Here is a 72,089-nt window from a genome sequence, read left to right on the forward strand (position 1 = left end):
CAGAGGTATCAATCCAGCCTTCAACCATCATGCTGAAGAGCCTTGGAAAGAACAGAATCAAAATGTTCTACACCCCAAAACACTGTTGGCAGAACACCAAATGTTGCCATTCATTCACCTCTCCACAGTTAAAATATACACCCCGGGATGCACTCCTTCCCCCATTCCACAGTTTCACTAAAGTATTGCATTTCAAATCATTCACTCTGAGATGGAAAATACACATTACATCCTCTGCCACTGCCATTCATTATCTGTATTTGCAATAAGAAAGTGAATGGTGCCCATAGGGCACAATGTAAAAACCCTCTGGACTTAAGTTAAGTCTGGAAATAAATATTGAGACAGTGTCTACTTTCTTGACACTTGCAGGAAGATTGTTCCTGGGGGAGGGAAGGGGTCCTGTAAGCAAAGACTTATTTTCAGCCCCTGGCTATTTTATGATGGAGATAATATAGTTTCTGATGTATTCTTGCCAGAAGGCACACAATTGCAAGTAAGCAACATTTATTACAGGGATTTTTTAGTTGATGCTTTTTCCAATTTGCAGTAACAAGGAGTGAGCAAGCTTTGTGTTGCACAATTGTTATCAGGACATGATAGTCATTGATAGTCACTGCAACTATCGGTTATCTACTTCCAGACTGACTCGCTAAATTCATATTTTGTCATTTTCCCCGCAATCGAATACATGAGAAGCATTTAAAAAAAAATGTTTCAATAATTGCCTAAATCGATTAGTTTGCTTAACAACATGAGCCCTAGGTATACATGGTTGTTCAACAGTCAAGCAAAAATAACAGATCTACAAGCTCACAAAGCGTCGCATTACAATGCATTGTGAGCATCGTAATGTACCTGTACATCTGCTATTTTGGCTATTTGTTTTACTTTTTGAATAGGCCACAAATAAAATAAAACTCTTGAAAATGAAAATAGCGGATCTACTGTAAGCTCACAACACATTGTGACATGTTGTGAGCTTGTACATTTGCTATTTTCAGTACTTTTGCGTAACACTGTCATACTACAAAGTATTTCAGTATAAAAGTTGCCATTCATTTCATTTATTAACAAAACAAAACAAAACAAAAACAAAACAATTAATTATGGAGATAGAAGACCGCCTAAGGCCTGACTCACACAGACAGATTCATGTATGCTTGTTGTATGAGACTTATTTACTGATGCAAGCTCGCAATTCATTTCCAATGGGAGTCACATGGTTTGACACAACATTTGTGTTGTATGAGGGGGAGGGGGGCAGTCGAAACACAGCCGAAAGCCGTACAACACAAATGTTGTGTCAAACCATGTGACTTCCATTGGAAATGCATTTGGGCAAGATGTAAACAAACCCTTTCATACATCTAGCATGCATCAATGTTGTATGCTAGATCGAAAGGTGTGAGTCAGGCCTTACACTCGTACTCCCGACTGAACCTGACTAGCTGTTACCTGATTATCCTGCCTGTATTGCTTGGATGATGTTTAGACCATGAGCTGATTTGTATTTAGTTGTTGTTGTTGTTGTTGTTTATTGCGTGTGTGTGTGTGTGTGTGTGTGTGTGTGTGTGTGTGTGTGTGTGGTGTTCTTTTTTTGTATTTATTTTTCCTGTTTTTGTTATATACAGTACTTTTCTAAAATTTTAATAAACAGAAATTATGGAGATAGAAGGTCTCTGCCAAAGTCCCCAGCCGTATTGTATTTGGTAGGCGGAGATGTCCGATCGTCTATAAATGCGAGACTACTAGACACACCTGCGCCACAAGGTCACCCTGCCACCTGATGCTAGCCTTGTGTTGCGATACTAACCCATTCTGAACGGGCACCCATTTTGGTGTCAGCATCATGTTATGCTTTAGCTATTGAAAAACAGCAGATCTACAAGCTCATATCGCGCCACCGAGTGGCGCGATACGAGCTTGTAGGTCTGCTATTTTTGAAAAATCGAAGAGCGACTGACATTTCTAGAATCTGATCTCAGGTCAGAATGGGTTGATCAGACCAGTGTGTGTCCGGCGGAAACCTCGTTATGAATCTGATCTCAGGTCAGAATGGGCTAATATACCACTGCGCTGGGCTACGCCTCGGGGCATATGCATATGCAATAGGGGCGGGTGAAGTGTGGCTGCGCCAGGCTAACCTGATGCTGCATACAGTAACTGCCAAGTGTGTCGTCTTCAGCTCAAACATGCTGATCCACGAGCTGACAACATTACTGTGTCTATTGCATTAGGTTGTGCTACTATACAGTTTGTCATGTGGTCCTCACTGTTAACAGTATAATGAAACCAAAAGCCAACGCAAACATTTGCATGAAATGGGTTGAACCTTATACCCTACAGGTCTCAGAGGCACTTACAGTCAAGTAGAGGTCATGTTCTACTTGTCCAAAGGTCATGTCCACTTGCCCGAAAAATAAATTGTCCCTGAATGCTAGGTAAAACTAGCTGTTGCTAGGTATAACTGTGCATCTGTGTGTGATAGAAAGAATTTACGTCACGCCTCAACACCTGCTATGATGAATATGACTATGGGTCCACACTTGTTATTTTATATTTGTGTAGCAACAGTGAAATCAGCTCAATCATATAGCTATAACCTATTTAGTGTGTGAATAATTTGAACCAATCTGTAAGGTAGAGTATATTAAATAAGTAACACAACTGCAGTGGTTGTATTTCGTCTCCCTGCTCCTCTATTGAGACATTTAGATAGTGTGGTCGGGTGGGACCACTACAAGAGGTATTGCATGAATTTGAAAGGAATAATCTCATCGTCCCAAGCAAGCTATCCATTATAGCTTGACAGTAAAAATGGCAATGCTTGCTCAGATGACCTAGGGTCAAATCCCAGGTCAGACATTTTACAGATTGTAGTGTTAAGAAGAGTCCAATTTGATCCATTGTCATGTATTTCAGAATGCCTATGGTCTTGTAGAGATGGAAGAGAACGGTGTCTAGACTCTAAGCTGTATTTAGCTGATGTGTATAATGTAGTACCTTGTTGTACAGCATGGATGTAAGTAGCTTCATTCTAAAAGGAAATATTGACTAGTGATCCAAATTCATTTTTAATTGTTTTATAATTTTGTTTCACAAAAATTAGCCGCAATGAATCATTGTTTTCCTCTGTCTTGTCATAGCATTTTAAACAGTTTAGAATAATGTTAATTTCCTTCTAATATGATGCCAAAACAATCAACACCTATAAACAAATTTTAGATTCTAAAAGTAGTTTAAAGCTGTTGATTGTTTTGACATCATAAGATTTTGACCACAAGATGCCACTGTTGTTGCTATGCCAACAGTTTCATCCCTGTCATTTCTTTGCATAACTTTCTCAATGTGGGGTCTGGGGTCCACCAAGGCTTCTTGAGGGCGTCCTCTGTAACTCAGAGTGCGCACAAATGGAACCAAATGGACCCGCAATGGTTCCATTTGTACGCTCTCACAGTTAGGTTAACACTGAGGAGTTTACAGTAAAGATTGGGGTCCAACAGATTAAGAGTGTATCAAAATGGGGGTCCGTGGCCTATAATACAAATCAAACAAGGGGGTCCTTGAAATGTACGCTATTGCAGTGATTCTCAACTGCAGTCTCGGAGACCCAGAGTACTGATGTTTGGAGTGTTTCTTAATGAGAGATTAATTCATTACAGCAAGGTGAACACAATTCATTAGCACAACAGTAAACAGGATACTAACAGTAATCAAAGTTCCGAGGACCAGAGTGAAGAAGTGAATTGAACAAACACTACAGTAAGTGCACAAACACTACTACAGCAATTAACGAGCTTGTGGATTGGATATTTTCACTGCAATTAGCCAAGACAGCTTTAGCTTGTCATTTCACAGTTGCAAAAGTATTAGAAGATGTGTGCTAACGAATTGATTAGGCATTGATGTTGTATCATCCTGGTGGACTTCCCAGCATGCCTCCCTCAGGGGATGTCTAATGTCCTGTGACTTATTGTTCTATTAGTTGTTGCTAATAGTTGTTGGGGTACTTCTATACAAAGGCTGCATGGGCACTGCCCGTGGGTGAACCGATGAGGTTCTGGGAATCAGAAAGTCACTGGTTCATTCTACTATGGTTCTAATAGAATGGATGCGTTATTGTGTCATTTGCTATGAGGCTTGTGTTTGGGGATATCTGTGTTAACTGTGAGTAATGTAGTTTATGATATAGAGGTGTCTGTGATTTTTTTTTTTTGCCGCCCGCAAATATAAGCGGATTCCTATTGCAAAATGATGCTGTGATCCTTTGAACCTCACACACCTCATGCACATCACACTATTAGCAGAGAGAGAGAGTTTTGTAGTTATATTTCAGTATTTAATATATTTTGTGACTCATTGCTGCCATTCTCCTGCAAAGGTCAAACATTTAGTATGAGACTTCAGAAACAGAATCATCTTTATTGTCACCGTGAAAAAGTGGGTGAAATTCGTTTTTGTGCATAGTTCCCATCGTGTTATTTTTGTAAGAAAACAAAGAAAGGGAAGAAGCAAGGGGGGGGGGGGGGGGGGTAGGGTGTCCTAGGTGATCATGGCAAGAAAGAGCTAATTTACAAACTGCACAGCCCTAGGGTCTCTCTTATCGTATTTGCAATACAAGTAAGGGGTTCCAGATATTTACAAGCTTGTTTCACAAACAGCACAACCGTAGGGTCTCTCTTATCTTATTTACAGGCTGTAGGCCTAAAGCCGTACAATCAAGGGGTGTCTTTTCCACAAGAAAGAAATACACATAGTATCTGAGATATATATATAAGGTGCATGAGCATAGCAGCCGCTGTGTACTAACTTAACCAGGTAACTTAACCAGAAAAAAAGAGACAGAAAGAAATCCAAGCACATGATCAACCAATCGTTGTTTCAGCTTATACGATTTTACAGCATCATATACACAGTATCATAGTTGTTTGTAACTGTTTGAAATGAAACTAGTCCGTACCCGAAGATTCGCGTCCCCAACTATGTGCAAGCTTTGTCTCCGTGACTGTGACTACAGATCCCATAGCCTCTGTGAAATTTTAATAGCTTCAATTTGTGAATTAGTTGTTTATGCCCACGTGACATTTCAGATAATTTGGCCAACCCACTGAGGAGAAATATGCATGAGAACGGGCATGTATACCATAATGTCCCATACACCGATTGGTCATGTTACCCCAACCGAAGTGGCCGGATGGGAACCGCAAGGTTCCCAGTTTGAACCCGTGCTTCCCCAGAGTTAGTGTCGAAGAGTAATTTCTCCAGATGTGCAGGTTGGTGCCTTGCATGTATGTAAAGCGCCTTGGATAAAGGCGCTATATAAAAGAGCCATTTACCATTTACCATTTACCAATAAAATGACGCCATAGTTGTCCATCTAGTCTATGGGATCATGACTACAGAACCCATAGCCAAAATGCTAATAAACAGCATACATTTGGGAAAGTGAAAAATCAGCCGTCAGTCTCGGCATATGCCATTGCACAATGCCCAAATGACAGATCAATTGGTCAACCCACTGAGGAGAAAAATGCAAGAGAACGAATCGAGGACAAACTGACTGATTACAGACAGACTGAGTTTCCTCTATTTCATAGTAGGATGCATTCTGGGCCATGTGCCATGTGATGTATCAGCCACTAGACATGTACATGTAAAAACATCATCTGTGCATCATAATGGTCAGAGCTAAGGGCATGTCAGCTTCAATTTCTGTCATCCGATGCTATACTCTGTTCATTAGGTCATTTCCTATATAATTTAAAAAGAACACGAGGGGAAAGGACATAGATGATGATTACAAATGATGTTATAAGAAATTACGGTCTATAATAAATTCTGACCAGTCATGGAGTCCTCGGACTGTCATTTGAACGAAGTATTTTGTCCTTAAGTACCCCCTGTAATCCTTTTCCCTTTTTTCCACTGCTGCTGCTGCCAGCCAAACTGTTGTTAAGGTTCCCTTTTCTCTGCTTTTCTTCCTGTGATGCAATGCATAGTGGGAAATGGTCTAGAATTTTAAAACTCTACTATTCGTCTGTTATAATTAATTTGATAAACCTAGGCATAGAGACACTCAAGAGACCAGTTACCCTTTCAGAAACCCTTAGTCACGTTCAGATCTGAAGGTAACAGACCCAGCCATAACCGTAAAGTATAAGGGTGTGATAATGAGATGCATGCAGTATCATAAACTCTCACGGGAACTGCGGAGGAACAGAGAACAGCCATACCCACACTTGTATGGCGTGGTTCCGCTCATATTGTAGCGAGATACCGGTGTTGTCTGCCAGCCCTTGCTGACATTAGCAGGACATGCCTTTCAAATATCATGGCCTTTGGGGCTGGGTCAGAGTTACTATTTGTGGCATGGGACTTCATGATCGTTGGCCCACCAGAGTGATAACTGAGAAGAGAGTGGTGAAGCGGTGCACATGTTTAGTGGGGAGGTAAACAAGTCAACTTCTGTGTGCCCATACTCTTCATTGTCAAGTGTAAAGGAGCTCCTGTTGACTCCCCGTTTATCAGAGGATGCATGTGGTTGTCTCCACCTTCCCCAGGGCAACAGCAGGGGATGTCAATGACAAGGACCACAATAAACATGGGAAGAATTGTCAATGGAATAAAGGCAGGACATGCACATCCCCAACACGATGTTGGGCCCAAAAATAATCAAGTGAAGAAAAAAGGAATGTCCTCACACTCCTCACACAATAAACAGCTCTTTTAATAACCAAAAGTGAAAAAAGTTTTGCCCTTGATTGGACGAAACATTTAATTTTCTTTGTTTTGGTTAAAATAAAAAAGACGGGAGAACAGTTTACCATGTGCGAACAATACAGAATTCACAGAATTGTCAATGACTAATAGGGCTGGGCAATATATCGATATTATATTGATATCTTGATATGCGATTAGATTTTAAAGATCAATGTTGTGATATGACATGACAGCTGTCTTGTCCTGGTTTCAGTCAATTAAGTCTTATTTTATGCTTTCAAAAAGTGTGAAAACATTTCAACAATAGCTAAATAAACGACACAGTATCAATATTAGATAACACCAAACCCTAATGAATTAATGTATAGCTTGCGAGATAGTTCAAGCAGATACACTTGAGAGATTTACGTGGGCGTGTGCATGTGATATGTATGCAATGTGGCAATGTATTTAAGCGCAGCTCATTCACTGATCTTCCTCTTGCTGTCAGAGTCACTGAAGGTTGCGCTTGTTTGCTCTCACCCGCACAACACCACCATTGGGCTCTGCTTTCCTTATGGGTTCTGTTTTCCCCTGGGGGTTTGTTATGTATACACGCACACGCACACGCACACGCACACGCACACACACACACACACACACACACACACACACACACACACACACACACACACACACACACACACACACACACACACACACACACACACACACACACACACACACAAATGTATAGCATAGCCTGAAAGAGCAAATATCTCTCTACTGTCTGTAGGTCATCCTCCAGTCATCTCGATCCTCTATACATCTGCCTAGCTCTCCAGTCATTTCCGCCCCTGCATCTTTCTTAGTACGTTCACTTAAGTAGGTGAAGGACGGATGTCGTAGTGATCGATGCCCGTGTGTTGGTTCCCACAGCACAAGCCAGCCTCATTTTCCAAGCTGCGATCTTCTCACTCACCCTTGGTAGGCCACCATACAGGTGCTTGTTGGTTACATGCTCATCCAGGTTGATGGTCTACTCCTGCACGTAGCATTCTGCTGTAGTGCCCATGCAGGCTACAGAGTCCAGAATTCACAGCCGTATTCTAGAACAGACTATACAGTCGCATAGAAGAAGTTGAGCTTCATATGTCGATATATGACAAACAAATAGCTGATCAATAATAAAATTGACCAGCAGGGTCAAATAGACTGAAGGTATAGGTCTTGATACATGTATCTGTTTTTGTATCAATATCAACATCCTCAATGGCACAGTCGGTAGTGCTGTCGCCTCACAGCTAGAAGGTCCTGGGTTCGATTCACGCTGGGGACACTGAGGGCGCTGTGGGCGCTGGGCTGGGGGCGTGTTCTCTCCTCCGCGTCATCAGTGCCCACTGCCCATACCCGAGGCGGGGTTGGCGAAAGGGCCTTTCTGTGTGGAGTTTGCATATTCTCCCCGTGTCCCCTAGGGTAGATACCCTTCTAAAAAACATGCAGTAATCCTGGTCTCTAAACTGATGGAGGGGAAAGTGGTCGGAATAACGTGTTCCTTCCACGTGCTACGTCTGACCGTTGGTCTGGCCGGGGAAAAGAAGAAGCTTGGACTCCTCATGCATAGAAGGAAGCATGAGGTCAGTGTAGCGCCCAGGATTACATTAGATAATTGACACTGGGTGTAAAAAATGGGTTGCAAAATTGTGGGATAAAACTGTAATAAAAAAAAGAAAAGTAAAATGATTAATGTCCTAAAACTGTATTATTGATAAAAATAAATAAAAACATTCCATTTGAGTTGGAGCTGTTGTCCTGTGCCTCATGTTGTACACTGATGTTTGTGTTGTCACTGGACCATACTGCCCTGAGTGCAGTAACTACCAGGAAACAACTTGGCCGATAATGGGGTTATAAGGGTTTCAAATGGTCAGCCAAATGAGATATCGGAAAATAAGTGATATTACACTAATTGTAAATATGTTCTTCTTTGGCTTTGTAGGGCAGCATGCAGTAACATGTTACAGTAGCATGTTGCAGTTTGATGCTTTGGTGGAAATTTGCCAATCTAAGGGTTACTGTTGAGGACAGACTGCACGCAATCACTGGCAGACATGCTCCCATATAGCAGAAATAACATGAAAAGTATACACCCCACCCCCACCGTCTAATAATAATAATAATAAACTTTATTTGTATAGCACCTTTCATACATAAATGCAGCTCAAAGTGCTTCACAGGACACAAAAATATAATACAATAAAACACAAGTAGTTAAAATGATAGAACAATGGCAAAGAACAAAATTGAATATAAGAACATAAAATAAATAAAAACAAATAAAAACACCACATGCCGCAATCAGTCAGGGCAGGGTAGGAACGTGCATAGTAAAACTCAACTAAAAAGCAAGAGTGAAGAGGTGAGTCTTGAGTTGAGATTAAAAAATGTCTACAGAGGGTGCATGTCTGAGCTCGAATGGAAGTTTATTCCAGGCTGTTGGGCCGTAGAAGCAAAAAGCTGCCTCACCATATTTTTTTGTGCACATTCTTTTAGGCACTTCAAGTAGGCCAGCATTGGAGGACCTGAGGGGGCGGTTAGGGACAACTGTCGTAAACATTTTCCAGCATGGCTCCTCTGTAAAGCACACGCCCATTCGGCATTCCAATAGTCACCCTATTTTCCTCATGAATATGGAAATATCATGGTCCAACACCTGAACTCTTGTTTTAAGACATTATTGTTTTAGATATATTTTTTGGTACATTATTAAATAATAGGGACATTATAAAATTATGCCTAGTAGCAGACAGATGAAAATCATATTAGGAATTACTGTACATGACAGCTTGGTCATTTACTGGAGTGTAATACCACTCCCTGACACCACAAACCGCAACCGTCTAATTAATGACGACATGGTGTTCTATCATAGAACAGTTCACATAAGCGAGTGTCCTCTCGAGATTGCCATGCAACATGGCATTACTGTATCTGGTGCTGGAATGCAACCTGAGCTGTGTATGCATCATGTGATAATGATTATGATTATTACTATTAATTATAACTATAGTTCTGATTAGTTCAACATACAGTATAGCAGGGGTTCTCAGAGGGGTTCTCAAAGTTTTTGGCTGGGGACCCCCGGAAATGCTTTGGCCATGTCACCCCCAATACATACTGACTGCAAAAATAACCTTAATAGAGAAAATATATTCTAGTATAGTACTGAAACCAGATATAATCATTAAGGAAAGTGTATGCATGTACTCTGTATACTATGTAAACTCTTCATTTCCATTTTCCAGCCATTCAGTTGCAAAAAAACTATTTCTTTCTTCCTTTTTTTAAATAATTTGGGGACCCCCCAAAATAATTTGGCGACCCCCTCAGGGGTCGCGACCCACGTGTTGAGAACCCCTGCAGTATAGCACCCCCACCCCTCTGCTGAATATGGACAACACATGCTCCACCCATCTGTTCAATATTCAGTTACACCCCTTTAAATTCCTGAGCATGCCCTTGCACTGTGGGTACTTCTGCTGCGGAGTGACTACTGTACTAGGTGGGTAGGTGTGTGCCTGCTGTATCCCTGTTTACACGTCCCATAGCCAGTGTCAGAGCCTGAACGGCTGCAAAGCGTCAGAGTAATCATGTCGAAACCGCTGTCAGACCATGACAAGAAGAAGCAGATTTCAGTGCGAGGTCTCGCCGGTGTTGAGAATGTTGCAGACTTGAAGCAAAACTTCAACAGGCACCTGCACTTCACGCTGGTCAAGGACAGAAATGTGGCAACGAAGAGGGATTACTACTTTGCTCTTGCCAACACAGTGCGTGACCACCTGGTTGGCAGGTGGATCAGAACGCAGCAGCACTACTATGAGAAAGATCCCAAAGTAAGTATTCTCCATCACACCTGCATCACCTTTAACCCAAACCCTCAGTCACGTTGCACAGAGGCGAATACTGCTGAATAACTATTAAAAATAGACTAATTGCCACATGTAGTGAGAAAGACTTTGAGGCAAGTATAACAGTAATGCATTTATTTAAAAAAGTTATTACTACGAAATGATTCAGGGGATGATTTACTTGCAAGATGATTTGATGTTTACTATAATTCATTCAAAAATCTTTATAATTAAAGTCTCACCCCTTATCCTATTACTAATAATCGTTATATAGATACAGTAGTCATATCTAATGGATGATCTCTATAATCTAAGAGCACTAGCATATATAACACCTAAATAAACAGTTTTAACAAGACTCTGGTTATGGTGACTCTTCCACTATACAGTACACTCCTCCATCTATAATCCTCTTCTTTACCAACAAGAAAGATTTGTTTTGTTTAGATTGTTTCAATGATGTCACAGTCATTCCGATCAGGCACAACAGTGTTGTGTTACTACTGTATACAGTATATTCGTTCATTTATTTAGTTGGTTTCTAGTAACAACCTATTCTCTAGTGTAGCTGCATAGCACAGCCAATCTATAAGTGCCTCAGACAGATTCATGAAAGAACCAAGGCATGTCGTGACATTTAAACTGCACTAGTGAGCGTCTGCCTATATTGTGTTGAAACTTAAACCCCAACTTGACCTTTTCTTCTCCCCATCTTGTTTGAACATAAACATATTTTTATTTGCCAGTCTTTATCAGTTAGTTGAGCTGGTCCGCTGCTCCGCTCTTCTCTTCATATTTTAAAATCCTCTTGAATGTCTGACTTCAATTATAATTTCAAATACAATTTCCTAACATTGGAATCACACCACACCATATTAGTTTCAGATACTAAAACGATCACTTGCAATACATCTCAAGGCATCTCAATAAGATGATCACTGGCAATGCATCAATCCATAGTGTACACATTAAATTCAGGAACATAGGACACTTTCACTGACCATATGACCTTCGAATTTTATCATCTTGTTACAGAGTTCTGGACTGAAAGGTCATAAGTGATTCCCTCAAAGGTCAAACAAGAACCGTAGGAGAGGGAGGGTGTCCAAACTAAGAGTTACAGTTGGTACTGTATGTACCAAGTAGGGATTATCCTTGACTAAAGACATTCTTAGTAAACCAATAGTTATATGTCCGGTATGTGTTGGGTTAGTTGATTGATTCAGCAAATCTGTAAAATGGGGTTTGCTGCATACATTCAGAAACCAGCCTTTTCAGGTTGGTGTGGTGTTCAACGTTCTAATGTTGATTTCGCAATCGCTACTGGCTATTGAAATACATAGATGGGTAGAATTCAGAGGTTACAAGAGATGTGCTCACCATTTTTCAAGAAATAATTCATTGAACAAAGCTTAAAAATGACAATGAGGGGATAGTTCACCTAAAGTTCTAAAATGCATAAATGAAGGTTAATTGTTTTACTGATCAGAATGATAGGATTTTGTATCAATACACATAGGCTAGTTACACTTGAATGAGACCAGTAAACAAAGTTTATATATGCCTATCTACACTGTACCACTTCCCACATAGATGCCCACCTCTTTACTTTACAATGAATGCATGGCGGGTAACATGCTCTGTCTGACATTTGAGCAACCTCCAGAGGAGCTATTTTTTGCCTCGGTCAAAATGTTGCCGTTACGTAACACCCCAAAGCTATCTGCATCTAAGCCCCTTCCCTTCAGTGTGTCTGTGTCACACCCCTGTAGTCATGCAAGTGCACAAAGCTAAATGGCAAAGGCTAAGGCCCGTTTCAGGTGTCACAGTGCTGACCATAAAGATAGAGCATAATAACTCCCTGAAGCGTTTCCTAGACAGTTTTACAGTTAACCTTGTCACAACATCCAGTTTCTATAGTTTTACAAAGTTAAGTTTTAGTTTTCAGAAAGGTGTTGCCAAATGACAAATGCCAAATTGACCCACTGAGAAACTGCCTCTCATGATGACATAAGAGTTTTATCCCCGTTAAAGCCATCTTCAGAACAAAAAAGAACACAAACCAAAAAAACAAAGATAGATAGATATGTACTCCACTCATATTGTGATTTGCTCATCTCCATCTCTAGCGTGTGTACTACATCTCCCTTGAGTTCTACATGGGCCGCACCCTCCAGAACACCATGGTGAACCTGGGGCTGGAGAGTGCCTGTGATGAGGCTACATACCAGGTGAGACATGTCTAGCACAGTGGTTCATGTCAAGGACCCCCAAACCGCCTGGGATTCGAACTTGGGTTTCCCGTGTGAAAGTCCAACGTCTTAAACACTAGACCAAAGGGATATCCCTATCGACTGAATTCTTCAAAAATATTTAAAAAATAGCTCATATAAGCTCACAACACGCTGTAGTGTGATGCATTGTAGGCTTGTCTATCAGTTATTTCTGAATAAACAAAGTATAAAGTAGGGTTAAAGTGGTTATTGTAGACTGACTCATTTTGCTGGGGACCCCTGCGCCCCCTCTTGGACCCATGGGGATCCCCAGACCCCACTTAATAATAATTACTGGTCAAGCAGGTCCTTAGCTATTGTCCTTAGCTGCAGGCAATTACTGCAGCTCGGCCACAGCTCTGCCTCTGTTTATGTTGCTATGGAAGCTGAAAGTTAAAAATAAAATAATATGCAGGATAAAGTCATGCCTGGATAACTGTACAGTCATGTCCTCCTTCACAATGTCAGGTTTTTTTCTCCCAGTAATGAACATGACACCACTGTACATTGAAAATAAGCAATAGTTATCTTTTCCAACTTAATATTATTGTATTCCTGTAAACCGTCACAAAGGGGTACATCACTTTTGATGCAGTTGTAATTTGTGTGTTCTTCTACTGCATTTGTAGTTGGGTCTGGACATGGAAGAGCTGCAGGACATGGAAGAAGACGCTGGTTTGGGTAATGGCGGTCTGGGCCGTCTCGCCGGTAAGCAGCTCCAGTTGCTGGAATTCATACATCTTAAATGAGCTATAGCAGTGCTTCTCAAACCTTCTCATGTGACCCCACTTTGAAATGTATTGCATTTTATCCAGTGGAATTTGTGCATCTGTTGTCCTTCGGTGGTTTCAGTCATTATAAATGAGACGATCTCCTCTTAAAGTCCACATTCATTTTTCATGTTCTCCTCTCCTCGGTTCACCAGCCTGCTTCCTTGATTCCATGGCTTCACTGGGTCTGGCTGCCTATGGCTACGGTATCCGCTATGAGTTTGGCATCTTCAACCAGAAAATCCAGAATGGCTGGCAGGTTAGAAACTCAAGCTTGTTTTAATTTATTTAATTTATTTATTAACCCTGATGTTTTACAGATTATATTCCATCACGCTGAGGAGGCTGATGATTCCCTTGTCGGATTAAGAATAGTTTTAATTAAGTTGTATAACAGATACAGATTTGTATCTGGGAGCACACACAGACCTGCCTGGATTACACTGCTAAATGTTTTGGAGTTTCACCTCAACTAACTGCTGCCTTACCACTATCTTCACCCTGATTCCTCCTCAGGAAATATCTCTATCAAATGTGCTATTTTGTGAGTCATTTCAATGCAGTGACCAAGTGAATTCCTCTGTTATGCTGGTTCATTGATAAGGTTGAGGAGGCTGACGATTGGCTGCGCTACGGCAACCCCTGGGAGAAGGCCCGCCCTGAGTACATGCGCCCAGTGCAGTTCTATGGCAGAACTGAGCACCACCCTGACGGTGTGAAATGGGTGGACACTCAGGTGAAGACATGACTTACAGTACATATACACATGGACAGTACAGGTGGTGTGATTGATAATCAGTCCCTGTTTTTGGCATGTCAAAAAAAGCTAAATAATATCATGACAATTGACATTCTAAGCTTTGTTCTGCTACTATTGATTGTTTTGACATAAAAATTATATATGAGAGTTTAAGCCCTGATATAATATTAATTATGTGGCTGTGCCTGTGTGTATTGTAGCCTAGCCACAGAATGAATATTAGGCTATTTATATCCTTGCTCCTCTCCATTTGAACCACATGATCCCTACTTCCCTAGTGTCCCTATTTAAAGAATGTCATAAAAATAGACAAACAAGAACATTTGCTACAAGCATATAGAACTGTAATTGTTAAGCATTACAAACCTGATGTATTTATACGCCTCTGTATTTTTGAGTTTCTCAGTGTAGCAATATTACAAATATAATGTATGATATTAATCCCTATTTTATACTAACTACATCTTTGAAAATGTGTTAAATGTTTGAAAACATTAGCATTTTGGGGGATATTTCTGCCTATAATGGCATGCCCAGAATTGGGATGCCAGATTCAAAGTGGTTAAACTGCACTTACACAATCGTATGCTGTATGAATAGGTGTAACATAAATTACATAATATTATCAATATTGAAGTATTGCCAAAATGTAAACTGTACTCAAGTTGTGTCTGTGCATGTGCTTGTTCTTGACAGACGGTCCTGGCCCTGCCATATGACACCCCCATCCCTGGCTACAAAAACAACTTTGTCAACACCATGAGGCTGTGGTCGGCTAAGGCTCCATGTGACTTCAACCTTAAAGACTGTACGTATCTGTCTGCAATGTCCAGTGGTGGAAGAAGTAGTCAGTCAACCCCAGTATACTTACAGTCTAAAATGATTATATATATATGGGCTGGACTTTAATATTAAGTATAATGCTAAGAAGAGCATGGTCCTGATATGTAGAACGAAGGATGACTCGGAGCTCAGGTTCCCACATTTTTACCTGTCTGGTCTGACTGTAAAAATAGCTAAAAGTGCTAAATATCTTGGTCACATCATCACAGATACACTAGATGATGATGAAGATATGTATAGACAGAGGAGAATGCTTTATGTGCAAGCAAACATGCTGGTTCGCAAATTTCACCACTGTACAACTGATGTTAAGGTTAACCTGTTTAGAGCGTACTGCACCCCCCTCTATACTGCCCCATTGTGGGTGAACTTTAAAAAGGAGAGCTTGCGCAAGCTGCAAGTAGCCTACAATGACTGTCTGCGCATTCTACTCAAGAAACCCAGGAGCACTAGAGCTAGTGCACTATTCTGTACACTAGGACTCACCACCTTCATGGCCCTCTTGAGGAACCTTACCTACAAATTCATGTGTAGACTGGACCGCTCCTTGAATGGATTAATACGGCTGATGACAGACCCTCTCTGTAGCTCTGTCAGGTTCACATCCACCATCAGAGGACGCTGGCACGAGTGCCTCTTTTGATTTGTTCCCTGAGGGGCTGGATAACTTATTTTTATTTTATTTTATTATTTTACCTTTTTCTATGTATTGTATGTTTTTACCCTGTGGGCCATGAGCCTGTAATAAAGTTTATATATATAAGTAGTCTACTACAGCACTTAAAATACAGTAAAATGTTAATGTACTGTGAGTTAAAGTGCTGTAGTAGACTACTTGCTTTTATAAAAAATATTCAAAAGGTACATTTTATAATGCATTGCTATATTACAATTTTGACAAAATATTTTAAAGAGAAAAAGGGAAAAATCAATATAGTGAAAATAGCGGATTGGCATGCTAGATATGCTCATGAAGTGGAGTCAAAAGATTGCATTCAAAATGCACATTTTATCCATGAATTACCATTAAGTGTAGATTCTATTCTTTGCTGAGAATTATATTAATATTTATCAGAATTTTAATTAAATTTCTAATTAGAAGCGAAATAATTAATTTGAACCCAATTAGAATGAATGTCATTGAGCAAATAAGTTGGCACATTAACTTTGGCTTGATTCACTATAAACCCAACCCAGCAAAATAGCAAACATGGTACCGTGACATAGTAACGCTGTGCTACCATGGCAGAATATTCCATCTATTCCTTTATATAATCAATTTCTCTATTGGTGCAGTGTAATGGAAAGGTGTAGCAATAAGTAGTCTGGCCAGAACCTACACTATCAACACTATTCTCTTTATTCAGACAGCAGCCATCTTGCCAGCAAGGTGATACCTAGGTGACACTTCCCATAGAGAGCCCATTCATCCAAACAGAACAGTCCTCTCTAATTATATTAAACAACGTCAAAATCACCAACATTGCAGCTGTAGGGAAAACTTGAATTATCCTCTTTCAATCTGTAAAGTTTTTGTTTAATAAAAATCCATGTAGACATTTTATGAGCTACTTCCTGTCAAGAAATTCCTTGCAGATGATTATTTTCTAAGTATCAGAGTATGGAAGCGCTCGTTATCAGTAAAGCAACCTCCAGCATTATGTGCACATTCAAAACAGGTGGTACGGATGGGCCGTTGAGTGATAGTCAATGAGCACTTCCAAACTCCAGCACAGCCAAAATCTGCAAGGAATTTCTTGACAGGAAGTAGCTCATAAAATGTCTATGGTGGATTTTTATGAAACATTGATTGATTGATTGATTGATTGATTGAAATATTTAGTTCAGATTTTACGGGGGCCAGTTTCGAATTGCAGCCGTCCGTAGGTGCCCTTTGAGAGTGGTTTTGAAGGAGTCAAGGGATTCACATGTCTTAATGACTGTTGGTAGGGCATTCCACATTTTGGTGGCATACATGTAGGAGCGAAAATAATTTAGTCGTTTACATTAAGGAAGTATTTAGACAGAACATGGGTATCTTGGTGGTGTATCGAATCTTGTGGACCAGACCCATTGCAAGATGCTGTACTCTGTCGTCGACCCTAAGCCATCCCAGCCTGTCAAAGTGGGCAGGGGTGAGGTGGGTTCGGGGGGGTGAGGCCAAGTAGGAGCCTGACCAGTTTGTTTTGGGAGGTCTGGAGCCTTGTTTTAAGGGCCTTTGAGGTGCTGTGGTACCAAGAGGTGCATGCATAGTCAAAGAAACCTTGTACGAGGGCTCCTGTTAAGGTCTTCAAGGTGTTTTTGTTGACCAGTGAGGAGATCCTGTAAAGGAATCTTGTTCTTTGATTGATTTTTTTTATTACGTTGGTGGCCATTTTATCACGGAAAGATTGGCCTCCAGGATGGAACCTAGGTAGGTAATTTCATCTTTTCGTGTGATAATATTGTCACCCACTCTAACCAAGAAGCCATCTGCCTTGCTGAGATTACTATTTGATCCGAAGAGAATGGATTCAGTTTTTCCCATGTATAAGGATAGTTTGTTATCAGCGAGCCAGGTGCTTTACAGATGAAAGAGGATAATTCAAGCTTTCCCTACAGCTGCAATGTTGGTGATTTTGACGTTGTTTAATATAATTAGAGAGGACTTTTCTGTTTGGATGAATGGGCTGTCACCTAGGTATCACCTTGCTGGCAAGATGGCTGCGGTCTGAATAAAAAGAATAAGACTCTCTGTCAGAGCAATGCAGCTCCAATGGAGAATAAGATTAATAGGCCTATACCTTTGAACTGAGAATTGTGCTTGGAGTTTTTAATTGTACTTAGGTTTCATTTTATTACTAAACTGTACTGTAGTCAGAATTATAAATGACCTAAAGTTTGAGTTATAGTCATTTGTCAACTGTAGGGTGTGTTTCAATTCTGTTTTTTTTTGCCTATTCAACAGTCAACGTTGGTGGCTATATTCAGGCCGTGTTGGACAGAAACTTGGCTGAGAACATCTCCCGTGTGCTGTACCCCAACGACAATGTAAGAGCCCACTCTAATATACCACTACCTGATCCATCTACTCACACTATGACACGAGCAACTGTCCACACTGTCCATTTCAGTGTAGACACACTACTGTGTTATTAAAACATCAAAATGTCTATCTAGTTATCCATTATTTTGACAAGTCATATTTTCCACAGTATTATTATCTATTCATGCATATGAAACCCTTACTCCCCTAAATCATATTTGCACTACAATACACCAACAGTAGTACTATAATAGCCTAAAGCTGCAGGCTTAATATGCCATGGTCAGCAATAAAGAAACCACTGTGTCAGCAAACAATAGGCTCTGCACTCTTAAAAATAAAAAAATAAAGGGCACAGTACTGTGGTTATTTTTAGTGAGATTGGGTTACGGTGTGCTACCACAACTCTGGCATTCCTATTTTGTCATTATAGGCAAAAATGTCAATATTTGAGCAGTTGAGACGAAGAACCATTAAGGCCATAATTTATTCTGACCCCTCCTGAAAAGTCTTATCTGTCCTGCCAACTTATCCATAATGTATACATTATGGATAATTATTATGGACTTATCAACTGCTCAATTGTCTTTCTTTTTTCTTCTTCTTGGAAATAGCGGTTGTACAAATTCAGAATGGCTATTTTTCACTGTGCAATACCATTGTACGATAAAGAATATATCAGGCTTAATCACTTAAGTCCCATTTCAAAAATAGCAAAATTGGAGAAGATCTAATAAGCTTACAACACGTGGTGATGCGGGATCATGCAATGCATTGAAAGCTTGTAGATCTGCTATTTTGAAAGAATATTTTCCTATAACGACATGCATGAAACTGGGATGCCAGATTGAAAGTGGTTAACTCAAGTGAATCCTAATACAATTCAATACAAATAAGTGCAGCCTCATGCAGCTTTAATTGTAGATAATTTCTTTTTGGCAAGTCACAGTGTCTATGTCGTGCTACAGCATATAAATCAGGCTTCACACGGGCATATGTAAAAGATGCAGTCTAGTGAGTCTACCATTCATTGTCAATGGAAGCCAGTGACGTGGCAATGCAAAGACGCATGTAGATGCTCCAAAATTGACAATGAATGGTAGACTGCATCTTTGCGTCTGCCTGTGTGAACGCAACATTACACTAACTAACGTGCCAACAGAACATACAGTCGTGTAGTTTAGGACTAGGAGCAGTTAGATCTGCAATGTGCCTCAGTGACTTCATACATCAAATGTTTCCGTGCCTGAATTTGTGCTCATGATCAAATTCAGGCAAAGTATAGGGATTCATGAAACATTTATGAAATACATGAGAGCATTACGTTGAAATTATCTTTTCAGTATATACAAAGTCTGGATATGACAAGCATTACCTTTTGATCATATCTGATCATGCACTGTATATTAATATAAAATCCTTGTGTGAGGACCTCCCGCATGTCTCTCCTCTCTCTCTCTGGTACATGATCAAAACAATAAAATAATATACTGTTCATGGCTGCATCAATAATATTGATTGTTCTATACTTACTTAGTTTAGATACTAAATAAGAAAAAGAGCAATGGGTTTTCTCAGTGGAGTGCTACAGACCTACAGTATAATCTACATCCATTATACAGAAAAGTAGCAATTTGTAGCACATCCAAAAATTCAAATAAATGGAGTACAAACTAAGTACTCCTTTTCGTTCGTTTATTGGTGTGTGCCAATAAAAAAGTGAAAATTTGGGTGCTAGCCTTTTGGGACTTTTTCAATTCCTACTTTATGATAGTTTAGAATGATACTGTACTCTACTGTAGTTGCCAAAACGACAGACACAGAAACATGCAGTATTTTACTAGCTTTGCAGCGAAACACCATATTTCATCTATTCAGAAAGGAAATATTACCAATACATATAGGAATACATCACTATAACTATAACAAAATACATACATAAATGGATGCACCTGGGACGTATCCTCAGTGATGTATCCCAAGGTCATCAGGGTTTCGGGTCTCGCAACATCATACATCTCACTCAGGTGACCCAGCCGGGAGTGATCAAGTCCCGACTTACGTCCCAGTAGCTACCCTCGATAAGTCCCATTAGGGAAAAACCAGGGCCACACAATCCGTTCCTCCTGAACTACTCTGCCGGGACTGGGAGGTACCATTCTGGCACATGGAAGGACTAGGCTCTGTGGGTTGACACCTGTCCGGGCCCCTCCTACGTCTCACCAGGTACACTCCTGCTCTCACCAGGTCAGGCCCTGTGCGTTGCACCAGACTCCCAGCCCCAGGCACTTTATTCAGGAGTGGTGGATTCTCAAGCCGCAACGGTTCCGCAGGCTCCACCATGCCCTTGGTGGTGCCGCAGGCTCCGTTTGAGGCTTGAATGGCCCTCCTAAACGCCTCACCGTGGGTTTGTTGGGCTTCTTCCTCACGGAAGACACAGGCTGGGGCACTAACCCATACTGCTCCCGGGTGCCGTCTAATTTCCGGCTGCCACCCGTCTCTCCGGTGGTCACCAGACTATTCCTGGTTGTCACTTAGTCTATTCCTAGAGCTGCTGCCTGCTCAACTTCAATCTGACTCAGGACCTGTGTCACATAATTTTCCTTTTGTATCCAATCCATACTGTCTCCCTCCACAGTCAAAATAAAGCAGAAATACCGGAAAAAAAGAAAGAAACTCAATTGCTTTTTGATCAAGACACAGATGTCTCCAAGGTTTCCTCTCACAATATGAGAAGCCTAGCATTATCTTTGATTTCTGGGGAATTAGAATCAACAGCGAATAAAACCGACTGAATCATTGCCGTTTGATGAAGATAAGGGCAGCTCCTTGGTCTGCCGTGGGGATTCAGTTAAAATGATAGCTTTACACGTTGCAAAATAAGGCTTATACGTGTAGTTCCCATACTTAACGCTCTTAATCTTTTTCCTTACTTTATTTATATTCTTACAATTCATGACCTGCTGTACAAAGATTTGCATAAACTGAACAGTTGTCAGTAGAATAAAAGGTATGTTAAAATAATTAACCTTTTTCTGCTTTCAGTCCATCTATCGGGGGTTTCACCATGCATTACTGCACACTGCCAGCTGTCAAAAATAAACCTCCTATAATCAGCAGTCCCTCACTCACATGGGTGACACATTCTGATTCCATGACAGGCTGGCTGCAGGTCGAGTGCCTGATCCTTGACTGTGCCTCTTATTTGACACCACACAGCCAATGATGTATGTTTAAATCACATAGGGCAGTGGTTCTATGTCTGTTTATATCACATAGGGCAGTGGTTCTATGTCTGTTTATATCACATAGGGCAGTGGTTCTATGTCTGTTTATATCACATAGGGCAGTGGTTCTATGTCTGTTTATATCACATAGGGCAGTGGTTCTATGTCTGTTTATATCACACAGGGCAGTGGTTCTATGTCTGTTTATATCACACAGGGCAGTGGTTCTATGTCTGTTTATATCACATAGGGCAGTGGTTCTATGTCTGTTTATATCACATAGGGCAGTGGTTCTATGTCTGTTTATATCACATAGGGCAGTGGTTCTCAAACATTCCAAGGACCCCCAGTTGTTTTATTTCTGGGACTACAGTCTACATCTAAAATCAGTGTTAATTTACTTACTGTAACTCTGAGAGTGTACAAATTAAACCAAATTAACCTGTATACAGACGCGTAACTTGGGGATTCCTGGACCCCACTTTGAGACTGGAGCCACCGACTTAAGGAATGGGGAAAGGGAGTCAGTCTTTACTGGTCCATGGTAAAATACAGCTACTTCAAGTACTACTGCAATTACCCAAAAGATGGCTGCTCAGATGGCTCAAATCATAAATGTAAAAATCTAGATGCCTCATTGGCCGCTGCAGTTCATTGGAGCGACCTGTATCGCACTGTAAGGCGGAAGTCAAGCGGAAGTGTGGAAGGCACGCTGCATCGCTGCCACTCAAGTGACTATACTGCCAAACACATCGTGTCTTTTCCCCTTCTGTGACTCACGTGGAAGCTTGGCAAGCTTCCGCATGCGTCACAGAAGCTTGCCTCCTCTCGAGATACATACGCCCCAGAGCCGAAGGAGGCGTCTACCTTTCTATGTCTATGACTCTGATACTGTATGTAGGTTACAGTACTGTAGCCCACATATTCTGCATATAGTTTCAACTACTCCAATTAATTCCACCTGTGATTCAGTTTTACCATAGGCATTAGCACTTTCAAACTGTATTGTATATATTAAGACTTGATTGATAGATTGTATTAGCATTGAGACATCATCCTATCATAACGAAGAAATCCAGAGGGTAGCACTCAAAAGCATTACTTAAACCTATTTTGGTAGTGGCCATTGGTGTAAAACGTGTCTTGCATTATATAAAAGCAACGTATTGGAATGGGGTCAAAACTAAAAGTGTAGTCTTGCCTGCATGCAAGTGATATTTCTGACATGTCCTGATCCACAGTTCTTTGAGGGAAAGGAGCTGCGTTTGAAGCAGGAGTACTTTGTGGTGTCTGCCACCCTTCAAGACATCATCCGACGTTTTAAGGTCTCCAAGTTTGGCTCAAGGGAAATCGTTCGCACAGACTTCAGCAGACTGCCAGATAAGGTGAGGAAAAGTTCAGAAGAAAGGGAAAAGATTGTGGGGCAAAAAAAAGTGCTTGATTTCTTTTCTCCTTTTCATTAATATGACAGGATTCACATGTCACACAGTAAAATCCTGGACGTTAATTTAACAATGGGAGAGTGCCAATGGACGCTTACAGGTCCATTTGTACTCTCGAGTTAGGCTGTTCCCTTTTTGTTTGCTCGTGCTCTCAAACGAGAGTTTACAAATTGCTTCACAGTTCACAACAAGATAATGAATGTGATGAATATGTGGCACACACAGGTCGCCATTCAGCTGAATGACACTCATCCTGCCATGGCCATCCCCGAGTTGATGAGGGTGCTTGTGGACGAGGAGAAGCTGGGATGGGATGAGGTAAGCACGGCGAGCAGTAAGAGCTGAAGTCAAGTGTTTTCCCACTTTCTGTTATTCTTAGATTGTTGTGAATTTCATGTAATTATTACCGTTACTGAGCTGTTTTGTTACTTATTTTAGAGGAGGGTGTTTCAGTGGCAAATGAACAGCAGAGGGCAACAAAAATCATTATTTTGTGTGGCTTGCTGATATGAATATCACTATCAGTAAAGTGATATTGCACGTTTTAATCATTTTTGTATATTTGTATATCATGAAATCAGGCCCATTTTATTAATATACACAAATTCCTTTATTTAAGATGTTTTAACTGTTGAAGTTGCTACTTGAGTCTCGTGGTTGAGAAAAGCTGTTCAATTGTGATGATGTTAGATGTACAGTACATAGCTCTCCAAATACTGCAGGAATGTTTGGGATTAACCAATTTCCCCCTCCCGATCATGTTCTTTTCCCCCTCTTGCTTTCTGTCTCTGTGCAGGCCTGGGCTATCTCTGTGCGTACTTGTGCCTACACCAACCACACAGTTCTCCCCGAGGCCCTTGAGCGCTGGCCCATCGATCTGTTTGCCTACTTGCTGCCCCGTCACCTGGAAATCGTCTATGAGATTAACCGTCGCCACCTGGAGGTGAGTGGTGTAGACTGCAATGCAGTCTATCCACATTGGATTCCTATTGCACACGTCGAAATGGAAGAATCTATGCTAACAACTCAACAAAGGCCTTAAAACTAACCGGGGGACAGTGGGGAGGGAATTGTATTAAATGGTAGATGATCGAATAGGAGAGTCATGAAGTCATCACTATATTGTGTCACATTTTAGTCCAATTGAAGTCCACATTATTCCAGAGTGCAAAGTGCAGTGCAGCAATTGCTCCCGTCAGACGATGATTCCTCAGTGTATACGATGAAAAAACCCAAACCATGCATGAGTTACATGTTAAGGACAGAGGTCAGACCCACAACGTTAAGTCACAGGATTCCAACACAAACAGCCATATTGGGAAATACTAAATGTTGGGTATGCATTAGGTTGGGCACTGGTTAACTTTGTTGGTGTCAAGGTTAGGGCTGATTATTTCACAGTTATTTAACTGTTGTATACAATTATATTGATTACTTTTTCAATTAATGGAATTATGTGGAATTGTGTATTCACTATTCAGTGTTATCAATGAATCAATCTACAGCATCTAGATAGTGATACATATTAAGGCTAAAACAGACACAAAGACATAAAACTGGTTGAAGTGATGAAAACAAACTCAAGAAGGGCAACACATAATATCACAATATTATATTATAAACACACGCACGCACACAAAGTAGCAGCATACATTAATATACAATGTACATGCTTTATCACTTTCTCCCCCCAGAATGTTGCTGCCCACTTCCCTGGTGACACTGACCGTCTGCGTCGCATGTCTCTGATTGAGGAGGGCGGACAGAAGAGGATCAACATGGCTTTCATGTGTATTGTGGGCTCCCACGCCGTCAACGGTGTGGCCAGGATCCACTCTGAAATCCTCACAGCCACCATGTATGTCCCCGCATGTCACTCTGAGGCCGGATTTATAGACGTTGCTGTGCGACGGAGCATGAATGAGGCATAATGATAGACAGTACCACAGTGTTAAAGCTGCAAGCCCGTTAAGAGGATGGAGATTTATTATTTCTATATATTTTCGGTTAAATGAACCATGTTCAACGTATCTTCATATAATTGGTCCATTTCTGTCTACTCACTCTGTGTCTCAGAGGAGGGCCGTCAGAAATATGCCTACCACAGAGACCTAATAGACAAAAAATACTATACCATCTAGGAGTGATTATGCAGATACGTTGAAAATGGATAAAGTGGTATTGCCCAGCCCTATAACAGAGTGACTGATGCTATGTGGTAACATGACAACCGAACTGAATGGTGTGGTGTTTGTTTCTTTACCCTGCTTGCAGTTTCAAAGATTTCTATGAGATGGAGCCAACTAAGTTCCAGAACAAGACCAATGGCATCACACCACGTCGCTTCCTGTTGATGTGCAACCCTGGTCTGGCTGAAGTCATTGCTGAGGTGGGTATCTGGTCTGGCTGCAGTCTTTGCTGAGGTGGGTTTCTGGTCTGGCTGCAGTCATTGCTGAGGTGGGTATCTGGTCTGGCTGCAGTCATTGCTGAGGTGGGTATCTGGTCTGGCTGCAGTCATTGCTGAGGTGGGTATCTGGTCTGGCTGCAGTCATTGCTGAGGTGGGTAGTACCGACTGTCATATTGTCACTGTCGGTTGGAAACCTTGTCTGTTCAAAACCCTTCCTTTTTATTTATTTTTGTATAGTGAAAATAGCTGATAATGATATACAAACTCACAAGCTTGTAGGTCTGCTATGTTCACTCCTTTTGTGGGAATTAATTTACAACATACTTTATCGAACTGGAATGGATGATATTACGGTTAAGCGCAAATTCATGTTAGAATAGAAATCTAGAGTATGCAGCACTACCAAGATACCAACCTGAATGCAACACATTGTAAATTCCTGTTTTGTGACTTTGTGTTTGATAGAGAATCGGAGACGATTTCGTTCGTGATCTTGACCAGCTGAAGGGTCTTTTGGAGTATGTTAATGATGAAGCATTCATTCGCGACATTGCCAAAGTCAAGCAGGTGAAGTAAACAATGATGGTCTCATCTTGTCAGTAACAAAACGAAACACACACACACCTCCATACACGGCACTGAGGTTCCTAACACACACACACCTCCATACACGGCACTGAGGTTCTAACACACACACACCTCCATACACGGCACTGAGGTTCCTAACACACACACACCTCCATACACGGCACTGAGGTTCTAACACACACACACCTCCATACACGGCACTGAGGTTCTAACACACACACACCTCCATACACGGCACTGAGGTTCTAACACACACACACACCTCCATACACGGCACTGAGGTTCCTAACACACACACACCTCCATACACGGCACTGAGGTTCCTAACACACACACACACCTCCATACACGGCACTGAGGTTCTAACACACACACACACACCTCCATACACGGCACTGAGGTTCCTAACACACACACACCTCCATACACGGCACTGAGGTTCTAACACACACACACACACACACCTCCATACACGGCACTGAGGTTCCTAACACACACACACCTCCATACACGGCACTGAGGTTCTAACACACACACACACACACCTCCATACACGGCACTGAGGTTCCTAACACACACACACCTCCATACACGGCACTGAGGTTCTAACACACACACACACACACACCTCCATACACGGCACTGAGGTTCCTAACACACACACACCTCCATACACGGCACTGAGGTTCTAACACACACACACACCTCCATACACGGCACTGAGGTTCTAACACACACACACACACACACACACACACCTCCATACACGGCACTGAGGTTCTAACACACACACACACACCTCCATACACGGCACTGAGGTTCTAACACACACACACACACACACACACACACACACCTCCATACACGGCACTGAGGTTCCTAACCTGCTCTAATCTTCTGCTAATGTAGGAAAACAAGCTGAAGTTTGCGGTCCACCTGGAGGAGCACTACAAGGTGAAGATCAACCCCAACTCCATGTTCGACATCCAGGTGAAGAGAATCCATGAATACAAGAGACAGCTGCTCAACTGCCTGCATATCATCACCTATTTCAATCGTAAGTTGGGTTAAAATCATTTAACCTAAAAGTGTAACGGAGATTAAAATATTGCAGAGGTTAAGCCGGTCAGTAACTCTGAAGAGTTATGGCGATCCATGGCGTAATGCAGTGGTTCTCAACCTGGGGGTCTCCAAATTATTTTGGGGGGTCCCCAGATTATAAAAACCTGAAACAAACTGAATTGCTGGAAAATGGAAATAAAGACTTTACATAGTACACACATGGTACATACATGCATAAACTTTCCTTAATGATTATATCTGGTTTCAGTATTCATTTATGATGTATTTTCTCTATTATTAAGGTTATTGTAATAATAAATCTGTATTTATATAAATCTTTGTAGCAAGCATTTCTGGGGGTCCCCAGCCAAAAGCTCTGAGAACCCCTGGCGTAATGCATACTAAACCGGGGGGGTCCTATAACACATCATTATAAATGTAGGTATTTTAGTTTAGAAAAGCTTGCTCCATGCCATGAAGACAAACAGAAACAGTCACAGGTTGGAACCATTTGGAAACATTATCTCCTGTCTCACTCTCTCAGGTATCAAGAAGGAGCCAAATAAGCAATGGACTCCCAGAACCGTTATGATCGGAGGCAAGGTACGTTGATTCTCAACTATCTACGTAACACTAGTTGCACCATAGCTGTCGTTGTATGATCTCTGGCTTTGCCCACTATGGTTAACCACTCAGCTTCATCATGGTGAGTGTGGTTAACCCATGGAGCCCATTAGAGTGAAGCTCATGGGAAATATGAAGCTGCCATAACATCCCATCCTCCCACAACCCCACCCCCTCAATTCATCCTTAACCCATTCTGTACGGGAACCCCTTTTGGTGTTTTAACTAAGCTTTATGTTATACTACAATCTCATAGCGCGCCACCAAGAGGCGCGCTACGAGCTTGTAGGTCTGCTATTTTTGAAAAATCGTGAAAATGTGGCACAAATCTTTGAATATATCTTCTTTATGTTGTTCCAGGGACCCCCCCAGAAGCAAAGATTTGAGTTAAAAACGTTCACTCTGAAAGAATATATATTCAATGATTTGAATACACATTTCTCCAAAAATAGCAGACCTACAAGCTCGTAGCGCGGCACTCGGTGCCGCGCTATGAGCTTGTAGATCTGCGATTTTTCAACGGCTAAAGTATAACATAATGCTTAACACCAAAAGGGGTTCCCGCCCAGAATGGGTTAATGCATCCGACTGTCCTGTGCCCGTGTGCCTCCAGGCTGCCCCTGGGTACCACACTGCCAAGATGATCATCCGTCTCATCACAGCCATCGGCGAGGTGGTCAACAACGACGCGGTGATCGGAGACCGTCTCAAAGTCATCTTCCTGGAGAACTACAGAGTCACATTGGCTGAGAAAGGTATGTCTATCCTGGATAATGATTACTCCCGCTCCACCCACCTCCTTCGCCGTATCTGCAATTACATTTGGCCCACTCAGTCGACACCGCAAGACGCTTCTTATAGAGATTGTAATTTAAAATGGAGTGTCTATTCACATGCTCATCATCACATGCATATCGCCGCAGCACATAAAGAACATTTAATGATACAGTCTCACACGCTACAATCATAATTACTGCAGTCGTGAGTCATTCTACTGGCCCTCCCTTGTTCATCTGCTACCCCGGAGGCTCATACTGTAGCTTTCAAAACTAATGACCTCAATGTGACAATTTGTTGTGCAGGCCAGACACACACAACACATGCACACACACATGCACAGACACACACACAGCTATACCCAGTGGTACAAGTACATGTGTTGGATAATTGTCTCCGCCATGCCGAAGGCCTGTGTGTGTGTGTGTGTGTGTGTCTCTGTGTACAACTAATCTCCAGCACCTTCGCCCGTTTAGAACAAAATGTTGCAAATCATGAACGCAGTATCCGATTGTGGTGAAACTCGATCTGCACGCACATAATACATTCCCACTAAGGAAGAATTGCCAGAAGACATTTTTCAAAATCAGCCTCATGGTGGCGCTATAAGAGGCCCAGTCACCGATCTGCGTAAACAATGCACATTCCCTAGAAGCCAAGGAAAACGTTTATCCTGCATTTTTTCAAATCTGCGCCACCAGGCGGCCGAAATTGGTACACATGATCTTTAAAGTCATGTGAACCCCCCCCCCCCGTAGGAGCATAATGCCTTTCATGCGGACCCTGCCTTGGGTCGACGTCAGCAACGGGTTCCTAACGCCAAATGAAATGGGTTCAGATCTGAGCCAAATCTCCTGAGGAGGCATGTCTGAAGCCTGTCCTGGAACGGGGGGCTAACGTCTTCCTCTCTGCAGCCGTCCCCGCGGCTGATCTGTCTGAACAGATCTCCACGGCGGGCACGGAGGCGTCCGGCACCGGCAACATGAAGTTCATGCTGAACGGCGCCTTGACCATCGGGACCATGGACGGCGCCAACGTGGAGATGGCCGAGGAGGCCGGCATGGACAACATCTTCATCTTTGGCATGAGGGTGGAGGACGTTGACGCCATGGACAGGAGTGGCGGGTAAGGAATGGAACTAAAGGCGAAAGCCGCAAAATAAAAACATTAAAAAAATATATAGGCCTATCAGCCAAACCAATATTTGAGTCTGGCTCTACAAAACATTCTGCAGACCAATTGAGTCTGGCTCTACAAAACATTCTGCAGTTCTTATACTGTATATCGACATGCTATATCTGCACATTGTATGTCCCGACTCCCAACTGTACAACTCCCTGGCAAAATGAAAACCGTTTATGCAATCTACAAGATCATAAACATGGTGGTATTCCGACACACAACCATTCTAATGCAATCGCATTGTGTCATGTTGTGAGCCTGTAGATCCTATTTTGCAATGCCATGTAAGTTCTTACATGCCCATAATGACATACCGGATTGAAAGTTGTCAGTATACATTTAAAATGGAGCTTACATTTAGATTTGCAAACACACTTTGCATGTGTTTGTAAATGAAGGGTGCAGAGCCATTGAGCCGAAATTCTGCAGCCTGCTTTTGTTTGGAATCCTGAACTCTTAAATGTTTCATGCCCTTCATATTGTAAATTGCATGATGGGGAGCTAAGCCTCTTGTGATGATCTGTAGCAGCCACTCTAAGTGCACTTTGAAGAAGGAAAATGAGAGACCTTTTATCCACAAGCCTTTTTGAATAAATTAGATTACCTATAATGGATGTCTGAAGGATATAATATCCCATGCCACACACCACGGGTCAAATTCACATCATTTGAATAACTGCAGAACATTCCTAGATAAAGACCACGTACCATGAATAATATTCTATGGAAATAATTGTATTCAGGAACCCAGTAAGAGTGGAAGCCACGATCTTCATCTCAGGACCCAGCGTATAGAACCGTTCTTCATCTGATCAAGTACAGGAATTATTAAGACACTTACCTACAAGACCATACATACATACTGTACCACTACAGCTTTAGGATTAAAATACTGCCGGTAACTTCTTATTATCTCTCTCCTACTATATGCTTTGCGTGTCTAGGAATTCCAACAATCTGTCTGAAGAAAGAAAATAAATTTGAATCGTTTTGTCCTGTCATAATATTAAATATTAAAATATGTGATGCAAGTGGGGTTTTCCCCCCTTTTTTATTTTTCTTCCCTTTTTTTTATAAACAAAGCTTTGATTTGACAGACCTGGATCTTTCCAGTACATGATTCTTTTTTTTTTTGCAGTGTATTGTATATCTTTTCTTTTATTATTATAAAAATAAATTCCATTGTTGTCTATTTTGTCTTGCATAGATACTGTGCTCAGTCCTACTACGACCGCATCCCTGAGCTGAAACAGGCTATAGATCAGATATCTGGTGGGTTCTTCAGCCCAAAGGAGCCTGAATTGTTTAAAGAAATTGTGGACTTGCTGATGCACCATGACAGGTAAGCACAAACCAAACATTAAAGTCTAGCTATATTCAACAAAATTGTTGAACAATACTCAAGTACTTGAGTATTGTTCTAGTATGTCTGACTGAATAAACAAATGTGTGCCAAGAAAATAATGGTCTTATTGTCTTGGTCAGCGTAGTGTGATAACTTCAACTGTTCAACAGTTGTAGAAATAAGCATTGAACATCACAATGTAATTGAATTATTAAAAAAATATTAAATGTGTTACTTTCAGATACAAGGTGTTTGCTGATTATGAAGACTACATGAAATGCCAGGAGAGAGTCAATGAGCTGTACAAGGTAAGTACCAAGTACTTACTCAAGAGATTAAAGCCTAAATGATTCAATACTTCTTTGCACAATGCACAATACTTCTTTGCTCAGATCATAATAGACTGGATGATAGGCAGCTGATATATCATTTATAATTCAATTCAGTTTGATTCAATACTGCATCGGCTTGTTAATGAAGGTTGCTAGGAAATTGTCTCTATGTGCTCAGGACAAGTAGCCAGGGGGAAGGGGTTCAGTGACCCCCCCCCCCCCCCCCCCCTCTCTCTCTCTCTCTCGTTAGCAGGCAACAGTGCAGCAGCACTATCTCTCTCTCTCTGTTTCTGGCACAACAGCGCCACTTTTGGTACTCATTGGTACTGGTGCTCATAGTCACACACAAACAAACACACACTGACATTGCTGTTCCTTGGAGTGGTTGCACCACTCAAAAATGTTCTGGCGATTCAGGAATAATGAAGTGAAACGAAATGAAAATTCATGCCGAGTGTCGGGCTACAGGACAAGCCCAGGAAAGGAGATTTGTTACACATTATGTAAATTAATGAATGAATAAATTACTGGGCTAATGATTTTTTTTTTTTTTTTTTAACTCTCATCAGTTTGTGATCTATGCCATATGAGATTAGTTTCATTTCATAAATCACATAATTTGATACTGTACATTGCTGATTGCTCTAATTAATATATAATAATGCATGTCTGCCACTGTAGATATCCGCTGCAGAATGACATTAAAATGGAGCATTTAATCCTTGTGCCATATTAAGTTGCATACATACAGTATACGAGCGATTCCCAACTTGTGGGCCGGGGCTGGGTTGAAGTTGAAGGCACAACTTTGAGCCTTCAACTATCATCTTCAACAAACAATACAAATACCTTGGAAAATCAACTGATGAGGAATGAATAGATGATTCAATCAAGCAATATTCTTCTCCCATCAGGACCCCAAGGAATGGACCAAGAAGGCGATTTACAACATCGCCGGCAGCGGCAAGTTCTCCAGTGACCGCACGATTACCCAGTATGCTCATGAGATCTGGGGAATGGAGCCAACCATGGAGACGCTACCTGCCCCTGATGAGAAACCCCTTTAAGCCACATACCAAACACCGAACCCAAACCAGTCACTCCCACACCACGGACACTATTAGAATATGCAGATAAAGCTATTATAGACATCTGGCTTGTTCTTTGGCTCCATTCCACAAGAATGTATTGTATTCAGCTTCGCCTGATTCCATTCACTTGCATTCTCAAATTTAGGATAATGCCATTGTTCACAAGTCAACAAGTGGTGTATGTTTGCTAGCCAGTTTTACACCTCTCAACTTCAGATACAGTAAAATAGGCCTACAGCTTCTTTTTTACTTGACCTGTATCAATTTTTTGGAGGGTTGGGGGGGGGGGGGGGGAGACAGCAAAACGGTTATTTTGTATCTACAGTCGTGGTCTACTGTGTGGTGATGAGTAGATGCACATGTTAATAATGTTGTGGGGTTAACCTAGGACATGAAACTGCAGCATAACAGGATATGATTACTCCATGGTTAATGCTGTGTAATGTTGGTCTGCCAATGCCATATTTGTTGCCGCCAGACTGACATATACTTTTTAGGCCTAGAAGGGGAGGACACTCTTCTATGACATTCTACTTTTGTCACATTAACATTCTGCTTTAGAATGTTTCTGTGCAGTCATAATAAACCAATACAATCTATACAAAACAAATGTACTCGTCACATTATTTCCATCATCATACTTGTGTAGTGTGTACCATGGACCTTTATGTGCACTGGGCAGCTGGGTTTGGCCTGACTGACAGCATACAGGTATATAGCTACAACTACAAGTACAACCAACGTATACGTACTGTATGTAATTTTTTCATGCCTGACAGATATGAGCCATAGGCACCGAAGTCTGACGTCATTTACGCATCATACTTATACACAGCATTGATCAACTGATGGTGAAAAATCGCTAATGTTACTTCCGCCAAATTACGTTACATTTTCATCTGAAACAGACTATCATAAACTATACAGAGCCACCTTCCCAACAATATCGCCGGGCAGTTTGTTTATTTTTGGACCACAATTCGTATATGAGACGATTCTAAGATGAATAGATGAATACCGGTAGTCTCTTTTGAGCAGTTCCACTGATGGCAACTGCCCCGAGTGTGTGTGTGTGTGTGTGTGTTCCCCTACTTTTGATTAAAAACAGCCATTCAACCTATCTAACCAAAACAATTACCCTCTTGGTAGGTCTGAATGTCAAACGCAATGAATCCAATAGTGGAGCCAGAGTGATGCAGCAGAATGCAGCGGAAATTAACACGGATGGCCCTGTTGCATATCAATCAACCTGGTAGTGTTAAGTACTGCTACTGGCACTGAGAGAGACGAGGCAATAGTTTTTTTTATTTTTTATAATTTAGTTTATTGTTTTTTTTCACAGAAGCATTATTGAAGTACTGAGTTTGAAAAATAATAATTAACATTAACAGCTTCTCTTAAATAAACCCCACAAGTATGACATAAAAGAGTAAACACAATTTTCACCCCAAAGAAAAAGGACAACAGAAAACAAGACAAACAAACCTTAAATACAAGATCAGTAAAAGTTGAAAAATAAAAGGCAGACAAAAACAGTATATCCTATCCTATATAAAAAAAATCATAGGTACATGATACATCCATAATCCAATACAATACTATCCATACAATCCAATCACAGTATAAGCTACAAAAGTCCAGCAGACCTCACTCATCCCCAAGCAGAGACGGATTCAAATTCTGAATGAATTGAAAGAATGGTGTCTTCTCCAGTTTTACACAGTACAAGGTGTCCCTAACCCAATGAGTGTGAGAAGGGGAAGTGGGCGATTTCCAGTTGGTCAGAATTAGTCTCCTAGCCAACAGAGTGACAAAGGCCAAAACATCCCTCTCTGGTTTAGAGAGCGACGGTATTGAGGGAAAAACCCCAAACAGGGCCCCCAAAGGTGTGGGCTCCACTCTTTGCCCGACTATCTTTGATAATAGTGGCAATAGTGGCAATATGTTTGAGAAAGACTTTGGGAAGAGACTCCAATAATAGGAAGACTGGCAGATATTGAATGAATGAACTGAATTTACAGCTGGAAGGTAAATTGATAATTATTTTGTATTTTACTGCAATGTTTTGTTGTATTTTGTTGTATACAACATCATTGAATGATTGAAATAAGTATGTACGGTCTACGGGATAATATCTCACTAGGTGGTCATTGTCTGTAGATAATTCACTGACAGGGAGTTTAACCACCCTGAAGGTGAATTATACCTAACATAAATTAATAAATTGATCCAAAACACAACAAAAACATTATTTGCGCTGGCTGCGTCTGCCCAGCTGCAGGGCTGGAGTACTTTTTCAAAAACATTTTTGAGAGCAATGTTTAGCTGTAAATTACATTGTGTGTCACAGTGTGTGTGTTTACATGGCTCTCACGTTGGAAACAGCAGTAAATCAAGCGGGCACAGCCGGTGCTCAGAGGGTTTGATTAGGCAGCGGTCTGTTATAGAGCGGAGCGGTCTGTTATCAAGAAATAATACACAGCTGAATTCAGCAATTGACCAATCAGAATCAAGCAATCAACCAAGCCATGTAATAAGTGTATATAATTGGTTGTGTTTTGTGTCTCATCCATGACTAACTATAGCAATTCAATTTGACATTTGGAAACACGCATTTACATTGTCAAAGCAAGTAAAATTTAATGTAAAAATTATGATGTGTCATGATTTGTATGAGCTTTGAACAAAATCTGGAGTAGAAGAAAAAGGTGTGTTGTGAAGGAAGTGTAAATGGTGCTAAGTCTAGTTAGGCAATGGGCTATAATGGGGAGTTGCAACATGACTCAGGAATAAAGAATGCAATATTTTAATTATACAACCTACGGTTAAAGAGTTAGATGTCAAAAGCAGGCTGGTACAGGAACACCACGAAGGCTATTAAAAACACTTGGGGTGGAGTTGGAGTGCATGTCTTCCTTGGCCTACTGGGACTGTGCATGTCCAAGGTGGTTCTGTCCAGCAGATTGTGATTTTAGCTGACAGACACGCACAAGACACACCACATAGTGGCAAAAAAACAACACCACAAAAAGCCCCTGGCACTGGCAGCTCTTGCCTGACTCTGTTTGATCTTTGTGCCAATCACACTGCTCCTTCCACCAGCCCTTTTCTGTTGCCTTTTGTTACAGGCCTTTGTTTTTTGTGAAAGGGGTAAATGCAGGAATCATTGCGGGAACCTCTCTACGAAGCAATGCTTTAGGCGAGTGAGTGTTCCTGGAGAGTTGTCATGATTATTCGAGGACAAACAGGCCGGTCATTACAATATCCAATCTTATTTTGAAGTCACCCAACCGAAATTCAAAATAATTCTACAATATTCACTGAAAATCATTGATTGGACAAATTTGACTTAAATTTGTTATGCTACATAAAGTTATTTTCAGACTGCATCCTTTTGGAGTTTAATGCGTCAGAGACGCAGGATCATCCTGTGCATAACATCACTGAAGATGGCAAGTATTGTGTATCTGTATCATACAACATAGTATAACATAACATTGCTCGCTTTCAGTTTCTGACAGCACATTGATTGGTTGAAGTTTACATGGATACATGGATGGTTGAACCAAAAACATGTTTTTTCTTTCTTCGCCAGTCCGAAAGCGTGGCTGAGACTATGTTTTGCACCTTGTCCGTCTGTATGTTTGTCCGTCCGTCCGTGGACAGCTAATCTCCGGCAGCGTTTGACGGATCAACGTGAAACTGTGTACACACACTCCCTGGATGGAAGAGCAAAACATTTGTTTCTATATTATTCCTAGAGATTTTGTACAAACATCACGCAAATAGGTACACAATTGACTCTATAGTCATATCAACAAGGATCTGTCCGATTTTTCATATTTCATCCTGCTTGGTACGATTGGCATCTAAAATTTGCAGGAGTGGCACATTCCCACTAGGCAGAGAAAGAAATGCCACCCTTTTCACATTGGCATATTATAGTGCCAACCGCAGGCTGATTTTTGCAAAACAAGTGTTTTCATATTACTCCGTCCTAACAGATTTTGTCCAAACATCACGCAAAGTTGACAATTTGGCTTGAGACAAAAGGTCACATGGGGTCACTTTTAAATGGTTAGGGTTCTCCCCCAGGGTAATATGAATGCAGTGATGCACCAGTAGAGATATCTTATGTACGTACTGTAAGTGGAGATTTTGGCCTAAAGTTGGCATGGCACTGTACATCACACAGAAAGAATGAAAATGCATAGCAATTCCATGTCAATCCTGGCAGCAGTTTTCAAGATAAATATTGTTTGGGACCAAACTGTTGACTGTCAGACATTGCTATCATTAGAGCCCAACGGCTAGCAGGGCTAAAACCTGTATCTATTCTCTTGTACATCCATTTTATTTTTATAAATTAAAAACTAGCCTATCTTTGTTCATTTTGTCACAAAGACGTGAAGCAACCTGTTTATGGCTCTGGTAGATGCTGCTGGGGGAAGAACCTTGCATATCACTGGATGATTACTATGAAATTAAATATTAACTTAATTAAAATTTTAGATTTTCATCCACAGTGTATTTCAGCCTGAGTTTAATTGTAGCCTATTTCATGAGAAGTGTAAAGGATTAATATAATTTTACAATATGGATATATTATATTATTATTATTATTTATAATTATAATTATTATAATTATATCTTATTTCAAGTCAATTAAATTGCATACATTCATTCACATACATATGCATATAATATAGGTCTATGCAGCCCAAAATTTAGGCTAACCTAGGCATTTATTAAACCATGAGATTTGTAAACCGCTTATCTCGATGTGAACACGACCAACCATTGTAACTTGACATGTTAAAGCCGGTTGTATCAGACAAGGTTCAAGGTACATTATTATCTGTTCACTTGTGTCTGGCTCTAACTATTAACAGAGTGTAATGTGCCACTATTCTCACGTTAGCTCAATGTTTTACTTGAGTCCAATCCCTAATGGACTACATGCACAGAAAGAAATACATGAATAAATAAATAAAATCTACAAGAATCTTAATACACTTAGCAAAGAGAAACGGAACTGGAATAAATACAAATGACACAGGATACAAAAACATTCCAAAGCCATAGTGAACCATTTTTGGCAATTGAGTGACAATAAAACAATAAAAAGATCTCTACTTCAAGTGTGCCTTCTACTACAGCAAACACAAGGGAGATAGGAGAAGCTCATAAAAATAAGAATTAAATAAAGATGAGAAAATGTGAAGCCTTCAAATTACCACCACAGATTATAGTAAATCTTACTCTCCCTGGCTTTTATTCCAGGCATGACGTATTTAGTCAATTTCAGTTTTAACTTTTAGGTAAATAAGAGACTTTTTGACCACAATCAGATCAGACGTGTTTTTGAGCCCTGCTATAAAGTGACAATGTGTGCTGTAACACTAGTATGACAAGACAGAATATGTCTACTTTATTGTAGTAAAATATTTTACCACAATGGTCCTTGACAGACTAGAATTTCCAACAAAGAATTTCTTATTGCTATTTCACAGACAGCTGCAATCATTAATGACAGATTAGGCACCTGCTGTGCATTTCTCTTGGTGCAGCTGGAAGTTCATGACCTGACATATCATGCTGATACCTAAATAAGGAGCTCACATTCCTTAAAGTGCAAAACAATTAGACTAGGACATTTGAAGGTGAATACTGTGACTAACTGCCTCTTGTCTGCTTTGCAGTCTGGAAAATAATGCAAAGAAACGCACAAAAATGCACAACAATAAATTTCAACAACTATTTACTACTGCACTACTACATGAATTGCATTGAATTGAATGGGAATTGAATGGGGCTATGGGGGGGGGCTAACCGAATGGGCTATTCGGTTATTTCCATCGCTCAAAATTATAATTTCTTTGTATATATCCTCTCTTCATAATGTAAATAATATCCCAAGCGGCACACTTTACTACTTATTTCGATGGAAATAAGCGAATTAGCATAACACCCCATAGCCCCATTCAATTCCCATTCAATGCAATGCAATTCATTGAGGGCTTATGGTAGGGAAAATAGCCCTTTTTTGCACAAAAAAACACCTGGACCTCTTTGGTGGGGACGTAACAACTACAAAGAAAGGTAAGAAAGATAAGAAATCATTCTAGCATGGAATTCTCCTTTAACAAAAATTTTAAAATATTTTAACAACAAACAAAAAAAATTACATTATTATTTCATTTAAATTTCATTTTTTACTTGCATTATAGAATCATTTTTAACACTAGAAAGATCAAAATGAAAACGTACTTTAATTCTATACATTTTACAAAATAACGGGTTAATGGGAAAAAAAGTACCAAAATGCGTATAAAGGACAATTTCTTTTATAATTATGCATGCAAACTCATCTTCTTTGAAAATCTCCAATTCAAGGTCCTCCACAAATCATTTCAGTTTATATGAGAGAGATATTGTTTGTATTTCTTATACAACCATAGAAGTAACACTGGTACATTTTCATGCCGTGACTGCTTGGGGCTGAGCCAGCTAGAAGAAGGTCTGTTAGCCAGGGTGTGGCCAGGGTGTGGGTTGTAGCACCAAATTCTGGGCCCTGGGACAAATAATCTCTGTGGGCCTCACACGCAAAACATTTGAAGACAAAAGTGTGTAAGCACAAACATTGAAGACAAAAGTGAACGCAAATTGTGATTGGCCATAATGAGATGATATAATGAGAAATTTTCCAGGCTTTCAAGCCCACCCTTGGGGGCTGGGGCCCTAGTAAATCTGCCCCTCTGCCCCACTCCCCCCCCCCCCCCCAGTCACACACCACTGCTTAGTGAGTCTTTATGTCTGTCTGCTGAACGCTAATCTTGCAATCACACTTGTGCACACAGCGGTAGGCTTTACATGAAAGTCAATAGTGGTCGGATCGGGCTGACAAATATGGAGTCATATGTCATACAGTGGAAGTGTTGACTGAGGCCTCTTTTAGATGGGGACGGTCTCCAGATAAAACGGCAAGGTCCCGTTGTGCATTTTTTATTGACCCTTTACACGAGAACGCACACTTTATGAAAACGCTATAATGTCGCTGTAGGTGGCGGTAACAGGCTGCCAAATAGACCAGTCACCCACGTATAAGAAGAAGAACCAGGTATAGCTTCCCCTTCACGCAACCCTATCGGGGTTTTGAATGACGCTTCCAGAACACAACGTGGTTGTGACCGTCGCTCGCTGCCTGCTTTCTACATACAGGCTGACAGCCAGGCAGCCCAGAGCATGCAGGCAGAGTGCGCCACAGGATGGTTATATATTTTATAATACATTAGGCTACATAAACGCTGCTGCCGCGTTACATCATGGTTTTACATTCACCATCGCTGATGAGCGGCGCTTTTTAGGGAGGCTTGTTCATTGTAGGATATCATATATGGCTCTGCATCAATGTAATAAACATATGCGTTGTGAGCCAACATGAGCCATGATGTCATGAAGTTTTGCGGATTCACCGTTTTTCCTGTTTACACGGAGACTGGATGAAACAGCGTTTTCAAAGATTGTGAGGTGGTTTCAAGAGGTGGTTTCAGTTCACCTCCTGAAAACGCCGTTCTCGTCTAAAGGAACACCAGCAAACGATACTTTATTTTGCCGTTTCCTATGAACACCGTTCTCGTCTAAAGACCACCTGAGGCCACAGACTGGAGATCTGCATGCCACGCCATTATTAGACCATCTTGATTTGATTAATTGCTCAGCTGTAGTTAATGGTACGCCATGGACAGCCACTCTGTCATTTTAATTACCTCTTTTCCCATTCCCTGTGTCCTTTCAACACATAGAAGGGTGTAGGTGAGAGGTTATCTAGTCAGTCATTGACCACACATTTTACAACAGAGGGTTATTGGATGCATGGCATGCCCAACAGAATGGAATGGAAGTACACTTCACACTTATGACACCAAATCCTCTTGAGCCCCCATTGCCCCCGCCGGCGGGAGCAATGGGGGCAATGGGCTGAACAGCGCTCAGCGGGTCAATGGAGACCCAATTGGTCTCCGGTTCCAACTCCGATTTACCCCCTTTACCTCCATGGGGTTTAAGAGGATAATTGAATGTTTAGCCACATATTTTGCAATACATTCCATTTGAAACTCATTGGATTCTCTCAGTCAGTACATTTAAATTGACAAAATGTACTTAAAGTACATGCTGATAAACAGGCACGGAGACCCTGCTGACATTGAGAGGGATAAATTCCTTTGATGACAGCATTGTTTTTACAATATAATGTAAAAAGTGTGCGTATGTCCTAAAAACACATACGAATGCTTGTAAAGGATTTCCACTCAGCACAGAAAATATGTGAAATTGCTTTGGGAAAAAAAACGTCCCGCTGCGCAAGCGAGATTAACTAGCATCTCTATCTCTCTCTCTCTCTCTCTCTCTGTCTCTCTCTCTCTCTCTCTGTCTCTCTCTCTCTCTCTCATATGCAGGAACACTTCCATGCATAAAGTTAGCCATTATTCTCACTCTGTGTCTCAAATCTGGAGATAAAGTTCAGGATCTGTCCGAAGGCAGAACTATCCAAGCAGGACTCCTCAGCAGTCTTAGTTCACTTGCTCTGACGGAAGGAAGCTGTTAATTTCTTAAGAGATTTAATTTGAGCTACTAATAACATAATCCAAAGTTTTTTAAACTTTTCCTTCTCAGAAAAGCGTAAGGAATTTAAGAGCTGATTATTGCCCGCACAAAGCTCCAGCAATGAGGTTTATGTTTTTTCTCTCTGACTGTTACTCTGAAAATAACTTGAATAGATGCTATGCTTTATTTATTTATTTATTTATGTTTTTATGAAGTTGTGACATTTTGCTAGTTGTATGGAAGCACAATATTTCATCAGGTAAGTTGACCAAATTCTAAACATTTAAAAGTAATTGCAAAATGATGAAATTATACATAGCCTATTTGGGTTATTCCTTGCTTCCAATATCGCTGCCTCTGCCACTTCACAGGTGTTTATCAAACATCCACGGTCATTAGAGCCACAGAGACTGAGACTGTCCCTGTTGCAGAGGGACCTCTGAAACTACAAGAGACCACTAGAAGCATAGCCCTTCCTTTTGAGTCCCGTCGGTTGACAGCCATGGCATTTGGTGATCTCCTAGAACTGGCAGGGAGCACGGGACGCTTCCAGATCCTGCACGTGACCTTGTGCTGCCTCCCCATCTGCATGATGGCCAGTCACAACCTCTTGCAGAACTTTGTGGCCTGGGTACCGCCGCACCACTGCAACGCACCCAATAATGTCTCCCGGTCACAGCTGAGCTCCGAGGAGACGCTGCTGATTACAGTACCGCTGGACCAGAACGGAAGGCCCGACAGATGCAAGCGTTACACTGAGCCACAGTGGCAACTCCTGGCACAGAACGCCACATCCAGCCCAGACGAGGGATGGGATAGCGAGGATGGTTCGGACGTCGCCTTACAGGGATGCGTGGACGGATGGTCTTACAATCATACTGAGAGGACATCCTCAATTATAGCTGAGGTAGGACTTTATATACTTCTATTGATTTCTTTGAACTTTTAAAGAAAAGGTGTATGGTGATTCTAAGATGTAACTGTTGATTCACACTGTTAAATACCATTTCTTAGAGGAAATCACTGAACCCCTGCTTGCAGTTACTCTAGGGCTCTTTGGATAAAAGCATGATCCATGCAAAATAATAGAACCGAGGAGAAATAGCTGCACACCAACACAGACTTATGACGGAAAAGCCAGAGTTGCTCAAAATCACTGCATTAAAAAAAAATCTATTTAATAAATGTATTAAAATGTATTTGATGTGCAGAACTTTCTGTCCTGATCTACCATTTTCTCCATGTAAAAACATGCATTAAACATTTGTAAATGTCTGCACTGTTACCTCTTGTTTTTTTATTTTCTTCAGTGGAATCTGGTGTGTGATCTTCGCTCCTTAAAACAGATGGGACAAACTATATATATGGGAGGAGTGCTTGTGGGAGCGCTTGGTTTTGGAGCACTGTCAGATAGGTGACGTTTATTCTACTGAATACTGAAATCATTAAAGCTGTTACCAAATCTATAGTCTGTGATATGTGCATTCATCTTTTGTCCCTTTTGTTTTGAATATATATTTTGTCTTTGACCATTAGTATTTGTAGAAACTAGACGTAGACGGACAATCCATAATGAAAACAGAACACCTGCTCATGCAATCTCCCAACATATATTTGTGCGACCTGCATAACAAGTCTTATCAGGAGACCGGCCGCTCACAGCAAAATCGCCATTTATCCATTTGTAACTCAGAGAGACATGAGGTCTGACCTCTCTAATCTCTTTTGTCTTCTACTGTAGATATGGTCGGCGTGTGCTCCTGATAATCTCTAACCTCATGTTTGCCGTGGCTGGGACATGTGTTGCATTTGCTCCGTCCTTCTCCATCTTCTGCCTGTTCAGGTTCATATGTGGCCTGGCCCTATCTGGCCTGGTGCTCAACAGCTTCTCTCTCAGTAAGTTATTACTGGCAAGGACAGCAGAGGGAAATGGTGATCTACAATGTTTGTCTTCCATATTAATCAAATAGATATTTTTGGACAGCTGGGTAAACATAATTATTTCCAAATGTCTATTTGATTTCACAAAATGTATTACTTAAAAACGGTAGGGTAAGTGATTGGCTTTGGTTAAAATACATACGTTAAATAGCTCTTTATTCTGATACGTACGCATTGCTATATAGTGTTTGTTCAGTAACAGAAGTCTCCATGTCTCTCCATACAGAAAGTACATTTTCAGGTTAGGATACCAATTTTATCCAATCAGGATAGAGAACTCAGACAGGATACAAATTGAAACTGGAACGCTATAAAAATAGTTACCCTCTCCTGATTGGCTGACATTTAAATGTCAGCCATGTAAAATGTTTGTTTTGTCTATTAAAGAGCTGGAGAGATGGGGGGGGGGGGGACCTGTTACTAAACATACACTCTATAGCAATGATTACTATCAGATTCAACCTTTTAACAAAAATCTTCACTTATATCACTTAGCCCATCTTTAATATAATCTGTATTCACGTATTTTACTATAACTTCATGGTCTAAATGCATTGCATAGATTAATCAAATAACTGAAAAGGTAATTGAATATTCAATAAATCTTAGAGCTTGATAATAACTATGAATCGAGCACTAGGCATGTGAGCAGCTATTGGTGATCTATATCGTTCTGTTCTGGATATAAACAGATACAGATATATTTATTTATAATTCCCTGCATTCATTCTAAACAGAAGAAAAAATAAAAAAAACAATGTAGGCTATTTACAAGTTCCAGCTCATGCCCCACCCACTTCCTATTTGCATCTGAATATAAATATGATGATAAATTGACTTTATTTATTTCATTTATTGTTGTTGTTTATTCAACAAGTTCTTACTTAACAGTTAAAGACAAGGTATAGTGGCTTGGCTCTAACTGAGCCATTTCTCCAGTTGAACACAACTTGAATGCTTTCCGATGCCAACAATTAAGTAACAAGGTATTGTCCAGTTCAATTTGAGTCCGTACAGTTAGCTAGACAGCTCAATTGAATTTACTTTAATTCTAAAACGAGAGAGAGAGGAGAGAGTGCAAGTGAAGCTCTAAACATTAAACTAAACTGTTGGAGCCAACATCGTGGGAAAGGGGGAATAATGTAACATTTTTCCGACACCATTGGGAAAAGAATTACAAATGCAGACCAAACTGGCTAGTCTCCGTGTTGTTAGTTATAAAAGCCTGGCAACTTTGCAGTTATTTGATCGGCCAATGATTTGAAGAAACCTACCGATTAAAATGTGAATGCCTGAACGTCACTTCCAAATAGGTTAATGGAAATACGTAGATGCGTAGAGTATGTTTCCATGTTGAAAGAGGGAAAGCAGAAAGAGGGATACCGGCACATTGCTGGCTGTTTGCACCAGGAATGATTGTTGCATGTGCATGTTTCAACTAAATTATGTGGGGTCAGTCAGCCAACATTGACCATTGTAGACAGCCACCCCCTGTTGAACATACAGCTGCAGCTATGCTTTGAAAGGACAACATTATATATGATTCATGCTATAAACCCAATATTAGAAATCAATATCTCTTGTGATCCTTTCATTTCAAGTTGTGGAGTGGATCCCTACCCGTGTGCGAACTGTGGTGGGCACAGGGACAGGTTACTGTTACACCGCGGGGCAACTTATACTGGCACTGCTGGCCTACTTTATAAGGGACTGGCGATGGTTAACGCTGGCTGTCTCTGTTCCCTTCTACGTCTGCTTTCTCTACTCATGGTGAGATGTGCTTCAGTGAGCTATTGGGAGAAAAGTTACCGGGTTACCGATTCACAGCAAAGATGTTTGTCTTTGGTAGCGGCTAATTTCAAAGCTTCACTTTATGGAATGTTGTTGGTTTCTTATCGTTTGTTTGAACATGAGATGTGTTTTTTTTATTTATTATTAGCTGCTTTCTTCATTTTATTTTTTACCTTTTAGCTGCACAAATGAAAACTCAAATACACTGTTTCACAAAGATGTGTAACTTGTTTTTGGACAGGTGGTTTCTAGAATCAGCGAGGTGGTTGGTCCTGAATCAGAAGTGTGACCAAGCTGTCAAAAACCTAAAGAAAGTGGCCCACATCAATGGCCGCGACAAGGATGGAGACAAGATTGACATCAATGTAAGGGAGAGCCGTTTAAAGCTTTTTTGTGTGTGAATAAACCAACTGTATGTTAATACAGGTAGATTATGTATGAGAGTATGTTAATCCAATATACTGTAACTAGTACTACAACAACTTTTGTGATGGGGGGTGGTCTCCTTGCTCTTCTAATGAGAAATGTACATCCTGTGGTTAGGTAGGACCACTACTGGTTGACTAGAAGTATTGCATGAAGCCTAAAGAGCAATATCTCCCCCACCAAAGCAAGCTTTCCATCATAGCCCGGTTTCAACTACTGCGTTAAGGACATAAATCTTAAGGAGTGCAGCTTTATATTATTATGAAAGTGTATACTTGCATAATAACAGTGTATACTGTTTTTACATTCAGTGTACATACAATGTAAATGTGTGTAATATCACCAACTATAGGCTACATTGCCAAAAGGCATGCGTCAAACGTTAACTGAGCGTCTTCTATTCATGTCATTAGATGCTGCAGGAGTCCATGAAGAAAGAGCTGTCTTGTTCACAGGGAAGCTATTCTGTCTTTGACCTGTTCCGCACCCCCACCATGAGGACTACGACCATCAGTCTCAGTGCTGTCTGGTACTGTACAGTCACAGATTCTCTGAAAATCCAATTAATGCTTCATTTTATGCTAGTGCAGATGCTCTCTACTGCGTTCAATAAGTAAATCCAGAACCACTAAATCACCTAAAACATGATTGTTGTTTTAGGTGCAGATGTTCTCTAGTCTACGGCATTCAATAAGTAAATCCAGAACCACTACATAACCTAAAACATGATTGTTGTTTTAGGTGCAGATGTTCTCTACGGCATTCAATAAGTAAATCCAGAACCACTAAATCACATAAAACATGATTGTTGTGTAACATTCTCACAAATCTAGTGCTGCTGGGTCAATCTGCGTGTGACATCATCATCAAACCCGGAGGTTATGCAGGAATGCCTACTGAGTGGCAAAAAACCGCTTTCTGATTGCATTAAATGACGATAAACGACATTAAACTCACTTTGTCACAAATTTTGCCACTCGATTTTCCATTTACTTTATGCATGTGCATACCCTCTATAGTTCCCGAGCCATGGGTTAGTTGGTACCCGAGTTCTTGAATAATCCTACAGTAGAACCAGTCCACTCTGCACTTGCCCTCTGAACACTGTACCTACACTTATGCTGGCATTAATCCCAAATTATAATTCACTGTATGACTATATGTCGCTCACTGAAAATAACTGAAAAAGAAAATAAACATTACTTTTTTACATGGTTTAAACATGGTCGTTCAACGAAGCAGAAATTGGGCTTCAACAGCATCTCATCTAATAACCCTTGAATGTATCTCCATTATAGCGTCATCAAATCTAATCACTATGAAAACTTATATTTTGCCATTTTATCTCTCAGGGATTCATTGTCATTTTGTAACATTATCATTCTTATCTCCTACTGTATTCCTAAATTAGGTTATCGACCAGTTTTGCCTACTATGGTCTTTCAATGGACCTGCAAAAATTTGGAGTGGACGTCTACTTGATCCAAGTCATCTTCGGAACGGTTGACATCCCTGCCAAAGTCGTTGTCACTGTGGCTATGTGTTACTGGGGACGGCGGCCATCACAGTGTACTGCACTCATCCTGGCTGGAGTCATAATTTTGCTCAACATATTTGTGCCTTATGGTATGCTAGCAAATACACCTACTGTTTGCATACACTGCAACACTTTCTTATTGTACATTACACTAACATATCGTCTTCACTATACCGCCCAGAAAAACAGACTGTGCGCACCTGTCTGGCAGTACTGGGTAAAGGTCTCCTGGCTGCATCTTTCAACTGCTGCTATCTGTATTCTGGAGAACTGTTCCCAACAGTTATTCGGTAAGTTAGTCGTTTATTTTCTTCCGTTTATCAATTAGCGATAGCCATCCCTTATGTAATTTAGAAAGACCATCTATGTAAATATTTAGAATAGTCAGTGTGATTATCAAGTGGGCACTTTCCCATTATGTCTTATTGTGAAAGTTACAAATACATTACGACTGACTGTCAAACAATAACAGCAGTGTTTGCGTTCCCATGCTTTGGGGGTAATTTGCTAGGCATGTGCCCATTTTCAGCTGTAGTCGGACGTTGCAGAATTGGTCGGAGTGGTGGAGTGGCAGTGCGCCAGTACCGGATAAATAAATGAGCAGCAGTATGAGCAGCAGAATGAAAATGCATGGCCTTACTGTATATGTGCAACTATGGCTGTTGACAGCGAGTGTGGTGTTGTGTACTGATAGGCTAGATTTATACTATGGTATTTGCAGGTTCATCAGACCATGACTGGATGGCTTATGAGAGACTGCATCATGAAATATTTCAAATTAATATTCCCTGAAGATTGCCCTGACAAAAACTTGCTATGTATCTTGATAGCCCATTGCCCAAAGTATAAATTAGCCCTTGTGTTAAATATGCGTTTGAAAATGTTAACCACGTGAACCTGAGCACCCCTATTCTATGGCAAACATTTGTCAAAATATCCGATCTACGAGCTCACAACATGCCCCACTCTCAAGTCTCAACGTGATATGTTGTGAGCATGTAGGGCATTGTAGACTATATTTAGCAAAGAGATTTGGTGTAGATAAGGGAGACACCTGTAGAGGGCACCTACTCCATATTATCCCTGGCATTTTTCCAGCTTTGATGGCAGTAAGTAGGACTTACTGTATATGGCCATATGGTGAGAAATTATCGTATCGTGATACAATGTCTCCACGATAAAATATTGTGATATTATATGTTTCCATATCTCCCACCCCTAATACTAGGACTGCACTATAGTACTAACAACAATCGCTATACTAACAACAATCGTGCGTATGTTTTTCTTTCCATCAGACAGAATGGCATGGGCTGGGTCTCCATGATGGCTCGTGTAGGGGCCATGGTGGCCCCTATGGTGCTGCTTATTGGAGACTATATCCCTTGGCTACCAGGTGTAATCTATGGAGGAGCTCCAATCATAAGTGGGCTGGCAGCGTTATTTCTTCCAGAAACACTTGGTATGCCCCTACCGGACACGATACAGGATATGGAGGACAGGTAAGAACACGTTTTAACCCATTAAGCATATACATTGTTATATATAAAAACCGGGAAAGCATGCCATTTCAGATGTTGCTACAGGTATGTATATACTATAGCAACAGGAATTACTTTATTTAATTTATTTATTTTTGAAGAATAACTCTCAAAATGTAGGTTAGGACTTAGGCCCAGGCTATACGTGGATTACGTGCATGGATCTTTTGCAAAATGCATATTTCTTTGTGCATTTGGGCCTTTCAGCCACACGCAAACGGCGTTTTCGGCCACTGAAACGGAGGTTTTTGGAAACGGATAAATAAGTGGAGATTTTCAAAAATATCCGTTTCAGTGGAGCCGTGTAGTCATGTGAAACGGAGCTTTTGAGAAACGATGATGTCACCGCTTATTAGCGCATATCATTTTTACTATAATTAGGTGAGAAATGCAGCTTGTGCCTGCATGGAAACTACACAGATATCTATCCATCATTGTTCATCTTTATATATCACTGTTAACAACTTTAAAACTCATCATACGTATGTTGCATCAACTGCAGCGAGCAAAGGCTCTGCTCTGCTGCATCCAATAATAAATATATCAGCTAGTCCAGTGCGGACTGGTGATTTCATTTGTATTGGTGCCGAGTGCAAAGCACAAATTGCACAACCGATTGTTTTAATTCAAAGTGGTATACAGTATATATTCTGTGAAATGTGTATCGTCATTTCGTGTATACAAGCTCCAAGGCCCAGGCCGTAGCGTAACGGTCTGGGCACCGGACTGGTAATCCAGTCGCAGTGTGCCGCGGGTTCGACTCCCGGACCCGACACGGCCTTTACTGCATGTCATCCCCCCATCTCTCTCCCGTTTCCTGTCAGCCTACTGTCTGTCCCTTCAAAAATCAATAAAAGGCGTAAGCCGCAAAAAAAATATCTTTACAAGCTCCAAGTGTTGCGTCCACAACTCACATGCAGCACGTTGTGAGCTTGCAGATCGTCGGTGCCCCACTCGCCATGAATCCAAGCAGAGGTCCTCACAAGTATAGGTAAAACACTGCGAGTCTGCAGCGCAATGGCCCATTGTGCAAAGAAGTTGATATTTTACTTTGCGATATTCAGATAATCTTCAACCGATTGTTATAATTCGAAGTGGTATATATTCTGTGAAGTTTATATTTTCATTGGGTGTACAACTCATGTTTTTAATATGCCTTTATCAAATGATAGAGAGATAAGGCATGCAGGCCCATTGACTGCATGTCACTGTGCCTACATGCTGACAATGCGCACGTGAACTTGTATTAGCCTACATTATAACGTGACATTTATTATACAGCTCGAAAATATAGCCACTCTACAAGCTCACAACTGGTTGTGGACACTTCTATAGGTCTGACTCTGCTATTGATTTCTGTGCCAAGTCACCAGAGCAATGGTAAAGTGTCTATAATTTTTTAATTATATTAGAAAAGTCGAGAGTCGGGATCTGGAGATTTGCACATGCTGACAGACAAAGAAAGAAACATATACTTCCACTCACAATTTAGGTGGCTTTTAAAATGCGGTACTTATTCCTTCATTAAAATATGATTGGCACCTCATAAGTGTAAATATAAAATCAAATATAATATAGCCTACAATTGAAACCTGCTACTGCAGTGATTTTATCCTGTGTTCAATGCGTTTCTGCGTTTGTGTGTGGACATAGATATCTCTGTCGTAGGCCTATGGCCAGGGATTATTTCTAATAGGACGAAAATATCCGTTTTGCAAAAGATCCATGCACTTATAGCCTGGGCCTTAGAGGCACAGGTCTAAATGGGTTAAAAGGGTCACACTCTAATGAGGAAGCAAATACAGTAGAAAATAGTAATGCAACCAAATACATTTTCTCTTTTGAACACAGGGGATGCAAGAAAGGCTCCAACCCTTTGCCAAATAAGGAAGCGTGTTCTTTGAAAGACAACCAGGATATTTTGCTCAAGCCAACTGCTTGAGGACACAGGCACTATGATCCTACTGTATAAATTATATTTTTGTGCATGGATGCACTTGGATCAAGTGCATTTTGTAACCATATTACTTGTTACATTTAATAGTTAACTGTGTTAAATGTATATTGCAACGAGCTCAAAACTGCTATCAATGTCAATACAATATATCAATACAATATATTTTAATATCTAAAATGCTGTGGGTTTTGTCTAACCCCAAATCCTTTGTTCATCAATTAAAAAACATGTAGTCTTTATTTCTTATCTCACCTGCTATCACCTGCTATTGAGGAGCAAGTGGTGTGCATTTATATTGTGCCATCATCCAAGGAATGTTACAATGTGGAGTTACATTTTCACCAATTCACACACCGCCACTGCATGAAGGACAATTCTACACGAAGAACCGGGAATCAAACCCAAGCAGCCACTCTACCCTTCTGAGCCACAGTCACCCACAGGGATGATGAACACATCTAGTTGTACAAATAATATGATGAAATATTCAGGGTGTTTTCGTTTGCCAGGGTGCTCAGAATTCCAAGACATACCCTCAAGGACTGACTGTGGCTTGACCATGTAAAAAACACAAGAGCTGCCAAACAGCACCACCCAATGGGAGACAACAACCTTGCACCTGTGGTTAATAGAAGTGTTTATCTCTTGTGGCCCTGATGACTTTTGTTGACTTTTTAGCATTTTTATTAGACAGCACAGTGTCATGAGAGACGAGAAAGGAATGGAGTCTAAGGCCACACTGACGAATGGTCAGCGTGCTACCAGGCACCCTGCTACGCCTTTTCCAGTCAGAAATCAGTTCCTTTGTTAAAATGTGGACCTGTAAAGCCCTTTGAGACTGCAACAGTGATTAAGGGCTATACTCATAATCAGCTCTGGGTGATTTTCATCATACCATTGCGTGAGGCCTCATTCACACGTATCAAACGCAATCAAACAAATGTTTGGTCATTTTTGTGTTTTTTTAGTCCACCACAATGCTTTTCCAATGGGAGTCACATGGTTTGACCAAACATTTGTGTTTGATTGCTGATTGCTGGTGGTGTTCTGCCCCTCCCCCCTCAAACAAAAATGTTTGGTCAAACCATGTGACTCCCATTGGAAAAGCATTGTGGTGGGCCGAAAAAACAAAAATAATGACCAAACATTTGTTTGATACGTGTGAATGAGACCTTGAGTAAGCATAATTAATTAGCCCTAAGTCGGGACCAATTTTCTTCTGCAGGATACCTGGTGAATACTGAATAGACAAACTAGCCTAGTCAATGCCAGACGCCCAACTACTGCTTTAGAGCAACTGATTGCAACTGTTATTTTGAGTTGACAAATGTTGAATTCAGAATTAATTGATTCATAGGGTTGATGTTAGGGTTGACTCCAAGCAGGCATTCGTTTGGTAATCAAAAGTGTTTCCTTTGCGCTGCATTGATGATCCCCACAAATGGTCAGGGCGCCTGTTCAGTTCCCCCAGTCAGACCCTTCACTGTCAGGTGAAAAGAACATGGTGGCTTGGCGGCCCGGGTATCGGAGGAGACCCGAGGCTATCTTCACCCTCCCAATGACTTGTTGTGGGAGTTAGCAGGCTATCTTCACCCTCCCAATGACTTGTTGTGGGAGTTAGCAGGCTATCTTCACCTTCCCAATGACTTGTTGTGGGAGTTAGCAGGCTATCTTCACCCTCCCAATGACTTGTTGTGGGAGTTAGCAGGCTATCTTCACCCTCCCAATGACTTGTTGTGGGAGTTAGCAGGCTATCTTCACCCTCCCAATGACTTGTTGTGGGAGTTAGCAGGCTATCTTCACCCTCCCAATGACTTGTTGTGGGAGTTAGCAGGCTATCTTCACCTTCCCAATGACTTGTTGTGGGAGTTAGCAGGCTATCTTCACCCTCCCAATGACTTGTTGTGGGAGTTAGCAGGCTATCTTCACCCTCCCAATGACTTGTTGTGGGAGTTAGCAGGCTATCTTCACCCTCCCAATGACTTGTTGTGGGAGTTAGCAGGCTATCTTCACCCTCCCAATGACTTGTTGTGGGAGTTAGCAGGCTATCTTCACCCTCCCAATGACTTGTTGTGGGGGTTAGCAGGCTATCTTCACCCTCCCAATGACTTGTTGTGGGGGTTAGCAGGCTATCTTCACCCTCCCAATGACTTGTTGTGGGGGTTAGCAGAGATGGAGTACTCGTAGAGAGGCTGGGTAATTGGCTTTCCTAAATTGGGATTTTTTTCCCCGTTTTTCTGATAGGGGCATGTATTGCTCAACAACATAGTATTTTCCTGAGATCTCTGAGATTTGTTGTTGAAAATTGCAATAAAAAGATTTTGAAAAAAAAAAGAGAAGAAAGGTGTTTGCTTTGCTGGTGAGGCTGACTGCAATGCCTAATTCATACTCGGTACAATGGTCGCCAAGAATACCCAATCTGTAAGATCACAATGCGGTGTGATGAGACATACATACAACTAAGTATAAATAGGGCTTATACCATGGCTGCTGTTACAGTAGGTTACAGTATGTAAAACAAATATAATAAAAGGAAAATAATAAGCATAATAAGCATAATGTATAGGAAAATCATTTGCAGAAATGTACCATTTGCTCTGCATTTTGAACAACATTTAGTCTTGTTCTGCCACCTACAGTCATGAAGATGAAGTGTTCTTAAGAATAGGTAGGCCTACTAGGCACTTAGGCACTTTCCCCAAGTGCCACACTGCATTGCAGCTCTGGAGGGCACTCCAGGAGGGGGGGGGGGGGGTCTATTAATAAGGGGGATGGTATAAATAAATGGGTAAACTGTGTGGGAATTGCCACTCCTCACTGGACAATAGGAAGCAGCTGGAAGTGCTGGTGCTTCAGCATTTGCTAGATAGAGGCAGCATCTACAAAACATCACGTATGAAATTAATTGTGCATTTCTGTAATGCAAACATAATGGGGACAAGTAAATTGGTACTGCAAATGTCTGTTTTAAACTCATGAGCCTTTCAATATTATTAGATAGCACAGCAAAGCTAGAATGCCTGCAACACTCCAGATTAAATAAGTCTCAGGTGCATGGCCCAATAATGTAACAGCCAGAACACAAAAAACGTTGTCTTCACAATTTTCGTTTTATTTGACTCTCCATGATTTTTTTGATTTTTGTATTAATGATTATCTTCAAGTTCATTCAGAGCTTACACACAAACCTGGTTAGACATGAACAGCATTGTGATACTTATTGAGGTCAGAATACAGATTCAGTCAGTGAGACAGGAAAAACAAGAGGCGGTGGAATTGTCAATATCTACTCAGAAAAGCTTAGCTGTACAAAGGTCAGCCTCTGTAAATTATAATCCTTTTAATATATTGCCCTGATGATTAAAGGTATATTCAGTGATTTCACTCAAAAAACCTTAGGTTTCGCTTTGGCTGTGGGACCCAGCCTTTCGTCCAATCAGGATAGAGAGTCAAAAACGAAACCTAAGGTTTTTTGACCCCCAGGGGTTAACTGGGGACAGGGAGGAACTCCTTATATGGCCAGCACACTCTATAGTAGGGAGGATTATCACAACAAAACAAAAAAATAAGTGATATTTGAATTAAGTGAAATCACTGAATATACCTTTAAAGCTGAAACAGCTGTACGTAATATTACAGGCCTTCGAGACACATCACTATTTATCCCAACATTGTCTCAGTAGTGCCAATCTCATCTTAAATGGAGATTTTAACAGTGCTGTTTCTAGCGCATAACTGGAGCAACTCATCATCAGCGTGGCAATATCCTTGATCTGATAGTATACAAATGGTTAACCATTTATGGTTCAGTATAAGTGTTTTTTTATTTTATAGTACCGTAACTGTCTGTAGCTACAAACACAAAAGAGCACTATGGTCCTAGAGTGGTTCTTAGATGCTGCAGCTGAAAGTGAGTTTGCTGAGCTTGTTCTTTTGATCCACCTATAAGCTGTTCTAGTCTAGAAGCAAGGTTTTCCGTCCCTTAAACCAATAACAAAGCAAAACAATCCATAAATAAGGTGGTACTGTAGCCTGGGCCTGGAGGCGTACCCGGGTTCCCCATTCCACAGGCACGTACGTTACCAGTCGACTAAAGAGCCATGCATGGCCCAATGGGCGAGAACCATGGGCGACATTAGTGGTTCCCAAACTTTTTCACGTCAAGGACCCCCAAATTGACACCAATTAGCCCGCAGACCCCCATTTGAAAAGATATGCCAGGCACCATAAGAGAAGATTTTGACTCTAGCAGTGATTCTCAACCAGTTTAGTTTTAAGGACCCCCAGTTTGACATGCATTAGGCTACGGACCCCCATGTGATGGATGAATTTATATTGTAAATCAATGTTGCTTTAACTCAGAGTGTACAAATGGAACAGATGGAATGGAAATGGTTCCATTTGTACACTCTCAGAGTTACAGACTCCATTTGGTTCCAAACTATCATTTAGCTGGGGATCCTCTGGAACTCCCTCAAGGTCCCCTGGGGTCCTCGGACTTCACTTTGGGAACTACTGGCCTACAGTACCACTAACGTAATTTTTTTAAATAATAATAATGTGATTGGCATGGTTAGACAGTACTACAAAGAGCTGAAGAGGACTTTTACAGCATCTGAAAGGACGGCATACTGGACTGGATATACACAGTAGCCTACTAGTATTTACATAGAATTAAGAGTTACCTGTAATAGCATTGTACACACTACAAGAATGGCTTATATTTCTACAATCATCTCAGAAATTAACATCAAACCGTTAAACCCTGTCCGGATGCTCTAAAATAAATGGAATTCTCTCTCTCTCCTGAAATTGTACAACTGATGGTGAGTGGTGACCTCTGGCGGCAATAATGTGGAATGCAGACAAGAATATACTGGATCGCTAGCATCTCAAACTCTGAAGTCTGCAGGATTCTAGCTATAAGCAAATCTTTCACCAAATCTTTTAAATGCATGAGTAATTATAAAGAAAGGGACCAAAACAACATTATTTTTCATCTCATAAGTATTGCCACGGTATGACCATTGTACATCTTATTCAGAACTCTTCTGTTCCCTATGTCGTCCAGAGTCTACTTGTTTCTGAAGCTCTCAACGGGTTAGGAACAAAGCCTGCATCACAGAATCGGACTCCCTGATGTTCCTTCACTAACTCTTAGATCCTCTATTGCAGAATCTCTAAATGCATAACCCCATCAACCCAAAGCAAATACTATGTTTACCCAGGGTAACTGGACTAAGCTCAAGAACTTGTTTACAGCCAGGCCCTGCTCATAGAACATTTCATGGTAGGGGTTCAATGCCTTGCTCAAGGGCCACAGCGGTGGTAATTTTAACGTGCCGATCCGAGGATACGAACTAGCGACCTTCCGATATCAAGACCGCTCCGCAAACCGTTCGGCCACCGCTGCCGCTAAAGCCCAAAGTTGAATCACACAATAAAGTCTAAACAATATAGAGCCAAAAGTTATTTCACTTACACTCATAGGTGGCACCAAATATTCGAACACACACACACAAGTGATTTTTTAAGTGTTTTTTTTTTAAGGAGTTTGGAAGCGCTTGCCAAAGTCACGGCCATGAATTTTCACATACAATGGAGGAGGCAGCAGCACAACCCGTTAATAAAAACGAGTGCTTCCAAACTCTAACAGAAAAAATATCACGGCAGAGAATTTCTTGACAGAAAGTAGCTGATAACATGTCTATGGTGTATTTTTATGATACAAACACTTTGCAGATTGAAAGAGGATAATTCAAGCTTGGTCTACAACTGCAATGTTGGTGAGTTTAACATTGTTTAATACAAGCAGATCGCAGATGCAAATTGGATGAATGGGGAGTCAATTGGAGGCAGCAACTCTAGATTCGTTCCATTTTTTTGCAAATTGTGGCTAATTAACCCCTGCTTAGATATACGTAATGTCCCTCTAGAAAACATATTTTGATTCATTGGTTGAAATGGTTGAATGTGGCCCTGTGGCCCACATTCAACAAAGTTCCAAGCAGTGGTCGCAGCAGACAAGCTATGTCTATCTGTGTAACTGTAAACAGAACAAACAAAAACAAATAGATGTAGTCTTTTTTGTTTTGTTTTTACGTATACGATTACGTACGGTAGTACTCACCATATGTCATCTTCATCGCCGTCGTCCACCCTTAGAAGCGTCCACCCCATCGGCGATCACTTGGTGTGGAATGGTCCACCTCGTGGGGGATCTTACATGGGCCCTGAATTCGAATAGTCCAATTCTGGAACCACACATTTTGTGCAGTGTGTGGGCACTGGGCATTGTGGCGGGTGCCGTCCACCACCCTTATGTTGTTGGACTCGGCACACCACCAGCACAACCTGTTGCTTGGTCCCGCAGATCCTGAAAAAGGTAGTTATATTGTTACCCATGAATTGACCATAATAGAAAGGTTCCAGGTCCCCAGCTAAATCTTTAACTCTAACAAGTACTTAGCCCCTCTCGGAACCCTCCATAAAGCTTTTCTGAAATTTTGATGAGTTTTATGTAGGGTCCCTGTTCATAACTATATTTTCGTATGGGAATTCTGGAACGCGATGATAAACATGCTCTCTGAGATCGAATCTGCGGCGTTAGACGGCCTTTTTTTGTTTGCGTTATTCTGAATTCGGGAACTTTAAGTACCTATACATTCCGCTGCGAATATCTCCTGTGGCGCGGAAGCCGTTAAGTATTTTTAATCTTTGTTTGACCGATTTGGTCGCTTTATTTCTTCTTGTTTGTTTACCGTTTATTGTACCGCCTCCCGGTGTGCGGTTGGCTTGTGCGGCTACGTCCCTGCCTCTGATCTGCTCCGTCATAGCTATAGCGCCACTAGCTAGCCAGATAGGCGGTACAATGAGGTGTCAATAAACAAGGAAGGAAGAGAAGAATCAAAGCGACCAAATCGGTCAAACAAAGATTAAAAATACTTAACGGCTTCCGCGCCACAGGAGATATTCGCAGCGGCATGTATGGGTACTTATACTTCACATATTCAGAAACCCTCACACGAAAAAATGTCGTCAAAGAGCGCAGACAGGCCGTAAACGTATGTTTTATGGATGGCTGCGTACCAGGTGGCAGTATACAGCTGCAACAGGACCCAATGCTCTGTGTCGTCAAAAAGTCAGAAACTTCAGTAGCATTTGGGTTCTGCTTGGAGGGCTAACAAGTAGGCCTACTGTACTTTTAGGCAGACATAATACAACAATAACTCATTTGAGTCATTTCAGTAATGGAGGAATGGAACACCTTTCCAGAATGGAATTTCCAGAACAATGGAGGGGGGTGAGCCATTCATAATCCATGCATAATTTTCATTTGACCAACAACAAACCGGTTCTAAATGTTCTCCTTTGACAAACAACATTGATTCTAAATGTTCTAATATGAGAAATAAGGTAAAATAAACATAATAAACATGGGGCGAGATATCAACGCTTTGGGGGAGAGCTATTGGGGAGAGCCGTCTTCACTTTTCGCGGGGGCGAGTTGGCAAAGGGGCGAGATGACAAAGACGGTAAGACCTTAATACTTCCCCCAGTCCCTGTGCTTTTTTCAATCAATCAATAAAAACCTTTGCACTGCGACCGGGGCAACAATGAACATATTGATCATAGTCCATAGCCCCCTGCAGGTATGAATAGCCTACATTTAGCAAATACCTTAAAGTTCATGACTCAAGGTTTCCAATGTGGTGTCTTTTCCAGCAATGCAGTGTTGACATGTTGTAATGTAGAGTGGATGCAGCAGCCTACATTAAATAAGCGTACGCAAGCACACGTTGCAACTTGCAAGATGCCATGGTATCCTGCTAGCCAGGAAGTGAAGTAACGCGTTTTGCCTATGGCACTGGCGATTTTACAGTTAGGCTGCGGCAGCAGCGGCAGGCTACATAAATCTGGGTTCAACTTCTCATACGGGATTCATTTGCATAAAACTGTGGCCTTAAATAATGTGCATGACATAATATCGAGATAATCGAGGATTTCTCACTCTCTCTCTCTCTCTCTCTCTCTCTGACCCCTTTTCCACCGGTTGGTTCCCAATGGGAACCGGACAACCGGTTCAGTTATTTTTGTTTTTTAGTCAGAGCTCCAACATTTGTGGAAGAACTACCGGTAGGTAGGCCTACTATACTATAGCCTACCCTATATTCAATTGTTTATACTCAATACAAGTAAATAAATACATGATAACCCTTCCACAGTAGTAGCTTTTTCATATTTTCGATTATTTTGCACATTGTCCTACATAATGCCTCATTTGCATATTTACAAATGTAAAAATTGTAATACAATAAATCATTGTCTTCGTGTAAGCTAGTACTCAATTGGGGAAGTGTCATGGTGATAACAATCTAATATAGGTATGGTTTTGCCCACTCAATTCATAATTAACGTTCCAATTTTGGAGCTCTGGCTCATGGAGAACCAAAAATAACTGAACCGGTTCCTATTGGGAACCAACCAGTGGAAAAGGGGCCTATCTGATCTCTGTGTTAACGAGCATACATGGCCTATAGTTTTTCCTCCTGTGAAAATCAATCAAACTACAACAAATAACTAAACTGATATCAGTGGGTATCAGTTTGGTATTCTATCAGTGTGAAATGTTACCTGTTACATTATTGATGTATTATGATGATGCATTGTAGGCTATTATAGCCCTGCCTACATCATCTGACAACACTGAATAAAAATACTAAATACAGTACAGATTCATTACTATTATATCTGCAGATATAATTGCGACCGCAAATAAATAAATAGTTCAAGTGCATGAATGATGCTAAACAGTTACTGTAGGCTACAATTTTAGTGAGCCTATTATTGTTTTCTCTGCACTTGCCTAACTGCCTATTGGCGAGTCCAGACCTGCACATGAACCTGAAATTCCTGACACCATCACCATGTACTATTAACATCATTGGTAAGCTCTGTGTGTGTGTGTGTGTGTGTGTGTGTGTGTGTGTGTGTGTGTGTGTGTGTGTGTGTGTGTGTGTGTGTGTGTGTGTGTGTGTGCGCCTGCTTGCCTATATGTTGCTCACTTATTCAAACTCCATATTGTTTGTAAACCATGATAGAATAATTGAAAAGACATCCATGGTTAAGGCGACTGATCCCTACTCTATAATAAAGGATCGAAAACATCTTTCGATAACTTTTTTATTTTAAATGTCTCACATTAGAAAAGGACACAGCTAGCCTATTATTCATCAGAACCAGGGTGTGTTTTCAGTGAGTGCAACATGTTCATGTGGGCCTGTCTGATCAAAATATGAAATATTTATTGCTGTGCACACCAAGTGTGAATAGACGTGAAACTAAACCACAAAAGTGTAATAAAGTCTCATCAATATAAATGTTTAAGTCTTAATCATTATTACTAGGCCTGTAGAGTAGACACATTTCTTGACACTGAAATTATGGAAATATACAGGGCCCTCTCAATATTGCTGCTGTCACACCAACACCATCTACTGGTGTAGCAGCGCTAGTGCAAGTTTTAATACTCTATATCAATAAAATCATTTCAATTATTTTGTCAAATTCAAGATTTAAATACTGTCTATAATCATTCAGAATAGTTTGCATTTAAATGGAATCATATATTTTAGTAATCGCAACATGAAGATTGTTGAAGACAATTTTCTTTTTAGGTTTAGAGATCACATTTCTTCTGAAAAAATGGGTCATCTAATAATGGCAGCATTCCTATTACACTGGGGCTACTGCTGTAGCCTCATGAAGGTTTTTCCACTTTTCTCCCATGAAACCACTATTGACTGACATAATACTGACCAGATTATTTAAATTAATTAAAAGAAAACTGCATGGTAAAGGTTTATAGAGAAATGACCACATCATAAAATGATATGAATAAAGATTTATTTTCTCATATGAACAGGTGGATTCATTTTTCATTTTATTTTACAATCTATGACAATCTCGCAATGTTTTTCCACTTTTTTTTCCTAGCATATTTCAGGAATGACATGGGGGAAGGTTATTTTTTTTATTGCTGAATGTTAAATGAAATACACTTTTACTGACTGGAAAAAGAATTGTCTGCTGCTGTTTTTATTTGTTTTTTTATTTTTTGCGCTTTTTTATTGTTATTTTTTGCTTTTTTTTTTACCATGCACCCATCTAACCTTGACCACAAGGACATGCAGAGGAGAGGTGTTCAAACATTTCAAGCGGGGGTGGGGTCTGTGGGGGATCGGGGGTGGGTTGGGTTTGTGGGATATCAAATAAAACAGAGGAGAGTGGCTGGGGTACATCTGGTAGCATCTTGGTTTTGGGTGAGAGGCGTGGCAAAGAGAAGGGAATATCACATTCAAACTAGCTAGAGAGTCATCTTTTTGCAAATCTTCAGACATACACAAAATTAGACCCAGGGATGGGGAAACTAAATGAAACTTCTGTGATAAATGTGAGATTAAAGACCATTCTTTCCAAAGCCGGATTTATATTTCATTCGAATAATTCAGCATTCTGTTTTCCATATGAAGAGTGGAAACATACCCACATTAATGAAACATTACCAACTATCCTCCGTCACCTGAATATCAAATGTGTTGGATCTGACCTTTCTAGAGTAATGTTTTAAACAGTCATTGCTCCTTTGGTGGAGAACTGGGATCAAATTATTTTATTTAGTTTTCACTTATATATATAAAAAAGAAGATAATCACTGAGTGGCTAGATTTTTAAAACAAATTTCTTGACAGGATTAAGCAGTGCCTCACTGTTTGGGAGTGGACACTGTTATTTGATGTTACAAGAGAAGTGCATGACAAGAGTGACAATAAAAGATAATGACACAATCAAATGGACATGAATATGTGAACAAGGAATGCAAAAAAGTTTTAGCAAAGACTGACTAAACTGTTTTAAAACAACAACACGTAAATATGCATTGATATCATGTTATTTCATGTTCTACACTATAGGCATTACATAGTTTCTCCCCCCCCTCCCACACACACACACGCGCACACACACACACACACACACACACACAACACACTATAGTCACCTCTTAGAAAATGATGTAATCAAACAGCAAAATAGAAAGTTTGCATATTTTTGCATTTGTGATCGTCCAACGTTTCACAGCTATTTTCCTTTTTTATGTTCTGCCTTCTCTGTGTTCTGCGCTGTTTTCTGTTTCCACTCGCCTTTTCCTTCTCGTGCTGTGTGTGTGTGGACGTGTGCAGGGAAACTGTTCAGCTTCATTCATACTCCGTCGCACGACGGTGCCGCTTTCCAAGAACAGATGGTGTCTGCAAGCGACACTGTCATATTATAGAGTATGAATTAGGCATAAATGTTTTTACCTAAGTCCTCAATAGTTGAGAACCTTAGCCTGGGGTACACCTTAATTTGAGGAAAGAACGGTGGGGGTGGGAGGTCTTAAAGCGGTGGCATGTGGAAATCCTGAGACACTGTGTGACCCTTAACCCCAGGCCACAAAAAACAGAATGGACACATGAGGAGAATGAGGGATGGGATTTAGGCTAGGGTTGACTTTGAGAGAAACAGATGCCATCCCCCCCCCCCCCCCCTCCCCAGTTCTGTCTTTGTGTCATCGCAAGCCACTGTTATCAATGGCATGGACAGCCCAGATACCGAGTGCTTCATCAGTTAATGGCCTCAAATGCAAGTGTCACAGATAGGCCAGGACGTGTACAGTGTAAACCCTATGCTGTTGAGAAAGAACGTGATGGGATTGGGGCAGGTTAGTGTTGGAAGGGGATTGAGTAGCTGTAAACAACATCAAGCAATGATCCACGTAATGTTCAACCCAACAGCAGCTCAACCTACAATATCTAACCTTGTTCCCATTGTTACATCCATCTCACAAGGACATAAAGTCTGGAAAAGAACCACTACTGTAAGTGTCTAACCTGAAGAACAAGTCCAGGACTACATGTGCATATTGTTCAACTGGAACTTCCAATATTAGTTAGACACTTCCGGCTGCAGTTCTTGTCCAGCCTACAACATATCCACCTGCACTGGGGAAAAGCTCTAATCTCTGGACCCTCTGGAGTTCAGACTCTAACGAGTCACCTTGCTTGGTGCCCTAAACAACATATTGATGTTATCACAACAACTGATGAAATTGATCTAGCAATCACACATAGCCTACTGCATGTATGTGCATACGTGCATGCAAGCAAACTTGCAATACACGGGCACGCGCATCCATACACTCAAGCTCATATTAAACCTCTCTCTCTCTCTCTCTCACTCTGACTCTCACACACACACACACACACACACACACACACACACACACACACACACACACACACACACACACACACACACACACACACACACAACCACACATACGCATAGATTAGTCAGAGAGGGCAAAAATGATCTGCATTGCATTTATCAGGTGTCCAATTGGATAGCTTCCAAATCATAAACTCTACAGGCGAATCACAATAATGTTAACATACACCTTATGTCGAAGTGATTTATATTGCATGATGTAGTAGAAGGGAGGGGCTAATGTTCCAGTGGGGCTAGATTCCTAAAATAATTTGGAAAGAAAAAGAAATAACAGGAAAAAGGAATAAACGTGTATAAAAAATGAGGCGTCCATATAAGAAAGGCTACAAAAACCTCCACTGGCCCTCTGGCGTCGGCATACAGCAAAAGGCACCACAATATTACTCTATTTTTTAACGTCGTGAAAAAACTGGCACATCTCTTTATGCTGTAAATCAAAATGTACATATAAATAGAGTTTTCCCTATAAAAAGTCTTTGCTGTTAACTAGTAGACAACTTTTGCTAAAATGAAAATAAATATTTCATTTGTTTAGAATATCTGTCAGTTATATAAAATAAAAATATTTCTTATAGATGCAGGTCTATAGTATATAGATTTTTTTTTTTTTTAACTTTTTTTTAAGTCGGTGGTTCATTTTCTCCGTTCTTCCTTCTTAGTGGGGTGCATTGTCCGGTTTGGAGCGCGAGTGTGTGAGTCTTGTGTGTGCGCTCGCGTGTGCGCTCCCATGCGCGCCATGCCTCCCCGACGCGTGAGAAGTCCGACTGTCCGCCGGCCTGTAGATGGTGGAGGGCTCGGTGGCGTTCATGTTCTGCATACTGAGGAAGGGCGTGCTCTCACCCCCCTCCTCTTCCGTCTCGCTGTCCGTTAGGCAGCTTCGAGAACCGTAGTCCCGTGGCGCCTCATATCCGCGCGGTGCCACGTGGCCATTCAATCTGGACCTCCGCCAGCGCCGGCCCCCGGATCCGCTTCTCTTTGGTTGCTCCCGGGAGGAGAGGTACTCCTGTGTGGTCTCGTAGTCCTCGTCCTCTGCCAGCCGGTAGGGGCTGGACGGTAGGCTGCCCCTGCTGTCGTTCAGATAGGTGCGACGGTGCTGCTGCCGGTACGGCTCCTGGCACTGGGCGTCGTGCAGGGGGACCTGGTAGCGTCGCAGCAGCGGCTGGTCGTCCGCCAGTGGGTAGGGGCTGTGGACAGCCGGGGGGAGGGACATGGCGTGGCTGGTGTTGGGGGAGGTGATCTGAAAGGTAGGCACCTGGGGGGGCAGTGAGTAATGGAATTCCACCGGCGAGAGACGGGCTGGGGTCGTCAGGGCGGACACGTACCTGTCAGTGAAGACGAGAGAGTAGATGAGAGAAGAGAAAGAGCAGAGCGAGGGGGTGGAACATTGCACTCCATTGGAGTGCAATGGAGTATACTGTTTATGCTTTATATTGCCATCTGCAGAAGCGATTACATGGACTGAGCGGCCTTCCACCATAACCATCACACGGTATGTAGCTCTAAATGCACTGAGGGACTCTTCGTTACTGGAATGTATTTTAAGACCAGTACATAAACTTCCTAACCTGTGCTCCTCTTAGCCTACTGTAGTCTCCACATAACTGTATTGTTACTAGTCCCCAAGTGAAATGGACCGGCTGCTTAATGTTATAACCGTGGGTCCTTGAGTTTTTATTCCATCTCAGTGTACTGCATAGTAAGCACTACATACTGATTGAGAGCCCACTGTTCAGTGCAAAGTACAAAGAAAAGAAATCACACCCGTGTTAAGTGAGGGACGGGTCTTATCATCATACATCATCATACATCACGTTCTGTGCTCAACCAATCAAATCATCAGAAATGTCATTCCGGCCAATCACAATTTCTATCTTCACTTTTCTGTCCTCACTTTTGTCTTCAATGTTTGTGTTTACACAAACACGAAAAGCTGGGCATAGCCTCAAACAAAAAGAAAAAACAATTTCAACCATACTCTGGAGTCTGGAAGTATTGTAAGTGCCCCAATATACACTCCAGAAGGTGATGAGCCATTGGGGTACAGTGCCAACCAGCTGTGATGCGCATAAAATGATCCTATGTGTTATGATTGTTGAGGAGGATGGTGTTGCATGTTTGACTGCATATCAGAAAGCATGTGGAATCTTTATTGTGGATATTCATTGGTGATCAATCTTTCAGGTTGCAGTGCTTTACAGGTTCAGGTACGCTGACAGTATACATCAAATGTACACATACTCAACAATATCAGGAAGTAAGTAAGCCATACATGTTTTTCATCATCTTAGTACAGTATATGATTGATCAGTAGACGGTTTGACGTCTGTGTCTAACTAATCAGTGACCCTGTACTATCCAACTACATTACTTGATGGAAAACCAATGTTTCATCCACTTTGATCTGACCCCCTCATCCCATCTCCCACTATCTCATCTCATCTCACCACATCCTCTCCTCTCCTCTCCTCTCCTCTCCTCTCCTCTCCTCTCCTCTCCTCTCCTCTCCTCTCCTCTCCTCTCCTCTCCTCTCCTCTCCTCTCCTCTCCTCTCCTCTCCTCTCCTCTCCTCTCCTCTCCTCTCCTCTCCTCTCCTCTCCTCTCCTCCCCTCCCCTCCCCTCCCCTCCCCTCCCCTCCCCTCTCCTCTCACCCCATGTCATCCGATCTCATTTTCATCTCATCCTTCTGCGTGATCCTAAAATGCAGGCCTTTTCCCCACCTGTCGCTGTGCGGAGAGTCTCCCAGGGAATCAAAGGATTCACCGTACTGCAGGCCTGGCCGATGGGGCTCAGAGAAGCCACAGTGTGCTGCCCGCCTGGCCCGTGCCTCCATGCACGCAGGACTGCTGCATTTACTGGTCCCCACGGACGACGACATCATGCCGGGTGAGTCTGAGAGAATGCTGTCGGAATGCTCCAGGCTCCACGTTCGCTCCTCATGCCTGACAATACAAAGAAGACGTTAACATATGGACAAGGCTTGTCTGTAAAAAGACGTTAACATATGGACAAGGCTTGTCTGTAAAAAGACGTTAACATATGGACAAGGCTTGTCTGTAAAAAAGACGTTAACATATGGACAAGGCTTGTCTGTAAAAAAGACGTTAACATATGGACAAGGCTTGTCTGTAAAAAAGACGTTAACATATGGACAAGGCTTGTCTGTAAAAAAGACGTTAACATATGGACAAGGCTTGTCTGTAAAAAAGACGTTAACATATGGACAAGGCTTGTCTGTAAAAAAGACGTTAACATATGGACAAGGCTTGTCTGTAAAAAGACGTTAACATATGGACAAGGCTTGTCTGTAAAAAGACGTTAACATATGGACAAGGCTTGTCTGTAAAAAGACGTTAACATAATGGACAAGGCTTGTCTGTAAAAAGACGTTAACATATGGACAAGGCTTGTCTGTAAAAAGACGTTAACATATGGACAAGGCTTGTCTGTAAAAAGACGTTAACATATGGACAAGGCTTGTCTGTAAAAAGACGTTAACATATGGACAAGGCTTGTCTGTAAAAAAGACGTTAACATACGGAGGCTTGTCTGTAAAACAATCTAAATGGGATTGATGAGGCTCTACGTCTACGGTGTGCGACGTGCGACGTGGGTGTGTGCGTGCGTGTCGTAAGTCTTCACATGATATCATTGTTGTAAAAATAAAACTGGTTAAGTCTATCTGTGGGTTTTGTAAATATTTAACATGAGTATACACAGCATCCATTGGAACACAATCATGTTATTTTTTTTCCATTTCCTGAACGATTAACGGTTTTGGACATACAGTACAAGGCCGCCAGTGGTGATATGATAGTGTGACTTAATGTACTGTGGTATGTCTAATAAGAGAGATACTGTACATGTTGAGTTATTACTGTATAAGTGAATACGTGTGAATAATCTGTCTTTGTAATATGTAACTGTCTTTATATCATATCATAATATGGCGTAATGTCTAATGAGAGAGATAACGGCAAAGCAGTTGTCTGGGAGTGGTAGTGGAGTAGTGCGGGAATATATGCATGCCATTTTAATTATATTATAAATAATTTTCTTTTTTACATCATATGTAATATATTGAGACAATATGTATGATGTAATGTCTAATGCTGGCAATATACTTTGTGTTGAGAGGTCATACTGTGAGTGATTGTGCATGCCTTCATATTCCCTGTGTGTTTCGACTCTCTGTATCGTGCAATAGCATGCTGTAATGTCTATTGAGAGGGGGAGATATGTATGTTGAGGGGATACCTGTAAGTAGATAACTGTGTGAAAGCATGTGTTGTTGCAGCATGTACTGCATTTTGCTTTGACTCAAACAGAACAGTATCTTTACAGTGCATCCACAGTTCAATGTCGAATTGGAGAGAGATGATTGATTACATCATGTAATACTATATAGCAGCATTGAATGACATGTACAGTACATACAAAGGAGCTACCCTGTAAATTTGTGTAATCCCTCTGTGTATGAATGGTTTTGTAAGTGTACATGCGTGTCTGCATGCCTGTACCTGTGAGTGGATGAATGGGCTCGTGTGGAAGAGTTGTGAGATCTGGAGGAGGCATGGCTACCAGGGAAGGAGCCTTCTGTCCCAGGCCGTATAATTCGCTCCGTCGCAGGGACATTCTTTGATATGTACTGCAGAGAATAAACAAATCAATTCAGACATAGTGGTTAGAGTGGGGGACTGGCCACAATAACATAACGACACCGTCCCATAATGCAATGATCCAAGGCTCATGCCCCATATAAGTGCCCTTGTTGAGCATGACAGTGACACCTAAATGTCTATTTTGCAATGTCTATTGCAAAATGCAATGAATATTTGGAGGTTTCAAGAAAGTAAGGCTAGAAAGCATTACTGGATCAGTCCACTTCCTGTTATGATGTCAAATCTTACAATCATACACCAAGTTTAAAGTGGAGAAGTAAGCAACAGTGGCCCCTAGTGGCTGAGAGATGTAATTTAAAGTAAAACACAAGCTTATTTTGAGAAAGGTTTTGCTTTCACTTGAACATTATGACCAGACCTACTGTCACACATTTCATGTTAGTAAACGATGTTTTTTTTTAATGACATTCATGTTGGGTTGACACTTTGATTTGAGAATTAGTGTAATTGTTCTTCTTCCCTCATAGAGTTGATATTGTCCCTTGTCCCTATCTTGATTCACTTATATCCAGAATCTCTCACATGTATATTGGCTACTCTACTTGCTACTTCTACTTTCTGTTTCTTGTTTTATAATGATGATGATGATAATAAATCAAACTAGACAAAGTGCCAATCGGCACAGGTCTCCACCAGGGCAGGTCAGGTTGTGGCCTCATGGTGGCGCTATAACAGGCTGTTGAGGAAGATTTGGGCCGGAGGTTCGTGTTGGAGGGATGCAGGTACAATGTTTTTCCATGTGTGCATACATAAGTTGTATACAGATCGATGCAGTTATAGCTAAAAACAGGAATTGGCCTGTTATAGCGCCACCGTGAGGCTGATTTTGAGGAAAAAATTGTGGCATGTCGTCCTCGGCCTAGTGAAAATGTGGGTGTATAATTTAACGGAAATTGCACACTGTGTTTGTGATTTGCCTTTTTTCGAAATGGACGAATCGTGTGAGCTTTGGAAGCCAATCTTAGCCAATCAGGATGGAAGATGGGAAATGGTGCCGCTCCGTGTTGATCACATGACTATGGAGATAGTGTATACCGATTTGTGTGAAATTTGGATAAAATCTGAAGGAGTAATAATAGAAAATGTGTTTTACATATGTGGGCCTCCTGGTGGCGCTATAAAATTCCAGGCAAAGGTTTTTCCTTGGCCTCTAGGGAGTTGGCATACAAAGTTATCCACAGATCCGTGCAGTTAGAGGTAAAAACACTTTTCGGCCAGTTATAGCGCCACCTTGAGTCTGAGTTGAAATTGTTCATGTGGCATTTCGTCCTCGGCCTAGTGGGAATGTGGGTGCACAATTTCACGGAAATCACGCGATGTGCTCATGATTTGCAGCATTTTGTTTGAAACTGAGCACTCCTGTGAATTTTGGAAGCCAATCTTAACCAATCAGGATGGAGTGTGAGAAATCTGAAAGACCGGTTTGGTTGAATGGCTCTAGAGAGACTATGTACCAATTTGCGTGATGTTTGGACAAAATCTGTAGGTGTACTGTGCAAAAACTTGTTTTGCACAAAGCGGCCTCCTGGTGGCGCTATAACAGGCCGTTGTGGAAAGTTTGGGGCAGAGGTTCATCGTTGGCATCCAGGGAGTGTGTGTGCAAAATTTGGCATCGATCGGGTTAACGGTGGCCGAGATTAGCTGCTCACGGACGGACGGACGGACGGACACACGGACACACGGACGGACAGAGTGCAAAACATACTCTCCCCACATGCCTTCGGCCTGGTGGAGACAATAATCATGATTTCTCTTGTTGTCTGTTGTGGGCTGCAGGAAAGTGTGCCCCCTTAAAAAAGAAAGCAAGGCGCACTGATCCTTTGCGTTTCCCATCTGTGGAGTTCTGCTCAATAAAACTCACGTCTACCATGGGGATTTCCTCTGGGCCTGGCCCGGGGTGATTGGGTCCATTCGCTAGGTTCCGGTTGGGGTGTTCTGGACACATGTTCTGTCGCAGATGATTGTGCATCTTCTTTCTTTGTTTCCTGCGGAACAAATCAGTGTCATTTCCCTGAGGTCTGCATTGCCGTTATCACGATTCAGATGAATGTTTATACCTCTCAAGTTAACGCTTTTAATGCCAGAGTTAATGGGTTCATTCACCCGGCATTTTTCCTGTGCAACCCTTATTTTGAAGGACCCACATCTGCATATATGGAGCCGGCCAGCAAATCTACATCTGACCTCACCAGATTAATAGTTTAACTCGTGCTTACATTTCGGCCCGAAAACGTCAATAAAAAAACAATTAGTATTAATATTAGGGCATCGTCTGATCCCTGATGGCCATTATATGGGAATATGGCCATAATCATGATAACTAGTGTGGTTATATGGGAATATGGCCATAATCATGATAACTAGTGTGGTTATATGGGAATATGGCCATAATCATGATAACTAGTGTGGTTATATGGGAATATGGCCATAATCATGATAACTAGTGTGGTTGCTGCGATGCGAGTCACACTTGCAAATGAACCAAGTTAGTACAACACATGGATCGCCATAATTATGTGGAGCTGACTATCATCACCTGGATCTCCATATATGAAGATCATTACACTGACCTCATCATCCCTGGTTTGACATACTGAATATATGGAGATACATGGAGAAGACTGGATCATCACATAACATATATATGTTCAATGCCCAGGATTCAAACTCGGGTCTCCCACGTGGAAGTCCAATATCTTAACCACTAGACCAAAGGACCAGGGGGAGATATTAGACTTTTGTGGCCATCATGCTGAGGCTCTGAGCCACTCTGCTACATACTGTATGGAGCCGGCCAGCAAATCTACATCTGACCTCACTGACACCAGATTAATACAGTAGTTTAACTCCTGCTTCTCAACTGTGCCATATTACTAGCTACCTACTTACTCCTAGTAGTAGGCTAATGCGAGAAGCGATCTTGCCCTAAAGGGCGAGGTCACGTGCACGCATCCGCCTCATTGATGGCAGACTGCTAAGCGAGCGCTGGCGCTTTGGCATGGGGGGTCAGATCAATATGCAATGAATTCCGTACTGGCCATATAAGGAGCATGTCTTGAGTGTACAGGGTTTGATGAGGTCAGATCAACATATGGAATGTCAGAACAGGTCAGCTCCCTATATGGAGATCTAAGGGACATTCTCTTGCGTGTACAAGGTTTGACCCGGCCCAGGTAGGGCCGGGGCCTGAGAACTCTAAAAAGGGAGACATCGAAGAGGAAGGATGGATGGATGACATAATGGAATGTCAGAACAGATTCTGACATATATCCATATATGGAGATCTAAAGGTTTGAGGTCAGATGTAGAGTTGCTGGCCAATATTGATCTCCAAATATGGGCTTATTGGGCACATTGACTGACTGACGGGAAATGGACGTTTTCATAGTAAATGCGACTTGCGGTCGCAATTAATAATAATATTAATAATATTATTAATAATAATAATAATAATAATAATAATAATAATATAATAATAATAACGAATACACTTATTTGTAATTGTACATGGAATTCAGACCGATTTAACTTGAAATGATCAAAAAAACCATTTGGAAAGCATACCGGTATAGTACCAGTAAAACCAGATCACGTACTTGGTTTTGCAGTAGGCCACCACACACACGATGCCCACCACCAACAGAGCCACGCAAATACCCGTGATTGTCAGGACCCGCTTCTGGTAGAGCTCCTCTGCCTCTGTGAACACACACACACACACACACACACACACACACACACACACACACACACACACACACACGCACGCACGCAGAACCAACGCCACACACAAACAGTGAGAGAAGCAGCCAGGAGGAGAAAATAAGGTCAGTGTCTTGAAGTATGCATGTTTTCATTCATTCATTCTTTAGTACGGTCTATCTTCTAGTACAGTGATTCTCAGCCTTTTTATTTTTCTTCCAAGGAGAGACCATTTTTATCTCTGGGATCTACATCGTATCCTCAGGGTTGATTTGAACAAATGGAACCAAATGGACCAGTAAGGCTCCATTGGACTCCTAACTGTCAATCATTTAGCTGGGGACCCCCTTGGAAACCGCAAGGACCCTTGGGGGTCTCCAGACCCGACACTGAGAACCACTGCTCTAGTATGAAGGTTCCTTTGTCTTCCTCTTGGTATGTTTGGACAAGGTAACGTCATAGAGTTGTAAGATTATGTGATTGGAAGGGTGGTGTGTGAGGGAGATGGCAATGTTATTATCAGGGGGGCCCTAGTAGCAACACGTTTTGGATGATTTTATTTTAGAACATCGGTATTCTGTCAGTAACGGCATAAACTAATTCACTTTATGCACGACAGCAAAGCGGCTAAGGGCAACGCTACTGTATCTATAATTCCGTAATTGAGGATTATTATAATTCCATAATTATATTTACAAAAAACCGGTGCACGGGCAGCAGCATACAAATGAAAATGGCATGGTTTCATAAATTGTCAGAAAGCAGGATGAAATCTGCTACTCTGCAGTTTCCCATGAAACGGAAACAGGCTGATTCCTTTCTATCCACAGCACAGAAGGCCTCGTCAACATGGCCATAATGCTGACAGACATAATTGGGGTATCTTAATGTAAAGCGTCGAGCACCCTTTCACTCTGTCAACATCATTTAAGAAGGGGGACAACACAGTAAAGCTCTCAGCTACATTACTGTAATGTTTTTTGATCCAATTGTAAGTGAGAGAGTTTAGAACGACGGCGTTGAAAACAGCTAGATCTGCTATTTTTGGTCCGCAACACCGCCACGATGATGTATAAATTGGGATTCAAAGTACTTGTGCACAGTTGAGCCGAAGACATTTTCGTCTCCCTAGTTGAGAGTGAGTGAAAGAGTACCTCGGTGGTCTGCGATAAATAATGTAGTAGCTGTGAATTGTGTTTGTACAAATCCTTCCATCTGAGGAG

At 41.3% G+C, this 72,089-nt stretch overlaps 3 protein-coding genes across 6 annotated transcripts in view; 2 read left to right on the plus strand and 1 right to left on the minus strand.

Annotated features, from left to right (window-relative positions):
• The first annotated feature begins 10,243 nt into the window (after positions 1-10,243).
• Positions 10,244-32,963, plus strand: pygma (phosphorylase, glycogen, muscle A). The gene is made up of 20 exons (XM_083787430.1): positions 10,244-10,595; positions 12,740-12,841; positions 13,513-13,591; positions 13,809-13,912; positions 14,258-14,389; positions 15,110-15,221; positions 18,204-18,286; positions 22,750-22,893; positions 23,176-23,268; positions 23,747-23,893; positions 24,645-24,808; positions 25,225-25,339; positions 25,824-25,925; positions 26,856-27,003; positions 27,553-27,611; positions 28,246-28,387; positions 29,324-29,534; positions 30,799-30,933; positions 31,178-31,244; positions 32,183-32,963. Exons 1-20 carry the CDS (start codon positions 10,353-10,355, stop codon positions 32,333-32,335), a joined length of 2,535 nt encoding a protein of 844 aa, XP_083643556.1. The 5' UTR covers positions 10,244-10,352; the 3' UTR covers positions 32,336-32,963.
• Positions 32,964-41,468: 8,505 nt separating this feature from the next.
• Positions 41,469-48,167, plus strand: slc22a6l (solute carrier family 22 member 6, like; the record flags this gene model as incomplete). Its single annotated transcript, XM_083787483.1, has 9 exons — positions 41,469-41,873; positions 42,277-42,380; positions 42,708-42,862; positions 44,509-44,677; positions 44,940-45,063; positions 45,538-45,653; positions 46,536-46,750; positions 46,843-46,951; positions 47,960-48,167. 9 exons carry the CDS (start codon positions 41,469-41,471, stop codon positions 48,165-48,167), a joined length of 1,605 nt encoding a protein of 534 aa, XP_083643609.1.
• Positions 48,168-61,562: 13,395 nt separating this feature from the next.
• nrg2a (neuregulin 2a) overlaps positions 61,563-72,089 on the minus strand; it is a 139,803-nt gene continuing 129,276 nt past the window's right edge. For 2 of the 4 annotated variants that reach the window (XM_083787451.1, XM_083787452.1), the window contains 5 exons: positions 70,761-70,863; positions 69,026-69,149; positions 67,003-67,130; positions 65,203-65,424; positions 61,567-63,808 (listed from right to left, as the gene is read on the minus strand). In XM_083787451.1, coding sequence (XP_083643577.1) covers positions 63,142-63,808; positions 65,203-65,424; positions 67,003-67,130; positions 69,026-69,149; positions 70,761-70,863 — 1,244 coding nt within the window. In that variant the 3' untranslated portion in view covers positions 61,567-63,141. Of the gene's footprint in view, positions 63,809-65,202; positions 65,425-67,002; positions 67,131-69,025; positions 69,150-70,760; positions 70,864-72,089 lie in introns of all 4 variants that reach the window. The other 2 variants (XM_083787449.1, XM_083787450.1) reach the window with 2 other exon arrangements.

Source organism: Protomyctophum parallelum (assembly GCF_964188405.1).
Source record: "Protomyctophum parallelum genome assembly, chromosome: 1".
Lineage (NCBI taxonomy): Eukaryota > Metazoa > Chordata > Actinopteri > Myctophiformes > Myctophidae > Protomyctophum > Protomyctophum parallelum.

What these genes read in the sequence shown, in the direction of transcription:
- pygma (XM_083787430.1), top strand. Translation starts at nt 10,353, where the DNA reads ATGTCGAAACCGCTGTCAGACCATGACAAGAAGAAGCAGATTTCAGTG. An exon ending in TGAAATGGGTGGACACTCAG is followed by an intron (nt 14,390 to 15,109) that starts GTGAAGACATGA and finishes TGTTCTTGACAG; the next exon opens with ACGGTCCTGGCCCTGCCATA. An exon ending in GCCATGGACAGGAGTGGCGG is followed by an intron (nt 29,535 to 30,798) that starts GTAAGGAATGGA and finishes TGTCTTGCATAG; the next exon opens with ATACTGTGCTCAGTCCTACT.